At 38.0% G+C, this 72089-nt stretch overlaps 2 protein-coding genes and 1 long non-coding RNA gene across 3 annotated transcripts; all 3 read right to left on the minus strand.

Moving 5' to 3' along the window:
- Positions 1-22427: 22427 nt before the first annotated feature.
- LOC148689494 (uncharacterized) lies at positions 22428-25519 on the minus strand. Its single transcript, XR_015958745.1, has 2 exons — positions 25243-25519; positions 22428-25146 (listed from the first exon to the last, which is right to left on the minus strand). It is a non-coding gene; the product is annotated as an uncharacterized LOC148689494 (long non-coding RNA).
- Positions 25520-31571: 6052 nt separating this feature from the next.
- On the minus strand, positions 31572-34241 carry LOC137709323 (Nucleoside diphosphate kinase family protein). The gene is made up of 5 exons (XM_068448408.2): positions 33975-34241; positions 33514-33732; positions 32711-32818; positions 32476-32585; positions 31572-32249 (listed from the first exon to the last, which is right to left on the minus strand). Exons 1-5 carry the CDS (start codon positions 34049-34051, stop codon positions 32218-32220), a joined length of 546 nt encoding a protein of 181 aa, XP_068304509.2. The 5' UTR covers positions 34052-34241; the 3' UTR covers positions 31572-32217.
- Positions 34242-34940: 699 nt separating this feature from the next.
- Positions 34941-39742, minus strand: LOC137708471 (uncharacterized). The gene is made up of 12 exons (XM_068447555.2): positions 39233-39742; positions 38506-38865; positions 38338-38427; positions 38081-38197; positions 37621-37890; positions 37322-37475; positions 37105-37182; positions 36755-36855; positions 36401-36571; positions 36169-36243; positions 35778-35885; positions 34941-35383 (listed from the first exon to the last, which is right to left on the minus strand). The coding sequence occupies exons 1-12, from the start codon at positions 39608-39610 to the stop codon at positions 35048-35050; spliced, it is 2238 nt and encodes a 745-aa protein (XP_068303656.2). The 5' UTR covers positions 39611-39742; the 3' UTR covers positions 34941-35047.
- Between the last annotated feature and the right edge of the window lie 32347 nt (positions 39743-72089).

Here is a 72089-nt window from a genome sequence, read left to right on the forward strand (position 1 = left end):
GTGTACCTTTGACCACCAACCTACGTAGGTACAGGTCATTAGATTACTCTTGAACTCGTCCTTGGCTGGCAAGGTGATAGAAGCATTTGTGCATACACGGGTACAAGACTCTCAATGCATATACACGACTTGCAAGGATTCCGACTATGCGTTTTCCTTCAGCTTGCCTGCCACATGTTGGACAAAGCCAAACAACCTGCTGAAATGGTGAGGACTATACGGTTGAACAATACATCAGTCTCCTTGCCGAAAAAAAACATACCCCGAGCAAAGACTTGTAAGATAAGACAAGTCTGAGAAACAAATGTGCGAATAATTTATGAAGCCTCACTTCACCGAGACAACCCTTGCTAAATGGTCCATTTTGAAACCTTCACAGCTTCTAAACAATGCATGTGCCTGCAAATCATCAAGGCTTTCTGCAAAAAGCATGCCAGAGTACTTTGTCAACAAAGGCCCCAGCTTGGCTAAAGTTGATGAAGAAAGCCTCAACTTGTCTAAAGTCGATGAAGAAAAATGAATGCCAAAGTACTCACCCAACCAACCGTACACATAGTGGTTGAGAAGTACTGTAACACGATCTTCGATGCCCATCGAGTTCAAAATGACACTCAAGCCATCATAAATATTGGCTGAAAGATTCACCTGCAACCATCTTGCTAGTGACTTTGAAGGCTCCGGGGTAGATAAAGTTAACATCGCCTTTGGGGAAAACAAAATTACAAAGCCAACAAGTTAAGAAAACGGCTAGGTAAGATTCTTCCACGTGCTGTGATGCTACGCCAAGATCTTCAAATGCTTTTAACTCGGCAGAGGCATAGCTCCTAGCTGAACTAATAGCACCTAATAGGTCTGAGTCTCATTTTGACTTAGTAGTCATGTTGCAGCCACTTTTCTTCGAAGGCTTCTTGTACTTTATGGCATCCCAATACCAAAATATAATCCATGAAGAAATTTTCACTCCTGACTTACCCTAAACCTCTTGGGAAAGCTTGTGATATACCCAACAAATAGCGGCAACTCGTAGGCAATCCTCGGCTATCACGATGAGAAAATTCTTCCACGCTAGGAACAACCTCGTCGTAAAACTTACCCTGGATCGGGAAGCCTCCTATTTTGTGGAGATCCCAAAGTGAAATCGACATCTCCCCTTGTGACGTGTGAAGTGTGTTAGTCATTGAACACCAATGCTCAAAGAACGCACAAATGACGATCATAACAAAACAAAGATGTATATACGGCTTGATAAAAGCCCATGTTAGAAAGCACATCTTTGGATCGGCTCAAGACATCTTCAAGCTACTACCAGTAAAACTCAACAAAGATGGCCTCTCCAGTACTAGACAAGATGCCATTCCAAGTCATAGCTCTGCTACGGATGTGATCACCCAGAAACTCAAATAAAGCTAGTGAATTGTCACGAACATGGTGCGAAGGATTCAAGATAAGAATCCTCGACATACACGCCTTCTTCTTTGTATTTGATTGACCAAAATCTGTCACCTCCCAAGATACTTCAGAAGACCACGACTTGATATGAATGGAGTTGTCTTTTGCAGGAAGAACAAGCACATTAGGGCCAATCAACGGCGCACAAAGTTTCAACGGTGTTCCCCTATCTTGCGAATCGCCTTCTTTCGCAAAAATAGTGATGTAGCTCTTAAAGCACTTGAAAAATACCATGGCTGCAATGAAAAAAAAAGGAAGAAAAAGAGAACATAAGCACAAGGTGGGACGGCAAGAAAAAAAAAAAAAAGAAAAAAAAAGATTGCTTCACTAAAGCAAAAGACATGCGAGACAAACCTCGTGAATGTTGAAGGATGACGATGACAAAGTCATAACAACGAAAAGAAATCAGCCACAAAGCTTGAGCAACACAGTAAAGATGGCAGCTACAAGACAATCATTCAAAACACGCTACAGTAGCAAAGAAAACTCAAATGCTTGATAGGAGCATATTTATGCAACTTAAATGGCTTGTTCTCGTACATTTACGTTATGTTTCTTTAGTTATTTTAGTACTTTAAGCTATTTTCGTGTGTTTGTAGGTCCAAAGGGCTAAAGGAGCAAAAAGATGCATTTTGGAGACTTTTGGAGCACTTTTGGGCTAAGGACGGATAGCTTATGCTTGAAGCCAAAGTGTTGGACGAAATTGAAGACCTAATTGGAGCCAAAGTGTTGGAACCTTGTTCTCTTTAGTTTTAGGACATTTAAACCTTTCCTAATCCCAATCATGCCATGCATAACACACATCCATTCTAACACATTGTCATTGCACATGCATTTCCTTCATTAGTTAACCCACATGCACTTATCACTTATCATCACCACTTAACCACTTATCATATCATAACCACATATCATATCACTTATCACCTATCACTTAACATATCATCCACCTACTTCACCTACAACATCCACCTACTTCACCTACAACATCCACTTCACCTACAACATCCACCTACTTCACCTACAACATCCACCTACTTCACCTACAACATCCACCTACTTCACCTACAACATCCACTTCACCTACAACATCCACCTACTTCACCTACAACATCCACCTACTTCACCTACAAATGACATAGCCATATGTTCCCTCCACTACTCCTATAAATACCCTTGCATTCATTCATTCATGGACATCTCATTTCATACACAACACACCACAAACACATCCCTTTCTCTCTTAGCCTTGAGTCTCCCTTAGAATCCAAAAACCATCTTTCCATTTCCATCACTCCTCACTCCATTCCACACTTCCATTCCCCCAAACCAACTATCCTTAGACCTTATGCTACAATAAAGAGGAAGAGAAGAGGGCCTAAACGTTCATACAATTCAAGTTTGAGTTGTTGGAATGTTTAGGTGTTTCTTTGATTTCAATGTTTAATTTTAATTCTCTTTGTTTTGTATGAGGAACTAAACCCCCCCTTAGCTAGGGGGTGATTCGAAATATATGTTTATGCTTGCATTTTGATTTGATTACTTCTAATTGCATTTCATAAGTTGTTGATTCAATTTGTTTAACCGTTTGATTGATAACTTATTTATGTATGTTTATTAAGAATGCGCGCTTAATTTTCATGCATGAATATGACGCTAGAATATAAGTGATTTTCACCTAATCGTTATGTACTTATATTCACAAGTAGTGGAGGTTGCTTATAAACAATCGCGTTAAATGAATTCTTGGCACGAGTTTCATGCTCATCATAGTAACGAATGCCTCGTCAACACTTATAGTTTTCATAATGCTTAATGATCTTTGATTGTATCTTTATTGTGCTGTTCACGTAAAGGACTTTTGGAGAATGTTGTGAATTGCGTTGCGCTAACCCATCCAATTCATTAACTTAAGGAAAACTTGACGGTTAATTTAAGCGGACCTAATTAACTTGGAGTGTTGAGAATTAATGATTTATTGAAATGCAATTGGAAATTGTTTTATTATGCAAGTATAACATGTATGGAGATGAACCCCTTAGCTAGCATTCATCCATTCAATTCCATCACATTCATATTTACATTCTGTCTAGTTTATTAACTTGTTTCGTTATTTCAATTTTCGTAAAACCTAAACCCCCCTTTACTTTCTTGTTCTTTAATGCTTAGAATCTGTTTAGTTTATGTTTTAAAGTATTTTTAAATTCTTTGAGTCTAGTTTAGTGTTTTATATTGTGTTTTTATGTTTTTGAGTCAAATCCAAGTGATTAACAATCCCTCCTAATCCCCGGTCCAGAACGATCCCTACTTATACATATACTACAATTTGACAAAAAGAGGGTTTAATTTGTGCGCGTATAAATTCTCGCACCAAATTTTTGGCGCCGTTGCCGGGGATTAGCAACTTTGCTAATCCCTTGGTTCTTTTCTTTTTTTTTTTTTTGGTTTAGTTGTTTTCGTTTTAGTTTCTAACTTAGTGTTGTTTTCTTTGTTTGTTGTTACTTTTGATATTTGATTTAGTTCTCTTTCTTTGATTTTAGGTACTAGAGAAGTAAGATATGGATTTTGCTAGCATTCAAGCTCAATTGGCAAATCTTACTTCTAAATTGTTGCCGTATGCCGAAAGGACCACAATGCAGAGTGTCCCTACATTTGGTGCTTCATATAGGCAAGGATTTCAAGCCAATCAATGTCCACAAAGAGATTGGAGGGATCATTCAAACTCTATATGGTGGGAAGATCAACAAGTTCAACGTGAAGCATATTGGCAACCATATGAGGAGTTCTATTCAAGACCTATGCAGCCACCACAACTTCATATGCAATATGCTCAATTAAATTCAAGTTCGCCAATAGATTATATTCAAATTCTTAATGAAATAAATTCTTTGGCGCAGGGGTCACAAAATCAAGCCAAGGAGGCTCAACAAGAAGCATATTGGCAACCATATGAGGAGTTCAATACAACACCTATGCAGCCACCACAACCTCCCCCACAACAATTCCAATCAAGTTCAAGTATGTCCATGGATAATGATAAAAATTTTCAATTACTAACCTCTTTGACGCAGGACGAACAAAATCAAGACAAGAAGTTGGGTAAATTGGACGAGCAATTTGGGCAGATTATGGAGTTCATGAAACAAATTCAAGAGCAAAGTGAACTTTCCAACTCAACTATTGAAAACTCGAAGGAAGATTTTGAAATCCATAATGCTATCACTTTGGGAAGTGCTATGGAGGTTGGAGCTGACCTAAAAATGTCCAAACATAGCCTAGAAGTGGATGAAGAGCTGCTAATTGAGGAGGAGGAAGAAGACATGCACACGGCAAGGGTAGAACAACCCTTGCCGCAGCCCCCTAAGCCCTCTAAACCACCCACCACCAGTAAGGACGTCCCAATTCCATGTTATTCTGATGTTATTCCACCCAATGTCCCTTTTCCTAGCAGGTTTTTGATTCCCAACCAAGAAGAGAGTAAAAAGGACATCGTGGAAGCCTTCCCAAAGGAGCAAAATGCTATTCAAATTCTTGGTGCAACACAGCAAGTTTTAGATGGTGTTGAATTCTTCAAAGAACTTTGTACACCAAGAAGAATGATTCAAGAGAAGGTAGTGGCTGGAGAAGATGTAGAAGGCATCAAAGAGGACATATTTGAAACCACAATTCCCAAGGAAGTTGGATTTTATGACACGGGACAAGTCATAACTTTCGAATGGGTGTTTATTCTGGAGTTCATTTTGGAGCACACAGGTAAGCCGCCTTCCCGAATTTCAATTTTCTTTTATACTAACATGTGGTTAATGATTCAGGCACCCAATCTGGAATTTAAACTATTACCGGATCATTTCAAGTATCACCGCCCATTCAAAGATAAATTCCATGCCGTTTGATTTTATTTATGTAAAAAAAAAAAAAAAAAAAAAAAAAAAAAAAAAAAAAAAAGAGATAGTAAACATGGAGAAAGGTGGAGCTTCACAAAGGTTGTTTACGTGAAGCCCCACTACGAGGCGCAGAAGCGGAAGGTGCAGAAGCGGGAGGCATAGAAGCGGGAGGCATCGGAGCGGAAGCCATCGGAGCGGGAGGCATCGGAGCTAGAGCATTCCAGGCCTCAATACTTGGCCAAGCGCTGGATGACCCAGGAAAAAGGTGCCTCTGGAGATAAGACGCAAGCCTTTGACGGTCATTGTGAATTCGACCCTCAGATTCTTGCAGCTCATCAAGCTTCCTCTTCATGCCCGACGAATAGTTATTTGCAAGCACATGCAAACTTTTATTCTCATACTTAAGCTGCTGGATCTCCTGCTTGAGACTTTCCACCTCTGCCATCAATGATTCCACCTGACGGGAGCGGGCAAGCAGGCGTTTGCCCATGTTGGACACAGAACTCGCACACTGAACACTAAGTGCGAGGGACTCTTGAACGGCCAACTCATCGGACCGTCCTGACAGCAGCCTACTATCTTTTGGAGTGAGGAGGTTCCTAGCTACTATTGTAGCTGTTGTGGCGTCTTGCATCACGGAGTCTTCACCTGTGAGAGGACCGTTAGAAGAAAAGAAAGAAGGGCGCCATACGTTACCTTGACGCGGCGCGCCCGTATCACTGCTAAGGCTCAAATCTAAGCTAAGGTTCGATGAGTTTGCCATTTTTTTTCAAGAGTGTTCAAAGAGAAGGGGTGGATGGAGTTAAAATTTCACAAAGGGCCGGAGTCGAGTTTCAGGAATGGGAAATCTTCAGAGTGTGTGTGTTGGGGTGATTGATAGCTCTATAAAAAGCCAAGACGACGCGTCCACCGATTCAAAGAGCCGGATTTTCCGGCGTAATTTAGGCGACGCTCCCTCGGCTTTTCAGAAAACGCGTTCAACTTTGTCAAAAGATTTCTGACAAAGCTGAAAACACGTGGAGGCCATCATCGCATCTACACATCTTTAGCCGACAAGCGCAAAGTTCGGCGACGCTTTCTCTGCTTTTCAGAAAACGCGTGCAGCTTTGTCAAAAGGAGCCGCATCTGCACTACCACGTGTCGTTCAGAAAGTGAAGGGGCGTCGTTCAGAAATCGAAGGGGCGCCTGCTCAGAAATCGAAGAGGCGTATTCAAAGATCGAAGAGGCGCCACTATTTCAAAGAGCCGGATTTGCGGGATCAAAACGTTTGTCGACAAGGGTAAAAAGTACCACCACTTGATATTATCTCTATATATGTCGACCTTCGTCTTTTATGGCAGGGAAAACCTGAAGAAAATGCCCAACTCTCTCTCACCTCTGAGGGCGCACTCCCAGCAAAGCCTTTCAAAATACTCAATTCTTTCTTCTTCCCCAAAGATGATACCAGATGCCTGGAGTACATATGACCCAGGAGGAAACGGCGGATTGAAGCATGTGCTGATTCATTCACCGCTTCTTCAAAGCAAAGGTATCTCATATCATCAAGGTCAAAAGCAAAAGTATCTCATATCATGCTCTTTCCCTGTCTTTTTCTTTGTCCTTGTTCTTACTCGCATGGCAAAGTAAAAGAAGCAATCAGCCGGCACTTGGAGTCAGTCTTCCGATCTGGAGCCAACTGCCTGGAATCTATTCCTGATTGCTTACCTAGCGTTGCTCTCGAGTAGTCATCTTCAACAGTTGATACACTTCCAGAGAAGGGACCACTTCTGCAAAGGGGAGCGAGTAAGGCAAGTGAAAATGATACATTGAAGCATGTGGAGACAAACTTAGGCTGAGTTATCCTCCAACCCTTTTCAATACGAATTGGAAAGATTGAACAAAGAAACAGACCAAAGGAGTAAGCTCAGACCTTCGGAGGAGACCAAAAAAACCATCCTGCTGCCCAGTTCAAGAAGTAGCACAAAGGAAAATCAACGATGGGCAGAAACCAGTTCAAGAGTAAGCCTGTGGAATCACAAAGATCAAAGCCTCAATGCAATTACCAAGGAGAAGATGGAATTTACACTCTATAACCAGATTTGCTTCTCTAAACTCTTCTCTTTGTTAATTACATTATGCCATGTTTAATATGTTTAGTTGCTTTTTGTGTGTTTACTTATGTTTTGTGTGAATCTATGCTTAAAACATTGAGGACAATGTTTGATTTAAGTGTGGGGGGGTAACTAAACTAAGTATATTTAATGCAAATTCGTGGGATTTTATCACCCATAACTTCAAATGTTGTTCCTTGCTGTTTTAAGGTGTTTTTTAAGTTGTTTTAGAGTGTTTTAGTATGTTTTGTTTTTATAACTCCGAAAATCACATAAAAATTTGAAAAACATGTTTTAAAAAAAAAGCCTAAAAAGAGTGTTTTGAGTTGTTTTTGTGTGTTTGTGTCTTAGGGTACCTTCCAACACAATGATAAGGATTTGGTTTATAGTTGCATGACTGTTAAAAAGAGTTATAAACATAGATGAAAGTTTGATTTACTCTTGGTATATGCTTGGTTATGGTTATAATGTATGACTTCACATGCAATCATAAAAGAAAAATTCGTTTTTTTTGTAACATGCTTGAAGGAAGGAACTCAAACAAACGCTACATCCCTGTGAGACTCGAGCCATTACCTTCTTTGGAGAGTTATTTTCTGTGATTCTTTGTTTTCTAAAATTGTTGCATGATCTCATTATTCCTTGCTTGGTTGCTACTTAGAATGCAATTGTATCATGATAGAACTAAATGCTAGAACTTATATCCGTTTCATTCAAAGCATGATATTGATTGCATAAAGATGAAGTTGTTAGTCAAGCCAAAGCCAAAAAGCCTATCCCTTTTCACATGTATTGTAGGATTACCCCTTTTGAGCCTTTTCAAGCTTATTTTCTTTGTTAACCCCTTGTTCTTAAAGGATAGTGAAGCATGACTTAGAATGAACTCCTTTTGATCAATATACTGCAGAAAATAAGTGTGGGGGAAGATAATAGGGCACGGCCAAAGAATGAAATAAAGAAAAAAAAAAAAAAAAAAAAAAAAAATTGTTGAAAAGAAAGAAAAAAAAAAAAAAAATAAGAGTTGAAAAATAAGTGAGAATGATCTCACAAGCATTGGTTATTGAAGGAAGGGTCCAAAAGAGTGAATTTGACCCTAGTTGTTGCATGAATCTTCCCTTGTGTTTAAAAGTTGATTTCTGCCATTAAAAGTGAGTTTAAGTGTCAATTTCATTACTTCGCTTCCTATTACTTTAAGAACCTTTGTTTTACTTTACCTTTCTTTGTTAAACCATTACCCTTAGCCCCGTTACAACCCTCAACTTCTATCTTGATGTTATGTATTCAATATGTGGAGTTTGGAATTGATATGAGCTTATGGAATCACTGGTTCTCATTCTAAGTAGTAGCATTCCATTCATGAGATCATATTCATGTCATTATCGTAAATCCAGAAAATGCTTTCTTTATTATAACATATGTGAGTGTTAGAATTCATATTTACATCAATCTTCTCACATATAACTAGTGTAGGGTGTGTAGTCAGAAAATCTGTGTGAAAAACGAGTGCATATTTTGTAAGGATTTGAGCAAATTCTCTAAAAGCATGTTACTACTTTCGAAATGTGTTTTAAATGCTTAATTGTGAACTAGTATGTGGTGACTATGATTAAGAATGTACTTAACTGTAAAGATGGCTAAAAATCTATGGGACTAATGATTTTTAACTTGTCATGTGCATTGGAAATCTGAGACGATTGTTGGAAGGTGTAGGTTGTGTTTTGTTCGTTTTGTTTTGTTTTTGGTTTCTTTTGTTTTGTTTTGCTCGAGGACTAGCAAAAGCTAAGTGTGGGGGTATTTGATAGGAGCATATTTATGCAACTTAAATGGCTTGTTCTCGTACATTTACGTTATGTTTCTTTAGTTATTTTAGTACTTTAAGCTATTTTCGTGTGTTTGTAGGTCCAAAGGGCTAAAGGAGCAAAAAGATGCATTTTGGAGACTTTTGGAGCACTTTTGGGCTAAGGACGGATAGCTTATGCTTGAAGCCAAAGTGTTGGACGAAATTGAAGACCTAATTGGAGCCAAAGTGTTGGAACCTTGTTCTCTTTAGTTTTAGGACATTTAAACCTTTCCTAATCCCAATCATGCCATGCATAACACACATCCATTCTAACACATTGTCATTGCACATGCATTTCCTTCATTAGTTAACCCACATGCACTTATCACTTATCATCACCACTTAACCACTTATCATATCATAACCACATATCATATCACTTATCACCTATCACTTAACATATCATCCACCTACTTCACCTACAACATCCACTTCACCTACAACATCCACTTCACCTACAACATCCACCTACTTCACCTACAACATCCACCTACTTCACCTACAAATGACATAGCCATATGTTCCCTCCACTACTCCTATAAATACCCTTGCATTCATTCATTCATGGACATCTCATTTCATACACAACACACCACAAACACATCCCTTTCTCTCTTAGCCTTGAGTCTCCCTTAGAATCCAAAAACCATCTTTCCATTTCCATCACTCCTCACTCCATTCCACACTTCCATTCCCCCAAACCAACTATCCTTAGACCTTATGCTACAATAAAGAGGAAGAGAAGAGGGCCTAAACGTTCATACAATTCAAGTTTGAGTTGTTGGAATGTTTAGGTGTTTCTTTGATTTCAATGTTTAATTTTAATTCTCTTTGTTTTGTATGAGGAACTAAACCCCCCCTTAGCTAGGGGGTGATTCGAAATATATGTTTATGCTTGCATTTTGATTTGATTACTTCTAATTGCATTTCATAAGTTGTTGATTCAATTTGTTTAACCGTTTGATTGATAACTTATTTATGTATGTTTATTAAGAATGCGCGCTTAATTTTCATGCATGAATATGACGCTAGAATATAAGTGATTTTCACCTAATCGTTATGTACTTATATTCACAAGTAGTGGAGGTTGCTTATAAACAATCGCGTTAAATGAATTCTTGGCACGAGTTTCATGCTCATCATAGTAACGAATGCCTCGTCAACACTTATAGTTTTCATAATGCTTAATGATCTTTGATTGTATCTTTATTGTGCTGTTCACGTAAAGGACTTTTGGAGAATGTTGTGAATTGCGTTGCGCTAACCCATCCAATTCATTAACTTAAGGAAAACTTGACGGTTAATTTAAGCGGACCTAATTAACTTGGAGTGTTGAGAATTAATGATTTATTGAAATGCAATTGGAAATCGTTTTATTATGCAAGTATAACATGTATGGAGATGAACCCCTTAGCTAGCATTCATCCATTCAATTCCATCACATTCATATTTACATTCTGTCTAGTTTATTAACTTGTTTCGTTATTTCAATTTTCGTAAAACCTAAACCCCCCTTTACTTTCTTGTTCTTTAATGCTTAGAATCTGTTTAGTTTATGTTTTAAAGTATTTTTGAATTCTTTGAGTCTAGTTTAGTGTTTTATATTGTGTTTTTATGTTTTTGAGTCAAATCCAAGTGATTAACAATCCCTCCTAATCCCCGGTCCAGAACGATCCCTACTTATACATATACTACAATTTGACAAAAAGAGGGTTTAATTTGTGCGCGTATAAATTCTCGCACCAATGCTACGCAATCACACTACGCAACCACGCAGGGATTATGCAAGCAATTTCTTGCATTGCACGACAACGTCACCACCAAGAGAAAATTATGACCACAAGGCACTACGCAGCGAAACCACGCTGTAGTCTTTTGCACAGCACCACGCGGTAAAAAGTGACACACTACAACAAGTTCCAAACAGCAAAACTCATGGCAGCAGCAGCTACAGGGCACGACACAAACAACAAGCACAGAAACAGTGTACGACAAGGGTGTTTTGTGACAAAAAACATACACCCAATTGTCCTATAAATAGGGATCAATTGCTTGATAATACTATAGGGAGAATACATACCAAATAGCAAAGGAAAATAAAAAATAAAAAAATAAAAAAAGAAGCACATTCTAGCCGCAAGAAGGAAGCAAATTCAAAGCAAAAAAGGGCAAGGTAAAATCAGCAACAAAGAGGGAAACATGCTGCTTTTTGCAACAGAAATCAGCAAAGAAAAGAAAAGGAAACAAAGAAATAAGGAAAGGGCTTCAAAATTTCCAAAACATCAAAGGAAATCCCTCCAAAGCAAGGACAAGTCTTCAAGATTCCCAAACCAAGGGGGAAGACACTCTCTTTGCCGTGGAAAAGAAAAGGGAAAGGAAAAAAAATACAAATCCTACTTACCCAAGGACAAGCATTAAAGCTTTCCAACATCTTGAAGGAAATCACCAAAGTTTTCCAAAACCTTGAAGGAAATCACCCTCATTGCCAAAATTGAAGGAGGCTCCTACTTAAGGAAGGAAAAAGCATTTTTCCCACAACAAGGGAAAAAATCCAAGTCTCAAAATACACCAAATGTATTTTGTCAAAATTATGGAAAATCAATATGCACAATAAGTATGTGCCAATTTATCCATTTCCAAAATTTCTTTCAAGATCAAGCCTCTACGGCCCTTGAAGAAAAGTTTCATTTCTTTCAAGATCAAGCCTTTACAACCCTTGAATGAAAATTTCATGGCTTTCAAGATCAAGCCTCTACGGCCCTTGAAGAAAATTTTCATTTCTTTAACATGAAGCCTCTACAGCCTTTGAAGAAAGTTTTCATTTATTCAAGACCAAGCCTCAATGACCCTTGAAGAAATGTTTCATTCAAGAAATATGCCTCAACGGCCTTTGACGAAATTCATCATGTCAATTCAAGAAATACGCCTCTACGGCCCTTGAGGAAGCAAGCTAATTCAAGATCAAGTCTCAACGACCCTTGAGTTAGAACATTTACATTATAGGACTTCAAAACACGTTTCCTACATGTGACAAGCACATGCCTATAACGCGCCTTGAAATAGGGGCATTTGTAAACATGTAAATTTCGTTGCATACAAATGATGAATCACAAAACTCCACATGGCATATGACTCATCACAAATAGACAAGTCATGAAAGACATGTGGCACAAATCAAGCAAAGGAAGTACAAAACCTTTCCAAAAGTCAGCAAAAGGGAGAAAATCCCTCTTAAAATCAGCAAAGAGTCCAAGTTGCTCCCAAAACCGGAAAGAAAGCTAAAGCATCTTTATAAAATAAGCAAGAATTGAAAATTGCTCACAAAATAGGTAACAAGCCCTATAATTCGGCCAAGGTAAAGGAAAGTGGCTGAAACTAAGACACAAAACATGCCTAAATTATCCTGTGGATGAATCAAGACACAAATCAAGACCAAATCCATACAAAGCAAACTTTGAGAAGTCCATAAATACAAGGTCCTCAGACAAGCATAAAGGTCGACAATTTCTATATTAAAGGGCCGAAATTCTCACAAAATGAGAATCTCTACCAAATCTTTGAAGACTAATATGCTGCCAAAGCTCTCTTTGAAGAACGTACAATCAAAGCCAAAGCTTTCTTTCAACCAAAGCCGAAATATTCCCTTGAAGAATCAACAGGCACTTGTGCCGATTCCTTCAAGACTTTGTTGCAAGCTTAAAACTTGAAACGACATTCGATTCAAGATCAAGTCACCAAGACCCTTGAATCAACAAAATCCCACATCAACATCACCTTTGCCATAGGTTATACACAAACCCAGAGGAGATCAAGTCATCATGACCCTTGGATCAACAACCTACGCATTTACATCAAATTTGAAGATTGAATCAGAGGAAAATTGTAAACAGAGATTGTAACCCTACAAATTCATCAATACAAATCTAGTTTGTACACATGTTCTCATTTCATTCGTTACAGAATTTTCATGTTTACAATAATATCAATAAAGTAATTATCCAAAAATTTAAAACAAACACCAAACAAAAAAAAAAAGGAAATTGTTCAAAACTTAAACTAAGAAAAATAAGTGGATTCAGCCAACATTGGCCCATGTCTAAAAAACAATCTAATCCATGGGAGTGGATGCCTTTTGAAAATCAAAAATCTACATGGTTGTACCTTCATGTTACTTGAGCAAAGTTTGTCTCAATCTTCTGGAGACATGAATGATACTCAGCAATGGCTTGAGGAGAAGCTCTGCAAACGCTGGAGCAATGTTCTTTGGATACATATCAAGATGACTAGAAACTTCATTGGTTTGAGCTTTGCCCTTAGTCTTAAAGTTGGAAACCTTGGAACTTAAGGAATCGCGCTTCGGGGTCGGATTTCCTCCCTTTGGATTGGCTTCTGCTTAAGGAAAAATTTGTCCTAACTAAGAACATGCAAGAATATTTGAGCATACAAGCATACATATAACACTTTAAAGTAAGCATGCACTCAAAATAATTCTATTGAATTTTACCTAGATCCAATTACCCTTTAAGAATAAAAACCCATTAAAGCGACTGACCCAGTAAATCCACCGGCGGGTCCTTTTCTAGTTGCATATCTTGTTCCAACGTTAAATCTATGACTTCCAAAACCTAGTGAATGGTGAACCATAAGACTGTTTAACAACATTAAAGAGAAGTGAGAGTTTGAGATTCATTACCCTTGAAACTTATCCTTGTTTAGACAAGGGATTCACTCAAGTGGAGAGCCTTCAAGTTACCTCCTTGCTCCTTGGATCTTTCCTTGTGTTTGTGTTCTTCTCTCCTTGGATGGTTGCTTCTTTGTTTCTCCTTTGCTCCTTGAGGATGCAAGGAAATGATCTCCAAAACACCAAAGGTTTGGTGTCTCTAAGTCTCCACATCAAGGATGAGGTGTGAAGAGAAAAATGATCTCCAAAACACCAAAGGTTTGGTGTCTCTAAGTCTCCACATCAAGGATGAGGTGTGAAGAGAAGATGGATGACTAGGAAGAAAGAAGATTGCTAGTTGTTTTCTCCCTAGTATGGCTAACCTCTTTAGAAGACAAGGAGAGAACAAAATTTACTCTTTTGCCTTAAAGAAACTGTAATGAGGTTAAAGTAAAGATGCTTTTGTACCTTATTCTTAAGTGAGTGGCAAACTTGCAATTAAGCCAAGTTCATCTCTACACTCCCTATGGTTAGCCTTGATATGCTTAGTGTGTTAATTGGCCATTTTGTTTTAATTGTTACGCAACTTAAACTCAATGGGCCTTGTAGACCAAAACTCTTTTAGGCCCCGAAACCTGAAACTAATTTAAAAGCCCAATACAAAACATTTCGTATGATTAATTAACTAATAAATTAATGTTGACCATCCTCTATTAAACTATTTAATTGCTTATCCATCTCATTTATAATTATTCACGTTCATCCTTACTAGATGTACGATCCATTAGGTTCTAATTATGAGACAATGGGTGATTGTCACTCTTAACGGTCGATTGTGAATTGAAACAACATTTCAATTCTACCTTTGATGAAGATTAGTGTTTGTTAATCTTCAGGGCTTTCACAAACCATGAGTGACAACTAACAATATGTCATGGCTACCAAAGCTAAGTAGAAGTGGTTGGAGAACCTATCCAATTACAACTACAATGCAATACGGTCATTGTCAGATTCAATACTCTTGATCAAATTGTTTAAATGATAGTTTGTTTCATGCCTACTATCCAATGTGATACTTCTCTATATGATTCTATGGAATATGATTTAGAACATTCTTCCTAAATTATATTCATTTGCTTTGGCCATAAACTCCTGAATCATATCTCAGAGTATTCTCCTTCCATAATGGAAGGTTAAATATCCCTTGTTGTGCATTCACATGCCTAAAAGACTAGATAGCTTGACTCCAACAATGTCATGGACACTCTCAATGGAAAGCCTTTAACATAGTTAAAGATCAAGGACCTAACCATTAGACAACTATGATGTCTTAAGTCAAATGACTACCTTGCAGTATTGCAACTTATGAGTTCTTACATGACATGTATGTTAGAACTCTCTTTTGATTATTGTTTAGTAGACTCAACAACATTTTAAGCACTTACGTGTTTGTCTTAGTGTCCAACACTAAATGACTTAAGACTCGTCATATTCCCGCTTGAGTTAACATAACACATACTAACCTTAGCAGATTTGCCTATGCCCAATTAACAATCATATGGCTAAGAACATTTTAGGAATGAACGTAAGATAAATGTCTCGTTAAACTAACTTACTTAGATCACTTCTCTCTTAGGTTGAATACATTCATCGGATTCTATTATTACATAAGCACATGATACAATAAATAGTGATTCACAATAAGTTTTGCCATTCCATTGAACAAATAAGATTTTAACATAATGAGTATTCCAAAAATTATTACATCCAATGAATGGCTTTAAAGGCATACTTCCAACATTTGCTCAGTCGACCTTAGGCCTGTGGCTGAGGGTTCGTACCTTTGCCATGACCTTGATGTTTTTTGCGGCCCTTGTGGCCTTGAGATGTTGTAGCATGCGCTTCAGGAGCATCATTCGAGCCAGTAGGGTTAACTTGATGATTCTTCATCAAATGCTAGTTTTTCATTTTAGCAATTAGTAAAACAGAGATCAAATCCAAAAAATTTAGTGAATTTATATGCTCTATATTGTTCAAAATATTGGTGGTATGAAAAGTTGGAATGGGTATTCTTCAAGGGATCCTATTCAGTCAAGTAATCTTTGCAGAATTTGATGAGTGATCAGAGTTGACAAACTTTAGAATTGAAGTCATTCATAGACTTGAAGTCTTGGAAGATTAAATACTGTCAGTCAAGTGCTGCGTTAGGTAAAAAGATATCATTCTGGTGATAAAAGCATTTCTCTAAAGCGAGTCAGAGAATGCATAGATTCTTTTTACAAGGTATTTGTTCCGTAATGTATCATGCTTGTGCCTTCTAATGAAGATCATGTCAGTTGCTTTGTCAGCTTCGTCAACCAGTTTGTCCTTAGCCTTTTCTGTGGTGGCTATGAGACTTTTGGTTGTGAGGTGGAGCTTTAAGTTTTGAGCCCACTTCAGGCAATTTATTCCAGAGATTTTCCAAAGTGGTAAAATTGAGTTTGCTAAGAATCGACATGTCGCCACAATAAAGGGAATGAGATCATGGTCAGTGCTATGGGTAAAAACATCTGTTGGACCAAATTTTGGGCAGGTTCTTAGAATGAATCTACAAGAGCAAAGACAATAAAGATCGTGAAACCAAGCGCCATGGATGGTGGTTCTCGGTGTGGACACTCTGACGATCAAGTTAGAAATATAAGGGAGATATAAGCAAAATGCTCTAAAGGGGGGGGGATAAGAGTGTCTAAACCCTTGTGAAGAGTCGAGTGTCCTGTTTGCATAGGCATGCGAGTTCACTTTCTGAGTGCTCAATCATCCTCCTAAAATGTCAGGGCATGTTAAGTCAAAACTATGGCTCTATCCATATAGGTGCACCACCAACATGGGTTAGAACTGTTTGTGTCAGGCACTACAGGGATCAAGGCTCCATCTGACCAATTAGATCTATAGTTAAGATTTGGCAGTTAGGACATGATTGGTGATTAATGGTGTTTGAGTGGGAGTTGTTGCACATTGTATGAGTATCCATGATACCTACTCCCGTCGGAGGGTCTATAGGGTGGCAGATGATGCGAGATTTATAAGCACATAAATTAACCCTCTTTTTATCAATTGTAGTAAGTATGTAAGTAGGGATCGTTCTTAACCGGGGATTAGGAGGGATTGCAAAATCACTTGGAAACTGACTCAAAAACGTAAAATAAAGTTTAAAACACTAAACTAGACTCAAAGAATGCAAAACTACACACTTAAAACACTAAAACAAATCAAAAGACTCGAAACAGCACCAAAACACTCAAAACTGCCTTAAAAACACTTTCTGGGCAGTTTTGAGCACTTTGACTACTTTGGACGAATTTGGGAAATAAATTGATTCAAGACACTTAGAAACACAAACTAAGACACTTTCTAACTAAATTGGACAATAAAGTAAAGGGGGATTGAGTTTTGGACGAAATTAAACTAAATGCACAGATTGCAATTTAAAACAGAATGTAAATATGAATTTGATGGAATTGAATGGATGGGAAGCTAGCTACGGGGTTCATCTCCACACATGTTATACTTGCATATAAAACGATTTCCAATTGCTTTTCAATAAACCATGAATTCTCAACGCCCTAGATTAACCGTGAATTGCACTAATTAACCCTCAGATTTTCTTAACGTTATTGAATTGGATGATTGCATACGACAACCCAAAGCATTCCCCACAAGTCCCCTACATGATTGCATAATAGAGATACAAGCAAGAATCATTAAGTTCTATGAAAACCATAAGCATTGACGAAGCACTTGTTACTATGATTGCATGAAACTTATGCCAAGAATTTACTAAACGCGATTGAGATCATCAACCTTTACTACTTGTGAATATAATTCCATAACGATTAGGTGAAATTTCCTTATATCCTAGCATCCAATTTATGCATGATAATTAAGCGTGCACTCTCAACCAACACACACAAATCAATGTAATTCACATAGATAAGTAAATTGAATTCACAACTTATGAAACACAATTAGAAGTAATCAAATCATATCGCAAGCATAAACATGTATTTCGAATCCCCCCCCCTAGCCAAGGGGGGGTTTAGTTCCTCATACGTACAAGACAAAGATAAGTAAATTTAACCATTGAAATCAAGGAAAGGAAACACCTAAAAATTCCAACAACTCAAACTTGAATTGTATGAACGTTTAGGCCCTCTTCTCCTCCTCTTTGTTGTGGCACAAGGTCTAAGGATAGGTTTTGGGGTGGTATTTGTATGGAGGAATGGATGTGTGATGGTAAGGTAGTGTTTTGGAGGGATGGGGAGTGGTTGGAGTGGCTGCAATGGGGGAGAAAATGCACGGCAGAGAGTGGTGTGATGGTGTGAATGGCTGAATGGATTGTGGATGTGTGGAATGGTTGGATGCACGGCACAAAGGGATCCCCCCTTGGTGATGGGATTGCATGGTTTTATAGGGAGAGAATGGGAGAGAATGTGAGAGAATGTGGCTGAATGATTAAAGAGGGAATGCATGTGGAATGACAGCTAGGTTGGTTGGTGGAAAGCTGGAATTGCAAAGGGGAATGCATGTGCACGGCAAGGTGTGGAGAAAGGGGTGAATGTGCATGTGGCTGATTTAAAGAATGGGAGAGAGTGGAAAAACAGCTAGGGTGAATGATTAAAGGGTGTGGCTAGGTTGGAAAGAAGGGAATGTCTTTTATTTCTGAATTTAGGCAAGGATTTAGGAATATAAAAGTGTATGTGCGTTATGGCTGAAATAGGTATGAGAAAGGAAGGTGTTTAAGTGTTTAAAATAGGGAACAAAGCCCTTCCTTGCACGGCAAGGAAGGGAGACACAAGGAAACACACGGCATTGCTTAAGGTTGCAAGTTTTGTGACCTAGAATAGGTAAGAGCCCTTGATATTGCTGAAACTTGGAGTCTTTAATTTCGTCCATTCCTTTTGCTCCAAACATAAGCTATCCATTCCAAGTCCAATTTTGCTCCAAAATGCTCCAAAATGCATCTTTTTGCTTCCTTAGCCATATGAACCTAAAAACACACGAAAATGGCTTAAACTACTAAAACAACTAGGAATTAACAATATAAATGCACGAAAACAAGCTAAGTAAGTCGCCTAAATATGCTCCTATCAGCGGACTATGTAATCCCAATAGAACTCCAACTACATAGTGGTCTTGAGAACCTCATTGGGAACCACCCCATGTTCGCATGTTGCTTCAGTATCACCCTTAGTGTGCTACTCATTCCAAGACAGATCAAGAAATTAGCAAGACCCTAGTGGTAACGGTGTAGACTATTGCAAGGTCACTGTTCCAGAGAGGTAGAACATATGGTCTCACAAAGTCCATAGTCAAAAGTAGAAGGTTTGGGTTCTATAAACATTATTTAGTTTAAATTAAGCATGAAAAGAGTTCAAGTTTCATAGGGCGTATTGTTTTAAAGAAAATTTCAGGTTTCAAAAGCACTAAATTCGAAACTACAAGTTTGATTTAAATGAACTTCCAATTACAAAGAGGTTACTTGGAGGCTGGGAGCTTGTTGAAGCAAAAAGAAGCCTAATATAGGACTTGGGTCGACACGAGCAGCAGCCCAACAATATCTAGGTGCAAACTGCAAAAACAGGAGCCCAGTAACAGCTGGGGCAGGCCGAGAAAAGGAAAGCCCAAGTCTTAGGATTGGACCTCCAAATGTAACAGGCCTAAAGGATTGGGTTGTAGAGCATGATGCCAAAACAGCGTCATATTGTGAACGGCATCAGGTGTGGCTACGTGGTTTCAGCACTGTACTCACACAATTCACCGTAGTAATATCAAATAACCTTATAAAACATAAAATTGCATAACAAAATCAACTTAATAAAATATTGCATAGGCATGAACAATATGTTTAATTGAGCAACAATGCAGTATATAAAGTAAACTTAAACTTGGGATTCATACTTCATGGTGAATGTTTTCATGCTATTAGGGCTCGTAAAATATCAATTATGTGTTTTAGAAGAACATGGATTGGTTGAAAATGATGAAAGCCTTTCAATGTTGTAGAAGATAATTCTCCAAAATCCTTCAATTCCTTAACACATTAACAGTAACGTGCTGATAACGTGTTGTAGGTTTATTTTACTGAGGGAAAAGAAAAGGACAAGGTCAGGGACAGAGAGAGTGGAGAGAGTTTGGGAATTATGTGTGTGATTTCTCACCCCATTCTGTCTTTATTTATATAGTGATAAGGAAGAGATAATCTTGTTCTCCAAGTAACACAAATACAACAAGGAAACATCTAAAAGAAATGATAGAATGATACACATAATTTACTAGGATTTACACAAGCATACTCATTATAAAATTAGGACTGCAAAAAAAAAAAACAATAAGACAACACTGCATGTATCTAGGGATGGGCAAAATACCCACGAGTATGGGTAACCACAGTTATCCACCTATTTAAAATGGTTACGGTTATATGTAACTGTTTAGATAACTAAACAATTGTACCCATAACCGTTTACCCGTGAATTTGAATGGATGGTTATGGGTATTACCTGCAGTTATAAGTGGGTACCCATTTAACTATTTATTTTAATATATGTAAAATTAAAATTAAAAAAAATTAAAAAAATTAAAAAAAAAAACCCTAAATTAATAAATTGTTAGGTCGGAATCTTGCTAAATCTAAGTTCGAGTTTATTTAACATTCACTGCATGCTAAAGTTAAACATACGGTGGTTGGAAGGGAATTGATGTATTGACGTGCTTTCATATATATATATATATATATATATATATATATATATATATATATATTACTTTCGTCTTTGCTAATTAACGGTTATAAATTAATGTTTGATGCTTAGGTGCTGGGCTACTAAGAAAAATCTCATCAATTCGTTGTTAAATATGTTGGTGTTTAATTGTCAAGAAAAGAAAATCTGGACAAATTTCATTTTTTTAATTTTCAAGTTGTTAAAAAACTATATAGATGGGTAAAAATTGGGTAAATGGGTAAAAAAAGGGTAAACAGGTATGCGGTTACGGTTAAATGGATACGCAGTTATGGATATAGTTAATCGTTTATAAACGGTTATAAGTATGGGTATAACTGTTTATGGAATTACCCAATGGGTAAACGGTTATGCAGGTAAGAGATTAAACAGTTATAGGTAAATAACCACGGTTACCCCCGCCATAATCGTTGCCCATCCCTATCTGTATCGACCAGATCAAAAAAGGATACATCAAATCAGACAACATCAAGCATATTGCGCTGAAATTATTTTTCTTACATCATCATCAAGAGCATCAGGATATTGAAGTCAATAAAATCTGATCCTAAGACAACCTTTCTGACCTCTTTACAAAGTCATTGCCAAAGTCTACTTTTGAGAAGCTTGTCCAAGGAATTCATATGCATAAATTGTTTGATTATCAATGCTTGTAATTCTCATTTGGAAGTTTTGCCAAACTCAAGGGCAATATTGAGAAGTATACTCATTTAATCTTAATGTACTCTTTTTCCCTACGATAAGTAGTATTTTTCCCAATAGGGCTTTTCCTACTTAACGAGGTTTTAATGAGGCAATTGTCCTAGGCTAGTCAAATATACTCTTGTGTGCTTTCTATTTGCATCATGAACGCGTTTAGTTTTGGCTTAATGCAACTTCTCATTTTTCTCCTTAGACTATGGGCTTTATCCTACCTTGGATTTTACCATAGCCAAGTTTTGTGAGTTTTATTAGTTATGCATTCTTTCGTTTCTTTTGAAACTCGTATTCGTTCACTGTGCCGACAACTTCATCAACTATTCCTACGTCATCACAAGAAGATCTAATGTGCCATCTATTTGAGTATTTACACACTCAATGTAGAGTGTTGCAGTCGTAATATCTTTAAGAATGTGATTGTGTAAATCCTAGTAGATTATATGTAAGATTCTCTATGAGATCTTTTAGATGTTTCCTTCTTGTACTTGTGTTACTTGGAGAGCAAGATTGTCTAGTCCTATCACTAAAAATAAAAGCACAATAGGATGAGAAAGCACAAGAGGGTGAGAAATCACACCATAAAATTTTCAAACTCTCTCCACTTACTTTCTCGCTCTCTGATGTCAGCCTTCTCCCTTTTTTTTCCATCAGTAAAATAGGTCTACAACAATTTTTTCATTTTTTATAGGGTAAATTACACTTTACCGCCTCAAGTTTGAGGTCTATTACAATCGCATACAACATCTTCAAAATATTTCACTTTCATACATCACCTACTATTTTATTTCAATATAGTACCTCCGTTACATTTTCTATCCATAGATCTATTAAGAGCTGACGTGATTGCGGTGGGCTCATGGTGGAGAATCCGAGAGAGGAACGGTGCAGCCTTGGACAGAGGAGGTTGCTGCTATGGTTAGGGGAGGGGGTTGCGGGGGAGGTGGGGTTGCCGGGGAGGTAGGGGTAGGTGGGATGGGGGTTTTAGGTTGCAGGGAGAGGGTCGGGGAAGAAGATGGGTTTTGGGAATTTTTTTTTTTTTTCAACTTTTCTTTAATTAATTATTTTTAAGTGATATGTGGGGTATGAAAATGAAATGTTTTGAAGATGTTGTATGCGATTGTAATAGACCATAAACCTGAGATGGTAAAGTGCAATTTACCCTTTTTTATATTTTATGAGTTTATTCTTCAAGACAACCTACCATACACATTTAGACCCCTTTTTTTATCTCTATAAATAATGAGAGAATGGCAATTTGGTGAAACATTCATTACCAAAAAAATGCCCTCTCTAATTAAGCATTTGTAAAATGAGGATTTAACTACCAAGGGTAAAATAGTAATTATAGTAAAATTTTGAATTGAAAAGATTTTGAATTAAAAAATACGAAATAACCCACTCGCATTATGGGTAGGGTTGCTTCAGTTTGTGATCCAGAATCTTAATTGTCAGTTTAAATACTGAACCGAAACACTTTGCAAAATGGAGTGCATTTTTGCTCACCACCCTATTTATCACCGTTAGATGAGTTTAAATTTTGAGATTTTTATTTATCCATTACATGAATCTCGAAATTTAACTTATTTAATGGTAATAAATAGGGTGGTGAGCATACACCACACTAAATGGTGGTGAGCAAAAATACTCTCTACAAAATGCTTTGGGAAAGAAGGTTGAATACCGAAACCGAATCAAAATTTAGTATTTTCAAAATTCAATAATACTGAAATTATTTTTATTTGTTGGTTCGGGATCTGGAATGCATTCTAAAACTTAGTTAAGAAATTGATCTGAAACTAATTAAGAAATTAGCAAAGTACCTGCACTTGCTGGCCACGACAACGAGCCCACTGGTCCTGAACCCATCACATAAAACTAGGATGAGCTCCTTGAACCCAGCAAACGGCTTAGCCAAGAGGCAAGATCATCATCAGTCACGGGCATTCGCTTCAAGCATAGAGAGACAGAGAGCAGAGAGAGGAGGGTGGAAGAGTCGAGAGAGCAAAGAGAGGAAATGAATGAGGTCAAGTCGAGAGACAGAGACGTTGATTTTGCATCAACGGTTGATGACACACTCCAATCCCGCTATCTCTTAAACACCAGGACGGACACGTGCTGGTCGACACCTGATGGTGACGAAGTCATTTTAACATGCATGCAAGTTAAAAAGAAAGAACGAACATAAATAAAATACGTAAATTTAAATATAATGGAAAATGAAAATACGGGAACGTATTCAGAGTATACAACTAATCAAGAATAGTGCAAAAGGAATATTATGAAATAAATGAGATTACAAAGAAAGTGGGTCCTACACCAAGATGACTCGAAGATACTATTACGAAAGTGCCTCGACGCCAAGATTGTACGCCTCGATTCTAAGTCCTGAAATGGGCGCAAAACAAAACGTGAGTGGACCAATTTAATATAAATAATAATAGTACTAAGAAAACCATTTTTCTTTCAAACATACTAACCCCATTATTTGGAAAACACATATAATACTATATAATAGGTTTTTCTAAAAACTCTAACATGCCAAAATGTTTGTAGACAATAAAACCATATCTAAAAGTGATATCAAAAACGGCCGAAGCCAAATCCAAAGGATCTCGTAAATCAAAACAATGATGCACTCAACTAGGGGTATCATAGTCACCCGAAGGCATATCCATCACCCGAGGGTGAAGCTGTACGACACTGTGTTACGCCAGTGAAGAAATATGGTAAGCTCCATCACCCGAAGGTGAAGCTGTACAACTCTGGATTACACCAAAGAAGAAAAGGTACATAACACACCAACATTAGCCGTGGCTAGTGAAGCTATCTGACACTGGTTTCGCCAGTGAAGCTGTGAGTATGTCATAAATATCTCACTACTCATCAACTGTGTCATATGACCATAAACATATATAGATTCATGTTTTGTGTATGCACTCTATGAATACCCACTAATTAAGCACATAAAACATAATTTAAAATCTCATACCAAGCTTAGAATTCAAAACCTCAACATCCGAAATCATAAGCAATTCCATGAACATGATTTCCATGAACATAAATTTCATAAACTTTAAACTAGTAAATCGTAAATCTTTCATAAAACAAATTAGATGAATCATAAATTCTTTATAAATCATAAATCTCGAAATCTGTAAAATGTATCATAAATCGTAATTAATTCATGAAATGTAGAATGCATGCAAGCCTAATATTTTTTATGAAAAAAATATGCAATTTGAGGAGTCCACTCACGGATACTCTGTCGCCGACAAGCAATTCAAACTAGAGAAGAAGGGTCGTCACCAACAAACACACCTAAACACATCAAAGGACCAATTAGCGAAACGATTGAATTTGAGAAAACAAACGTCGGATTCGGATAGGAGGGCACACGCCACCGCACATGCAAAGTTGAGTCACCAGAAAGTCAGCTGAAAGTCATCAGTGCCGCCATCCTCCAGTGGAGGCGTGTGTGCCATGCGCCCGCGAGTACGCCATACTCCCGCGAGTACGCCATACTCGCCTTTGCAAGATTCTAGAAATTTTTCCTCCAACTTCAAGAGCTCGATGCGAGTCCAAATCAAGTGATTCAAGATCCTACATAAAGCTAGAAATGTGGAGAAGAGATCCATACCCTTTTGAGATCCAACGGAGGTCGGAGTTGGCCGGAAAAGTAACCTGAAAGTGGCCTAACGGCCACGGTTTTAGTTTTTCCAGAAATTGCACAGTGACTTCCCTAGTGCTTTCCATGTTCCCACATCACCAAAACCACCCAAAAAATTACTAATCGTAAACCTAAACACGATCTACAATGATATGGACCAAGTTCAAGGCTTACCTTCGCCAGAAACGGCGAGAATTTGCTGGAGAAGTTCTTTCACAGTAACCGCACTGTGCAGTGCAGGAAGGGGACTTTCAAGGGGTTTTTCTCCTATTTCCTCATTCAAGGACTAACAGGGATTACAAGGGAAGGTGGTGGTGCTGTCTTGTTGTTGTTTTAGGTGTGTGGGTGTGTATGTGCAGCTAGTCAAAGGAGGGAGAGAAGAGTAAGAGAGATGAGCGAGGGAGAGAAGAAAATGAAATTAAAAGAAGGCGAGAGAGAACTCTCGGGGAAGGAAGGAACACCCCAGAAAAATGGGGTAGGGGAACGCGTGCCAACCAAGGGCAAGTCCAAAAAGGAAATATCTCCAATTATAAAATTACCTAAATGCCCTTGACATTCAAAAATTCATAAAAATTTCATTTTAGCTCCAAATTCAATTCCGCTCGCTTTTACGAGTTCGTATCGACCATGGCAACGTAAATAAATTAAAATAATAATTTCTATATGTCATAGAACGAGAGTCAACGTTTTTGCTCCGAGGGGCATTTTGGTAAAATCACTCCTTTAAAATTATAAAAACAGTAAAATTAGGGACGGGTTATTACAGTTGATATTAAATCTCAACCAATCTGACAGTTGTAATAATTTAGAATCTTATATATTATATTACATATTTAAATTAAATTATATACATATATAGTATTCGGTTCAGTTTGGTCCTACCAAAATAAGCAAGATTTCATACTGATTCTCGTACCAAATGTTTCTGTTATGGTTCGATTTCAGGTATCTAATGTTTCAGTTTTTTCGTTTCCAGTTCGATTTCAGTTTTCTGGGTATTTTTTTCCACCTCTAGTTGTGTGTGGTTTGCTTCTTTTAACTCTTAAAATTTTTTAATTCGTTTAAATTAAACAAATTATAAAATCAATTTAAAAAAAATTAAATTAAATTACAAAGGAATCAATTGCCACTCGCGCAAGCAGGGGGAAGAGACAAGTATATGTAAAACAAACAACTATTTTGCAAAACCTTAACAAAACATGCCCTCAGCATCTCCAACCGAGGGCTGGCCAGATGGCTCGTTTTAGCCTTCTGGCCCTCTAAGATTCTCCAAGATATTAATATTTCAATGAACAGTATAGGGCCATATTTGCCTTCGTCTCCAACAGAGGGCCAGATGGCTCGTTTTAGCCCTGCCACAAAAAACCATCTCCAACCAAGGGCCAAAGGGCCATAGGGCCAAACATAATTTCTTATTTAAAAACTACAACTTAAATTCTAATCCAACGGCTAAATGACGTCAGCTAGCCATTGGATTTGAATTTTTCTTTTGCTATAAATAGGGTGGATATTGGGCTATAATTCACACAACTTTGAATTCAATCTATTTCAATTCAATCTCTTTCAATTCAAGTTTGCAATGAATTCCAACTTTGGATCCTCTTCGGATTCCAACTTGGGGTCCTCATCCAATTCCAAATTGGAAGCAAAATGGGCGCAAATGAGATGAAAAGATGAGGAGTGTGATGAAGAAGTTCAAGTAAGGTGCAACAAACAAAACATAACAGCAGCCATGGTGTGACAGCCAACTGAGGAACAACCTCAATGGGGTGGCTCTATTGCTGGTCACTCTTACAAACCACGAAATAAAGCGATGTCGCATGCCAATCTGATGAACAACTACTTTAACCCCAATTCGGTGTACACAGAAGAGGATTTCAAAAGTCGCTTCCAGATAAGGCGTCATATCTTCGAGCATTTACTGCGTGATGTCCAGCAAGTCAATCCATACTTTCGACAGAAGCTGGACAGAGTAGACCGCCCTGGTTTCTCACCTCATCAAAAGGTTACTGTTGCACTTCGAATGATGGCATATGGCTCCCCAGCTGATTCGATGGATGAAACCCATGGTATGTCTAAGTCTACATGCCTTGATACTCTTTAACAATTATGTGACACAATTGTTCAGGTTCACAAAGACGAGTACCTCCGCGAACCAAATCAAGAAAATCTGAATCGGCTCCTTCGCAAAGCTGAAGATCATGGGTTTCTAGGCATGATAGGGTCATTAGACTGCATGCATTGGGATTGGAAGAACTGTCCCACCGGATGGCAATGAGGCTTTAGCGGAAGGTCGAGAAAGCCAACTATTGTGTTAGAGGCGGTTGCCTCATATGACACATGGATTTGGCATGCTTTCTTTGGAGTCCCTGGATCCCAAAATGACATTACAGTTCTTGGGCGTTCACCTCTTTTCAATAACTTGACGGAAGGTAAAGCACCTCAACTTCACTACTACATCAACAACCGTCAATACAATATGGGGTATTACTTGGCAGATGGCATTTACCCAAAGTGGGCGACACTTGTCCAAGCAATTCCAAACCCTAGGAATGATGCAAAAAAGTTGTTTACCTTACACCAAGAGGCATACCGGAAAGATGTTGAGAGAGTTTTCGGTATTCTACTAGCACGGTGGAAGATTATTAGCGAACCGGCAAGAGGATGGAGTCGAGAAAATTTGGACTCCATCATGATGTCTTGCATCATATTACACAATATGATAGTGGAGGATGAGCGAGATGAGTATATTGATGGAAAGTCCGATGACAACCAAGAAGATCCAAATAGGTCAAGAAGGGCTCATGCAAAAATATATGATGGGCCTAATTTGCCTTTCAATCCGAGAACTGGTAGTATCTCTATAAATGAGTACATGAGGTGCTATAGAATGATATGTTCTCGTGCCACAAACAAGTACCTACAACATGAGATCTTGTTGCACATCTTTGGGCCAAAAGAAGTATGGAGTAGGCGTTTAAGTTTTATGTTGTTAAATATTTTTTAAAATGTTGTTTAAGTTTCATGTTGTTAAATGGTTTTTTTTTATGTTGTATAATTTGTATGTTGGTTAATGTTATATAATGTTATTTCATATTGTTTAATGTTGTTTCATGTTACTTAATTTAATTTAATGTTGTATAATGGCTTAGGAAGTTATAGGAAAAAAATATAATTTAAAAAAAATATGAAACAAATTTTGTGAAACAGAAGTTATAGGATGACAGCCCGTCTCGAATTATTCGAACCGTAGGTGTGAAATGACATTTTTGCCCCTAGTGGATATTTGTCATTTGTGTGATTGTTGTGGGGGGTTGGCTGGTTGCATCTGGGCAGCACAATTCATCCTCATCTCCATCACCTTCTCCCGTATACCTTCTTTCTCTTTCGTACGGACAAGTACCAAAACCCTTGAAAACGTTGCGGATCAAGGTAGAAAACTATACCTTTGTGTTCGTGAGGACTATACGAGTCCAACCATACAAATTTCAGGTAAGGAATACTTCGATTTCATGTTGAACCAGGGAACCCCGATTTTGGTCACTGTTCATGCACATGTGAAATGTTGTTTTTCAGGGAATTTGAAGCTTGTAGGAAGCTTAGTGAGGTCCTTAGGAAGCTCGAGGTGGTTCGTTAGAAGGATTTGGACGTCGGGATCGTGAGTTACAGGTTTGGCCGGATTTTGCGAAGTTTCTACAGCGAGATTCCGTGAATTTCAGGGCTTGAAAGTGGTAAGGTTTTGTTCTACTTGTTGTAAACTTCATTTTGGTACCAATTTCATGAAATTTGGTTGAAAAACGAGTGAGAAACGAAGGTTTGAAAATTTTCATGTTTTCCGGCGACGGCGATAGCACCGGAGATGTGCCGGAGAAGAAGACGGAATATTCTTAATGGCATCAGGTTAACTTTAACGGAATCTGTTAGTTTTAATGGAATATTCCTAACGCCGTCAGTGTGCCTGACACATGGCCGCGCGTGGGGGGCGCGTCTGGTTGTGCCTTGGCAGGCGCGTAGGGGCGCGTGAGACATCGAAAAATTATTTTAAAAATATGGAGATGTTTGTAAGGTTGAGTAGATCACGTTTGTGTATTCACACACCCCATTTGAGCATTGTATAAGAAGTTATTACCTAGTTTTGGTTATGTGCTTTAAATTGACGTTTTTATAGTTGTTTCGCATATAGGTGAGACTTATCCCAAGGACGAGCGCAGTCACTCGAGGTAGGGGGGCTACGACCCTTCCACTTACCAATAAGTGGGCTTTTGGTTTTCCGTATATACCTATATACTTGCGGTTTTTCCCAGAAAATGATATGGAATGTTTATATGTTTTAAATGCCATGCATTGTCTTTGCCTATTTTAATTATGCATTAGTAGTTGCATATACTTATGTTTGGTGCTGCGGATGTACAGGTAAGTGCCAGGTAAGTTGTAGTTTATAGTGTGACGTAATGGTTATGTGATATACATAGAGAGCTCATAACCTGCACCCCTGGTGTTAGTGCTCCTGCCCAGAGTAGGGCAAAGTCCTTCACTTGATGTTCACCTCCCGCACCACACGCTCATCTTGAATCCAAGTTAGGTGCACAATCCTGTCGTGCAGACCACTATAGGTGGTTCTGACTCGTAGGTGACCCGCGATTATTCACCCAGTCTTCACGTGATCATAGCACTTGAGCATATTTATTTACACCCAGTCCTGTCGTACAAACCACTTAGGTGGTTCCGACTCGTGTGCAGGTATAGTTAGTGAGTTGGAGATTTGAGCTCTAGATTCAGCCGTATAGGTCACGTTAGTGACTCCGACTGACATATTACATTGCAGTGATTGACATTACCTAGGTTACTTACAGTTTATGTAGAGGCATTCGACATGGCATATTTCTGAGCATGTTTTCGATATATGTGTATATTCTATTTTCTGGGAAACTTTACAAGTTTTACGGCGAGGGGTTAGAACTTTTGATATTGAAATGATTTTGAAAAGCTTTGTTTTTGCCCACTCACACTTTATGTTTTGCGCCCTTCCAGGTTCTAGTTGGTCTGCTCTTTTGGTGGCTTACGAGGAATCCACGACATATCTGACAGATTATCACCAGTGTAGGACCACCTCTGGGTGTGTTTAGTTAGTATTGGTTCCTTTGGACTACACTAGGCTCTCGGTGCTCTAAATATTATTTTTCACACTTACGCTTGCACATGTATGTTAATTACTTTGTTTAGTAGTTTGGTTTTTATTTATTCATACTTTTATTATTATCCTTTGTTTCCGCACTGTGCACATGACTATGTCACCCTCACGTGACAGCTAGCACGCCTTGATTTTAGGCCAGGGTGTGTCAATAAAAATAGAATTTAAAATAAATTAAAGCAACTATGTGAAATAGAAGTTATAGGAAAAAATGGAATTTAAAAAAAAAAATGAAACAAATTTTGTAAAATAAAAGTTATAGGAAAAAATAGAATTTAAAAAAAAAAATTAAAAATAGAAGTTATAGGAAAAATTTTGTCAATAAAAATAGAATTTAAAATAAATTAAAGCAACTATGTGAAATAGAAGTTATAGGAAAAAATGGAATTTAAAAAAAAAAATGAAACAAATTTTGTAAAATAAAAGTTATAGGAAAAAATAGAATTTAAAAAAATATATTAAAAATAGAAGTTATAGGAAAAATTTTGTCAATAAAAAATAATAATAAAACTATAAAAAAAAAATTTCAAATGCAACGGCTAGCTGACGTCAGCTAGCCGTTGCATTTGAATTTTTTTCTGGCCAGCCCTCTAGCCCTCTCCGATTTCGTGGGGCCCTCTCAGATTCCAGAGCCCTCTGGCCTAGCCCTTGGTTGGAGACGGTTTTCGGGCGATTTTCGGCCCTCTGGCACTCTGGACCCTTTGGTTGGAGATGGCCTAACATTTTGAAGTTTACAAAAATGTATTTTGGCAATACAGAACACCCACACTTTAAGATGAAGAAAGTTATGGTTTCACACAAACTAATTGACAATATGAAGAGTGGTCCAATTACTATAAGCACATGCAAGGTCTCGTGTCTCCCCAATGTGGGATTCACTCTCTCAACATGATCCCTTATGTGTGGCAATTTACGTGTGACGTTTTTTCAAGTCTAACAAGTGAACAACACAAACGGAGTGATATGGAACACATGTGGCCATTGAGTTTCACATGCGAGACAACTTGCCCGGATACCATGAAGAAAGTTAAAGTTCTATCATAAAATCAATTGATAATATAAAAAGTAACTCAATTACTTATAATATTATTTATACGTATATTCAAAATCTTCTTGGTGTAATAAAAAATTTGGGAAACAGATACGGAGATAGAAGTGATAGATTGTACAACTTTTGCCACAGGTTTTGAATAATAACTTCAGTAGTGGTCAGTACTGAAAAATATTCAACCCAGCCTTCCGACACCACAGTAATTTACCGGCTTTAACCTCCCACTATTAATATGTTGTGATCAGTACTGAAAAATAAAAGTTCATTGGGAAATTGATTAAAATAAAAGTTCATGGGAAAACTGGCAGCCTCTTACAAGTTTCAGGAGGAGGCAATCAGCAAATAACTCAAAATAAAATGTTGGCAGCAAATACAGTGATTTCAAAAAAAAAATGTCAATCTGGATCACACGTTCCAATACGAATCCATTTACATAAATTGTCTATATCGAAGTCCAACATTAACATATCAGACGGTATAACATGAGCACATTCCCCTCGTGTACATGTATACAACAATGGATGCAAATTATCACCTGACGAACTGTGTCCCGAAGGTGAAACTGGATTGAGATATGGGGAAGAAAACTGATGTTTTCAACACATCTGAGGTGAATAACAATAAAAAAATAAGAAAAACATCGCTTAGGAAGCTCCATGTGATATCCGGCCTGTGATACTTAACAACTTTAATAGATAAGATCATATGTAAGTCATGAGAAAAGAGCAGAGTTGATCGAACCCGAGATTGAAGAGATTTGTACGATGTAGCAATTGGTAACAGAGGGCCTAACTGTCATAAAGAATTGGCACAAGAGTTGTCCTTGTCCTTCTGGACATTGTGTGGAACAATCGAATGTAAACAGCCTTTTCTAAGACAGGTTGTTCTGCTTTTGAGCTTTCATTGACTACAATTCGTCATGCTCCATGCTTCCGCTGCCTGTCAAAAGAAAGACGCAGCATGCACTTATGAGACACTTGAGGTTGGTAATAAACAAGAGAATCGTTTCTTTTTTACTTCAGAACTCAGTTCAGAATTTTGTTTAGCATAGTGAAACAACACTTTCGAGTTTGTGCTCTAGTTGTTAGATCATTGTCTTCTATGGAAAAATGTTTGTAGGTATGCTGAAATCCAAAACTACCATCAAAAGGGAGAAAGATTTTACCTGGAGACTTTTCTTTGAAGAAAAATGAGATCTCTCGTTGAGCTGATAGAAGAGAATCCGACCCATGAACACAGTTTCTTTGTAAATCCTTCCCGCACAATGCTCTTATGCTGGGGGAAAAAAAAGGAACTAATCAGGACATCCAGCACGGAAATGGATACACGGTTAAGTTGTACTATGAAATTTAAGAAAGAGTTAACAAGTATAAAGACGATTAAACAATAACATAAAACACCTGTTGGGATGAGTAATCTTTGCTTTACTTGCATCAGTTGGGCCAATTAAAGTGCGCCAATCTGCAACAGCGTTTTCCTTCTCCAAAACCATAATCAATACTGGTCCACTGTTAAAGTAATGAGTGGGAGGAGGAGAGAGAAGACAACATCGTAATGCAGCAACAACAAAACATCACACTCATAATATTTCGGTCTTCTGATTAAAACAAGGAAATATTTGCTAGAACGGAACTATGTTGTATTGCAAAAGCTAGAATAGGAGGGGTAGGCCTTGCAATAAAGACTTCTCATAATTGAAAACTCGGGAAGAACCTCAACATCCCACAAAACTAGCTCTAATAAGCTTCCGATCATTCTCGTACGTATAAATAGCTCATGTGTGAGATGAATTCAGATTGCCATGGTAAGGCACTGAGTGAACAATGATGCCTTGTTTTGATCAGTTATTACGAAGTGAATACGTTGCATATCTATGCTTATACATAAGTTAAGCAGTTTTGTTTGCTACAGTTCATTGGCATATGTTCACGGGCAATGAATGCATATATGTGTGTTTCGAGTAGATGCCAGCAAAGACAAGAAAGATACATGTTGACATGTAAATTACTATCATAGAGTAAGAAAGATGTGAAAGCGAGACGGAAACATAAACAAAGCAAAACCATCAAAGACGTTTAAGTCAATCGGCCATACATCACAAGAAACAACTGATATGAAGCTTGCAAAGATTAAACATCCAAACATATTGATCTAGCAATTAGCCAAGAAAACTAAGAATAATTTCCATGAGTTCAACAGATACCTTGTCATGTACTTGACTAGGTCAGAAAAGAAGCTCCTCGAAGAATGCTCGGCATAGAAGCTCATTGCAGCGTCCTCGTCAAGTTGGACGAGCCTTTCGTTGAGGATTCTAAAACCAGAATCCGAAATAGCGTTCTTTATCTTATCAGTGTAGTTATCATACAACCCATCTGGCTTTATTATTGCTAATGTCATCTCCTTCTCTGCAGTTGCATCAGACCTATACTTTTACAAAACATTAAATCAAAGACCCGTTAGGAAATACTACTCAAATACATATAGCAAGCAGTTCTACTCACGAGCGTTTTTGCTAAAAGTGCTTTTATTAGAAGCACGTCGAAATTTGTATAGAAAACTGAAGTGCTTCCTGGAAAAGCACTTTCAGTGTAATCTCAGCCTCCAAACATGGCGTTATTATTAGTAATCAAAAGGGAAACTTGAAAACTTTAGATTCGGGGTTACCTGGAAGGGAGAGACAGAGAGACCACAAAGCCGATCAAGAGAAAGTTAGAGACGAACGAAACCACTCTGGGGAGCATCTTGTGATTGAAACCAGCAGTGGATTCACTGTAATAGCAATCGAATTAGTTGCTGCACAATGACACAATAAACAGAATCAGATAATTGGCTGTTTGGTTGCCGACAAAAAAATTCAGTGAAGATTGATGCTTTTCGATCTCAGAGGGAGAGAGATTTAATTTTCTCGGCATCCAAACAGAAGGTTGGTATGGACTAGAAAGAAAAGGAAAAGGGTGGGGTGGGGGCGGGAAAGGGCAAAAAAAGGGACAAACCAGAAAATTGTGAGGTTTGGAGTTTGGACTGGCTAATGACAACTATCGAAAAACCGTAAACTCTGAACCGGACTTGAAATTATTTGACTCCCAATTACCTTCTCGTTGAGTTTATAGGTCGGAAGTTCGGTCAAACCATGTGAACGTGCGAGTTTTGAAGTTTGACTTATATAGGCGATGATTTTAAAATTAAATTATTATAATGTAGCTCAAATCATTTGTCTTTAATATAAATATATCATTATATTAAAAAAAAAATACACTAATGATTTTGTGTATTTGAACTTTCATTATTGTGGAATTCAGGCACTTATCACGAACTCATTTGAAATGGCATTTAAAACGATGATAAAAGATGATTATTGTGAAGTGCTAACAATGCCTTTGAAATGTTTGGTCTCTTGTGTCTTGCATTAAACTAGATACACTCATTAGATTTAATATATCTTGAAGCCAGAAATGGACGTCAGTTTTTAAGAAAGGGATATGTTTAATTCATGATTAATCTTCAAGTTCAACAATATTTGAAAGTCGCCATCCGTTCCTGCTTCAACATGTCTCTAAGTCTAATAAATGCAGCCATACGCACCAAACGAGGCCTAAAGAAAATACAACACATATGATAGAGAAACTTCGATTAGAAGAAGAAATTTCATCATATATTAAAAACACAACAGATGTTATATACAAACATAAGATTCTTCTGCTTGGCTCTTCAATTCCTTGATATACTATATCGTTACATCATCCTGCGAATAGTTCATAGCAACAATTCAGGCACTCAAAGCAGGCAAGGGCAGTGCAGACTTGTGTGAGAACAATTGCGCACTGGTTGTTCATGTGCGAACAAGTCCTAATGAAACACATGCAACAGACGCGGTCAAGTACTCGGCTGCAGCAGTTGGAAGCCGCGTTCACCAACATTTCTGTGGCATCAGCCGGCTTTTCTTCTTCACTTCCCGGTGCTTTGTTCTGGACCGTTGCAGTCATGTTACCAAAGCCAAAACCCAGGTTTCCGAGGATTATCACCTTCTGGCTATTCGACTCTGGCTTCTTCCACTGAGTAATTTTGTTGTAGACCTACTTGAAAGTTGGAAGCAATTAGATTACGTCTATTATTTTTTGCTAAGCAATAAGGGAACTTCAATGCGAGCGTTAACTGGTTATAAACTCAAAAGCATCATCCATGAACTCAGTTACTTATTTTGAGATTATTAGAGAGAGAATAATGAATTCAAGCTTCATATAATGGCGAGACTCTGGTAGGAGGTGGATTTAGATAGGATGTAATAAAGTAACTTAGATAACTTTATCTTAGAAGGGTCACAGCCTAAACGAATTCATGACAGAACACTTTCTCTGCAGATCACTAACAAGGAACTCAAGAGAACCCTTTATCGACCTAGAAAAGAACAAGGTAGGTATGACTAGCAAACATCATATAAGAAACACGGGAAGAGCTAAAGATGCATACCTCTTGGATCATAACTGATTCCGGTGCTTTCTTCCCCTCATTAGTCAGCAATAGTATCATGCAAGTGTACTCAGATGGAACCCCGGTTTGTTTGCTCAATTTAGAAACCTAGAAGCAAAGCAGGTTGAACAATTGTAGTGGATGTCAAAAGAGTACATAAATCCGAACTTCTACCAACAAAATAATTAAGAAAATCGTCGTTTTTCTATAAACTCTGAATCATAATTAGCATGAAATTTGACTAAGAAAAACTCGTGAGGGTTATGGTTAGATAAGGTAGAGATAGGGAATCGGTGCAGTTGCAGAAGAGCATCCAGCCAGTCTTGCTTATCTAGGATTCAATGACAGAAGGATTCATCAAACTCCAACCAAAAAAAGAAAGAAAAAAAACCTTCTCTTCAAGCTCTTTACTTCCCAATAACCATGCATGAGCTGTAAGCATGTCAATGTGCCTTCTTGCAAGCACCTGTTCCAGAAAAAAAGCAGGTAAATGAGTCCATTTCTTTGATTTGAAGAGAAAAGAAGGCATAAGTTCATCAATACCAAAAGTACTTGCAGGGAAGTAAAAAGGGCAGGCAGATCATTGCTTACTGTGATTCTACATAACATTTTCAATTTCTTACCTGATCAAGTGGAATATCCTTAGATCTTTGCACTTTCAAGTCTATAACAAAATTGCTCATATCAGCCAAGGTACCACGAACTTTAATGGAATCGGGAAAGCTTCCCTCGTATCTGCCTGACATGATCAATGGACTTCCAGATGAAAGGTCTGGGATATGAGATGGATACCGCTGCAAGGAGCAACAGAAAAGTACAACATGCCGCTATGCAGTTAGAAATTGGAATGAAAAAATTGTTAGACGAAAAAGTAGTAATATTTAAAGTCCTCCTAGCAAAATAGACTCTAATATCATTAAACCTCGAGATACAAAATGGGACACAAAATTTCAGCCAAAGGCCCAAGACCAGCATACCTCAAGTGAATCAAGAGAGTCTAAAGCATCCACGGTTATATTGGCAAGAATCACTGACGATGCACTTGTGAATAACCTTTGCATTTTATAGTCAATTGACTCTGCAACGAAAGAATATATTTAAGTATATAATACTATATATTAATAGCTTAATACATGTAGGAAGAGAGAGAGAGAGAGAGGGGGAGAGAGAGAGAGAGAGAGAGAGAGAATTCCTTAGTTTGAGACCATCACACAAGATCAGCATCATTACTAATAAAACACATACTTATCGTATTTTGTATTGACAACTTATTATTTTGGTGAACAATGATGAAATTACAGTTAAAAGAAAGGGGGAAGGAACTGACCTGAATCATAAGCAGCATCATAGTAGCCCTTCCCAATTTGGGCTAGCATTTGCAGGAAGTAATGGTCACAATATAAACCTGTCAAGATATTTCAGGAAAACTAAGTTACAAATTCTAGAAAGGAAGAGTAATACGATCGTCAATATTTTAATAGTCATCAAACTAAACGATCTTGATCCAAAAAAAAATCCAACAAGTAAAGGAACAATACCCTTACCTATGCCAAGAGTAGATATGCGAGGACAAACTGAACCTGCACTTGCATAACCTTCCATAAAAGTGCAAATCTCCCTCTCATTTTCAACTGCCCCGTCAGTTATGAGAAAGATGAAGGGAAGTGAATCAACCGTCTTGGCCAACAATATCATAGCCTAAAACAAATCAGACCACAGGATACAAAATCAGATGCTCTTCAAAGAGTGTGCATGCTGTTGAAATCGATTAGACAGAAATCATTTCGAAATATGCATGAATGCACAGTGGTAACTAGGAGGACATGTTTAACATTTGGGGTACCTCTCTGAAGGGAAGCAAGATATTTGTACCACCATTCGCAATAAGATTGGCGTCAACCCAGTTCTTAGCTTTTAGCATTGCCTCATTTGTTGCCAACTCCATTGATGATGAGAATAAGTGAACCCCTCCATTGAAAGCTATTATGTTGAAAGTATCTTCTCGGTTGAGATTAGAAAGTGATGCCAACAGTGCATTCTTTGCATTTTCAAGAGGGTCTCCCAGCATGCTTCCACTCATATCAACAATGAATATAACTTGCCTTTTAAAAACCTATAAATTCAGCAATATAAAGTTAGAATTACCATGGCATAAGGCCGTAAAAGTCCGTTTAATAATAAAAAAAATTATTTGGGACATGGAACTGGAAAATTCACCATCTAATGCGAATGATTATCCCATTACAACCTCAATGCAACATTATATAAAATTAGAATGAAATAGGTGTTAGCGCTAAACGAACCCTTCTAATCTGGGTATTCCCTGGCATCAGATAGAAGTAGAACATCTCCCTATCATCAAAATCACGAAGCGTTGGAGATTGCAAGAACACACCACCATACAAGTCATTTGTATGAACCTGTAAATACAGTTTCCATTCAAGATGAAAAAACACATATCATGATCGCTCTGTGACCATCATTTTCCCAAAAAACTTCTCACAAAGTGATGCATATCGCAAAATTCATTAATAACACAAGCATTGATTCAAAGCCTTACAGTGTATGAAAAACTAAAGGCCGCATTTGACCATGATTGTACCTCTGCTTCATATGAAAAACTCAATCTACCGCTTTGGCGCCTCACTTCCTACAAAATCAGTAGTCGGTAATCAGTATCACTTCACATACATCCAAGGACTATGTGGAACTTACGAAAATGATTTACCTTAAGAGGGTGGCTGGTACTTTTACATGAAACGTCTATGTTAGTACCGACATTCACATTCAACAAAATCTTTTCCCGCTTTGAAATTTTCCTCCCAACGGGATTGACATATGCCGGAAAACGAAAAGGTACACTGAGGGAGAACTGGCCATCATGATACAACAATTTCTGAGACCATCTGATCTTGAATGAAAGTAATGAGCCTCCATCAACCTGTGGGACTTTCAAGGTGTATGCCTGGCGTTTCAGAAAGTAACCATCTTGGCCTACTTTCTCCACATTTCTTGGGTCCTCCGCCACGATCAGCTGAGTCCGATATGATCTTCCGGCGGCCTCAGCCTCAACACCTAGAAGTGAACCCTGTTAGCCAAATCATGTTTTTTTCTTGAGAATTTAAAAATATAGCCTATAAATCTTCATATTACAAATAATTAGGTACCAAAATATCAAAAAAAAAAAAATATATATATATATATATATATATATTATTTAAGTCCTTCCATTTCCAATTTCAAGCCTTCAATTAACTTAATTCAGATTAATCACTAATACAAATTTCTTTTCTTTTTTTTACTGAATCCGAAAAAATAAACAAATTACATTAACTTAATCTAGATTAATTAGTAGCACAAATTTCTTCCCTTATTTTTTACTATTTCAAAAAAATACACAAATTTCAAAAGATAAAAAGCTTTCAATGGTCAACGTAAGTCAAAAGTCCCACTACCTGCTCGCCCATCGGCACGGCCAAGCGACACTCGCACCTTTTCGCGGCGGAAACACAATGAACGCGCCACGTGCCGCTCACGGTAACAAACGCAGTGTCCAGATAAACCTCGATCTCCATACCTATCCCGTGCATATGCAAAGGTATCAACGCGGGCGGTTGACACAGGCCGTGGACGTACGGCTGGTAGCTCGGAATGTCCGGATTATCAACGATTTCCGGGTCGGAAACCACCGCGTACACCATGGGAGCCTCCGGAAAATAAGACTTGGATGACCTCTTCATCTCCGACGGATTGGGGACCGACTCCTTGCCGTAGAACACCCGCTTGGAGAGGCCGAGGCCGTACTCGACGGAGCTGGTGAACTCGACAGCCATTTCGCCGGAAACTTAGGGTTTTGAGAGCTGGAGAGAGAGGTGGTGAGATGGTTTGGAAGGAGAAGGTGTGAGGTTTGCGAAGGTAAGCTTTCCGCTTTTGGCTTTGGAAGGCAGTCAAAGAGAAAAAAAGATTAATTTTTTAATTAATTGTGGGTTTAATGAGTATTTAATGGTGAAAGTGGCAATTAATGTCAGACATGTTTCTGTCAGTGGTGGGTTTCTTCTGTAGCAGAACTTTTCACGACAAAAAGACAAATCGGTGGGGCACAAGTCTTGTACGTTGAGGGATAGATATGGTGTCTCGAGGTAGATGCTGAGATCGTGTGCCCGCTACTGGGACCCTGCCACGTCTGTAAATTCTCTACGGAGAAGCAGCCAAACGACCACTGCAGAGAGATTAAAACTTTAAAATAAATTATATGATATTGTTAATTGAGTTTTGATTAACGAATTGTTTTCCTATTGGACAAATCAATAACTTTGTTAGACTGCAGTTCAAACAATTTTGGTCATGCTAAAAACATTGAGATTTCCAAATTTGTTTTTACATGAAAGTAAAAATGTTTATGCGTTACAAATGCACTTTTTTATAGTCCTATATTGTATTATTATAAATTATTTTTTAGTATGTCGTGGTAAAAATTAGGATGGTGCGGAAGCAATTCTCATATACTATTATTGTGATATGGTTCAATCAAAAGATGCGAAATGATTGTATTTTTAAGAGAATAACTTGGCATTTGACAAGAATACTAAAGTTGAGTAAGGTGATTATCCAATTAAGAAACCGTTAGATAGAGTCATTAAGCTTCGTTGCCTTAATGGGAAGGGAAGAATGTTTGAATTGGAGTTTAATGTCATTGTTGGTATAGGTAAGGAGGGGATACCTAGCTTTTGATGTCTTAGTTTCATAGTTTGGGATTTCTTTGCACTCGTTGCCAAAAACATTGATAAACTAAAGATAATTGTTTTACTGTTGTGGCTTAAATTTAACTGAAGGGTAGACAGAGGATGCAGCAGTAGAAAACAGAGAAAAGAGAGGTGTAGGGAAGTTCTGTGTGTGTCTTTTCCTCTGCTTGGTGCTTTTATTTATAGTAAACTAACATGTTTACTTGCCCTTCTAGTAAAAAAGCCTAAGATATTCTAGGTTACATAAGAATTAATCTTAAATACAATTTACTATGATTTACGCAATCATACATGTGCTATAATTTTTATTACAACATTTAATAGTTTATATAAAATGAAATATGTGTTTCTAATTAATTGACCAAAATAATTAAAAGTGTATACACCAAACCAATAACATTTTCATTAATCTACTGAAAACAACTAAGAGAATATGATGATGGTTTGTCGGTGGGATTAAGCTAATAATTTCTTTAACCCAACAACTTGACTTCAACTTTGTCAAAAGCTTCTTTTGCAATAGACTAATATATATGATTATTTCTCCCGTTTAATGTGTTTATTCTTAAATCGACAAAAAAGAAAATATAAGGACCTATTTGGTATCTTATTTAAAATTTTTTATCATTTCTTAAAACATTTCTTGAAAACAATTTTTTTTAAGACTCAAAAACTTGATTAGTTTGTGATTTAAAATTTTTAAATCTTACGACTTAAACTAGACAAAAAGATCCAAAAAGAGGGGATCGCAGGAGAGGGAGAAAGAGAAGAGAGGAGAAAAGAAAACAAAAGATGATTGAAGGAAAGAGTAAGAAGGGAGAGGATCAGACGAGATAGAGAGGAAGAGAAGTGAGAGAAAATAGAGAGATTGATTTGGAGTGAGAGGAGAGGAGGGAGAGAAAAGAAATAAGTGAGTTTAAGTTTAAAACTTTAAAAACTCAATTTTAATGTTTAATAGACTGTATTTTTTTAGTTAGTTTTAAGTTCAATTTTTTAAAATAGTTCTACCAAACAAGTTTTAAATGCCTAAAACTTGAAAATTGTTTTTGAGTTTAAAAAGTTGAATTCAATTAGAATACCAAACAGGCCCAAAGATTTTAAAATTCATAATGTTGGAATATGATTATGATAACATGGTTTTCACAATATGTGTAATCATGCACTTTCCATACCCTTGTGTCATGATGGTTTACGGGCTGTTCAAGAGCTCTGACACCAAACATTCAATTCAATAAGCAATAAAGAAGTTCATAGAATGAAGGGAATTCTTCATCTTGTTTTACTAGTTCTTATGTTGTGGTTTAAGGAGACAAAAACTTTTCTTTTCTCATTGATTTGTTACTAAGTGAACTGACGGCAGCAGCACGAGTTATACCTCTCTCTTAAACTAAGCCCCGATTCACAACCCTAAGTGAAGGGACAATAGCGGAGTTCATTTTCTTGCATTCCTAAGTATTTGAACAACTCCTCTTTCTTCAATTGTGAAGCAAATTCTAAGCCATCCTATACTTGGAGAAGCATTCTCAGGGGGAAGGACATTCTAAAGATGGGAAGTCAATGGGTAATTTGGAATGGGAAAAGAAAAAAATTCTGGCTTGACTGGTGGATTGGTGAAGGTCCACTGGTGGACGTTGCAACCCAGCAAATTCCACCTGCTAATTTTAATGCTCAGGGCTGTGATTATATTGAGGAAGATGGAAATTTGAAGTATGAAGGTACACCAAAACATTGGTGTACTAATATACATATGATTGTAGTGAACTAAGTCAATTAATTAAGAAAGAAAATAATATAATTATTTATTTATTTAATTAATTAATTCTAAAGAATATGAACAACTGTATTTCAACGAGAAATGTAACTTTCTTTGAAGAATACAATTCCTCTAAAGGGTATTTCATCTCTATATATTCACCAAATTTCTTTTTGTCAAGGTAATTCAATTTCATTCTCTCTGTCTCTAATTCATATTTTTCACATCATCTTGTGAACAATAGTTTAAGCGACACCGGTTTTTAATCATGTGAATTACCCCATTACTATCGCATAAACCTATGGTAGTGAAAAAGCCACGAAAACCTCACTCTATAAATATGGAAAGGACCACATCTTAGAACGTCACCTTCAAATCTTCAACAATGATATTGTCCGGCCAAACCGCTTATTTTGGTAGGTGGTCGCGGATCGTGTACGAACGCGATCGCCGTTGTCTGCCGCGTGGCCGGTGGTCCATCGCTTGGAAAATTTGCCACCATAAACATGTGGATTTGACGTTGTTTTATAGTGTGAACTGAACTACTGATTTGATTTATGTTGTTTTAACTTTATGGGATGTTCACTTTTGTTATAGGACTTTTTGCTCGTTGCACTTTTGTTCTTAATGTTAGCACCATCAGTTAAATTTGTGAAATAAAACAATGAGTAATGATTTTTTTTTAAACAAACGATATTATTTACACAGATTATATGAAGAGGAAGGAATGTGGACTTAGCCTTACAATGGACTAACAATTATATGATTTAAATTTACATTTGACAAGAATTGAATATAAGACATCTCACTTACAAGTGAAGTAAAGAGGAACATTACCGGACAATGTTAGGATGATCAAATTTTTAAGTTAAATTTGTAAACTAATGATGTGACAATTGATAACTGAATTATTAGTTAAGCGTTTATTAACGTACTTATTTATTATTTGTTACACATCATTTGGTTTGAAATTTTAATTTTCCTAATATTATCGTAAAAGAAATTTCAATTCAAATTTTTTATTGGTCAATTATTCTGTTTTAACATGACTCTTCTAACTACGCACAAAAAGAGATGAACAAAATAACCTTTATTTCTTTATTTTTTTGTCGACTAACAAAATCCAAATGAACATTGACAAACACGTAGTATATAATAGGTATATCGTCACATAAAATAGAAAAGAAGGATATTAACCGGACATCAACCATTGCATATGTTGGTGCTAAGTTACTAAGGCTATCTCCAACTGCAGGAGAGTCAAATGGCTTGTTTTAGCCCTATAGATCTATAAAAAATTAATATTTTAATGAACAGTGACATGCTATATTTCTTACCGTCTCTAATCTAGAGGCCAGAGGGCCATAGGCCAAACATAGCCTTGTGACAAAAAATCATCTCCAACCGAGGGGGCCAAAGGGTCATAGGGTCAAACATAATTTATTATTTTAATTTTAAAACTACAACAACTTAAATTTTAAAAATACAACTTAAATTTAAAAATTATAACTTAAATTTAAAAACTACAATAATTTAAATTTAAAGTCTACAATCAGTCTTGGGAAAATGAAAGCTAGAAAAAGAGCATCAAATTATCACAAGCCATTAACTTTCAACAAGAAATTAATTTCATGAAATTGAATACCACGACTATATATATATATATTTATGAAATATGATCAAGGGACAAATATTTTTACATTCTTTCTTTGCCTTTTGATTACATGACATCCAATGGTTCTTATTTATTCATTAAATGACATGAATGCTTATGTGGATTTTAACTAATATTAAAGATAAAATAAAACTAAAAATAACATAAAATTTAGAAAATCAAAACTAGAATAAAAAAAGGAAGAAACCCTAGTTGTACGCAGTCCTCCATTTCCCCCTTTGTTGATGTGGTTTTGCAACTTCATGTCTATGTGTGTGCTTGTACAATGTTAAGGGATTGCAAGGTTTTCCAAGCAGTTCTAGTTGTGGGAATGGACAGAAGACCGGCAACCATCCAGGAATCCCTCATCAGGATTTCTCTTATGGCAGGTGAAATTCGAATAATTCTCAGGGTGCAAAAACAGCATGAACCTGGCATGTACTATAGGACTGGTGGCATTGTGCCGCTCCAATATCTGATGCGAGATTATTTTGAACGTAAAATTCTTATGTTCGAAGTAATGCGTTTCACTTTCGATGGAAATAGGACCATGGAAGATCAAACTCCCAAACAACGCGAAATTAAAACTAAAATTAAAAAAAAGGAAGAAAATAGAGTTTATTCCTTTTTTAATTTTAATTTTCTAGATTTTATTTTATTTTTTTCACTATTTATATCATTTAATGAATAAATAAGAACCATAGGATGTTATGTAATAAAAAAGCTTAAAAGGAATGTAAAAATATTTATCCCTTGATTCTATATATATATATAGATCTGTGTGTGTAATCATGAGCTCGAAGACCACAAAAATTGGGGAGAGAGAAAGTTGTCGCTTGATTATATATATATATATATATATATATATATATATATATCTCTCTGTAATCATGAGCTCGAAGACCACAAAAATTGTTATATATATATATATATATATATATATATATATCTCTCTCTGTAATCATGAGCTCGAAGACCACAAAAATTGGGGAGAGAGAAAGAGACTGACATGCTCTTCCTTCCATGGGCTCAACGGATCTTGCCAGACATTAACCTTTAGAGCAGTTCCAGCCCTACACATTTGGACCGGCACCAAGTGAAAAAAATAGACTGGCACCCTGTCCATCACCTTTAGCCTGCAAAATAGGCTGGCACCCAGCCCAAACCAGGCAGGAGCCCAGCCCAAAATGGACAGACCCAGAGGCCGGTCCATTTCCCTGGCACGTGCACAACACGCTCTCCATCCCGCGAGTAGCCGACAGCAATTGCAGGCGGTGGGGCCCGCGTGCAGGGCAAGTTGCGTTCGACCGGCTGAGGGCTACGTGGCCCTCCTCAGAGCCGTTGGATTTCCAACGGCTAGTTTTTGTAGGCCGTTGGAATTCCAATGGTAAAAAAAATTTAAATTTCACTTTTAAATTGGACCGTCCGATCATAGATCAACGGTCCACGTTTTTTTCACAAAAAATTAATAATAAAAAAAAAAAAGGACCAACGGTCAGAAATTTGACCGTTGGCCACGTGGCAGCGTGTTGGCTGTTGGATTTGATTATTTTTCAAATCCAACGGTCCAGATTAATTACAACATTAAAATTTATTAAAAATTAATTAAAAATTGTCAATTTTTTTTTAAAAAATACAGAAAAATTTTAAAAAATTAATTAATTTTTTTTCTATAAATACCTAACCCTCATCTTCCACCTTACACCACATTTCAATATTTTCTACACTTTCTACATTTGAATATTTTGTACACTTTGAGAGAAAAAAATGACTTCGTGGAAGCTCAGTGAAGATGTTACGTTGTGTGAATGTTGGGTTCGCACTACTCATGACCCGATTACGGGTAATGAGATGGATAAGCGAGAAATGTGGAGTAAAATTACGAAATCGTTTTGCGATGTACATGGAAAAGATGCCAGATCTAGTCAAGGTCTTCAAGGTCGTTGGAAAAAACTCAACGCATCCTTTACTTGTTGGAAAAATGCCCTCTCTCATGCTTCTGGTAATCTGCGTAGTGGGACAAGTTTAGCGGATGAGGTAACAATATTTTTATTTATTTATATGCATTCCACCCACATCAATATTTTAATTTATTTAATTTCTTATGTAATTTTTATGTAATATGCATTCCACGGCCATCAATATTTTATGTAATTTCTATGTAATTTTATGTAATTTATATGCATTCCACGTCCATCAATATTTTAATTTATTTATTTGTGTTACACCCGTATTTTTTAATACTATCTTATCCCACATTTTTATAGACACTACAAGCACAAGCATTCTACAATGCAAAGAACCATAACAAATCATTCAACAAATGAGAATGTTGGCAAATTGTCAAAGATTGCCCTAGATACAAAATTGTGGCAACCGGTCCAGAAGTTGTCATGCACGGTATGGGTCTACACAGTTCGCCAGAAGCAGACACAGCCGAACAAGAAGCCAACACATTTGAAGACACGGAAGGGACGCCTGAACAAGTGCCAGAGACCCAACCGACTCGTCAGTCCCTCAGGCCTCAAGGTAAAAAGGCATCAAAGAAAAAATGTAGTTCTTCCAAAAATGACTACACTAAATATATGGAGGAACTTACTCGTCAAGGTGAACTGAACATGGCATGGGAAAAGGCTAGAGATGAGGAAAAAGCTACTGCTATGGCAGCAATTATTGCAGCTACTGAGGCTCGTGATGCGGCGACTAAGAGACAAAGAGAAATAGTTAATCGAGAGAACGAGATGATTAGAGAAGCACTTCATCGAGAGAATGAGATGCTTAGAGAAGAAAGGATGGCTCAAACAGATCGTGACACTATGAACAAGTCTCTAGTAGGACTGTCTCCGAATTCAAAATATTTTTGGACATCAGAAAAAAGAGATGTCGTGCGAAGGAGGCGTGCAAGAGATGCCGAAACAAGTCAAGGGGGTTCCAGCTACAGAAATCCTAGCAACCAAGATCCTAGCACCACATATCCTAACTCCACAGACTTTATTTAATTTCTTATTTACTTTTAGAACTTTATTTAATTTCTTATGTAATTTCATATTTACTTTTAGAACTTTATTTAATTTCTTATGTAATTTCTTATTTATTTTTAGAACTTTATTTAATTTCTTATGTAATTTTTGTACTTTATTTAAATATTTGAATAAGATTACATAAACTCACCAAATAAACATTTAAAAAAAAAACACCAAATAAAATTACATAACCTCACCATTTAAACTTAAAAAAAAAAAAAACACACTAAATAAGATTACTTAAAAAACAATACACTTTATTCTTCAACCACAAGCCTTATTTTAATTATCTTCACCTTCGTGCAATCTCCACTGATGGTCAATCAAGTCATTCTGGCGGGTTATGTGCCAGTATGGCTCTTGCAATGAAGTGTATCGTTGAACGATCAATTCATTGTAACGTCCATACCGTTCAAACGGCTCGTGTTGCACGGGATCTTCAGTCCGGTCATGAGCATAGTAGATTTGTGTTCTTGAGTTGTTCATCGGATCCGGCTCGTATTCATCGACGGCATCATAATCATACTTGTCTTCAACAATCATGTTGTGGAGAATAATACCCGTCATCATGATGGTTCGAAGAGTCTCGACATCAAACATTCTAGCTGCAGCCCTGACAATGGCCCAATGAGCTTGCAGGATACCAAAACAACGCTCGACATCCTTCCTACACCCTTCTTGACACTTTGCGAAGTGTTTCTCTTTTTCACTCTGCGGGTGTGGCACTGTTTTGACAAATGTTGACCACATTGGGTAAATACCATCTGAAAGGTAGTATGGTCCCTCGTATTTATTACCATTAATCCAATATGTGCATCTCGGCCCATTTCCTTGTAGCAGTTCGTCAAACACTGGAGGTTGGGCAAGGACATTTAGGTCATTCTGAGCTCCTGGAACACCAAAAAAAGCATGCCAAATCCATGTATCAAAAGAAGCCACCGCTTCCAGAATGATGCTTTTGGCTCATTTTCTGTCGCCATAAGCTTCTTGCCATGCACTTGGATAGTTTTTCCATGTCCAGTGCATGCAGTCGATGCTTCCAATCATGCCAGGGAAGCCTCGCATCTCACCCTTCCTCAGAAGCCTTCGCAAGTCCCTTGTCGTGGGTTGCCGAAGGTACTCATTGGTGTAGAGGGCTTCAATTGCAGAGCAAAACCGCATCAGGGACTCCAGAACCATTGTTTTTCCCATCCTTGCGATCTCATCCACTTGATCTGCAGATGCTCCATATGCAAGCATTCGCAAGGCAGCCGTAATTTTTTGCTCAGGAAGAAGACCTAGAACATGAAAAACATCCTCTTTTTGCACAAAATATGGATCATGGTTGCAAACATCACTCATGATTTTAGCGAACAAACTTCGTTGCATTCTAAAACGACGTCTAAAAACATGATCAGGGAAAACGCTGTTGGGAATAAAATAATCTTCCAAGAGATCTTTACCTCGTCTTTCCCTTCTTCTATCGATGTTTGCCGCACGTCTGGGTTTGGCTATCTGACCCATAGCTTCCATGATACGACGGGAATGTGAGGCCCTCCGCCTTCTATGGTGATCATCCTCATCCTCCTCCATTGCGAAGGCCTCATCTCCACCTCCACCTTGGTCAAGATTGACCAATCCTTCCTGTTGTGCCAACAACCTTTTCTGCTGCTCTTGCAACTGTTTATACGCTCTCCTTGAAGAAGACATTGTAAGAACTCAAGATTTGAAAACGATAAAGAAGAATTCTGAGCTAAAAAAAAAGGATTGAGTTTAGTGTGAGGATGGATGTAGGGATGTAGGGTTTATATGGACAAAAAAAAAGAAGATGAGGTTGTGGACAATGCCACGTGGCACTACGTGATTGGTTGAAAATCTTATCGAAATCTTGGCTAAATTATTGTAAATAGGAAGTGACACGTGGCGTGTCGGGATTGGTTGAAAATCTTAGCGGAAATCTATTCAAAAAATAGTACGTTCGGATAATGACACGTGGCGTGACGAGATTGGTTAAAAATCTTATCGAAATCTTGCCTAAATTATTGTAAACAGGAAGTGACATGTGGGTTGTCGGGATTGGTTGAAAATCTTAGCGGAAATCTATTCAAAAAATAGTACGTTCGGATAATGACACGTGGCGTGACGAGATTGGTTAAAAATCCTATCCGAAATTAAAACTATTTTTTTTTTATTATTTTATAAAAAAATTATTTAATATTTTAAATGGACTGGGTGCCAGCGCATTTTGTAGGGGTGGAAATCGTTTGTGCCAGCGCATTTTTAGACTGGGTGCCAGCACATTTTTTTTGGGGTGGAGATGCTTTGGCCTATTACTGTTCATTGGGTCTATTACTGTTCATTGGGTCTATTACTGTTCAATTAAGTGGATAAATGGGCTGGGTGCTGGCGCAAAGTGGATAGGGGTGGAGTTGCTCTTAGGGGTCTATGGTGATCTGCATATTTTACATTTTTTTTATTGAAATTAAATCAGCTCAAAATATCAAATCGGAACAGTGCAAAGACGTTTGGTCAGCCTGCGGCTAGCTGGCTGGCTCCTTTGGGCTAGCCGGTTGGCTTGATTCCATTTTTTTTGCCCGATTGAGTCCACGATTCTTATGGTTTAATTTTCGGTTGAAGACAGTTTTCATGTTATTTCGAGTTATTTTCGACCATCTGACCTTCTGACCGAATCGATTAAAGATGGCCTAACAAGAAGCCACACTTGAGTACATCAAAAATCCGAAAACCGAAATAATCGAACCGTTCACTAAATCAAACCATAAAAAACCGAATAAAAAATGGAACCAAACTTGAAGAAATTGAATTGAACCAAAAATAATTATTTTCAGGTTTAGTTTCAGAGGTTCAGACACCAAGCTGTATCGAATCAAATATAAATTAATAATTTATTTATTTAGGATGGGTACTTATTTTTTAAATTCTAATTCCAAGTAAAATATTAACCTAATTTAACCCAATCCTACGTAAGTTCAGTTTTAGGCCCAATCATGTTAAAAAGTCAAAATGCAAAGCAAGAAACCCTAACCTACCCCAATTTTTCCATCTTCTTTATCTGCAACTTCTCTCTCTCTCTTCCATCTTCCCTCTCTCGGCACGGTGCAACCCTTGCAAGTTGCATCCCACCACTGTGGCTATCACCACCTCCGCCATCTCACCGGTACGACCATCGCCACTCACAATCATATCCTCCACCGTCATCACCTTTGCCACCATGGCCACCACTACCTCCACAGTCTCGTCATCACTACTGATGCGACCGCCACCATCTCACCATGACCACCGCTACCACCGCCTCTGCCATCTCGCCGCTACGACCACCATCACTGCCACCTATATCCTCCACCATCATCACCCTCGCCACCATGACAACCATTTCTTCCTCAATCTCACCATCGTCACAACTGACACCACAACCACCGTCTCACAATGATCATCGCCCTCACCACTACTAACATAACCACCATATTAACCACCGCCATTAGCTCCCGCCACCAGAGCCATTACCACCTCCACCATTGCACCACTATGGCCACCATCATCGCCACCTCTCACTACCATATCCTTCACCATCAGAATCGCATTCTCCATCCCATTTTCTCACCATTGCCACCACTACCTCTACCATCATCCCATTATCTTCACTAATACCACCACCACTCCAACCACCATTCCTATTGACACCACTCATGTCTCAACTGTTACATCTACCACCACCACCACCATAACTATCAAACACAATTTTTTATTTTCGACATTTTTGATACTAGAATCTAAGGGTGGGTGCGGCTTGGGTCTGGTCGATTTTGGACCAAAACCGAAACCAAACCGACCTAGTCAATTAAGCCAAAATTGTAAACCAAAACCGATCAAGTTGGATCTAAAACCGATCATGTCGATGAATTGACAATGGCGGGTTGGTTTGGGTCAGTTTTCGATTTGTGTGAACACTAGTTAAATTCAAAGTTTAACATTCATACATTCTTAAAGTTACAAAAAAGAAATTCATCAAAGCTCCAATTTTTCAAAATTTTACAATCCAAAAGTTCCAAAAGATCAAAAGTTCCAAAGTTCAAAAGATCTACAGGAGAAGGCAGTAAATATAGATACTTAAATATCACATTCAGACATTTTTAAAGTTCAAAAGTTCCATACTTCCAAGCCTCAAGTAACTTTCCCAACACTTCATACACTCGAACAATCTACCTATGTAATAATTATGTAAACATAGAAGCATAAGCTTTGCACAAGAGTTCGCAAAACTACCACGTTTTGTTTTGTTGTGGTGGGTACATGGTATGTCTATTATGATTAAAACAAATAAAAGCAAACACATGGGTCGGTTTGATTAACCGATGCCTAAGAATTATAAGAACCGCTCGTCAAACCGACCTTAGTCAGTGTAATTCGGTTTACTCATCGAAAAAAAAAAAAAAAAAAAACCATACCAAACCAAACCGTCTGTGCAATCTGGTCGGTTTAGTCCTTTTTTTTTTTTTTCCACCCTTACTAGAATCAAACACATATCAATGTTTATATTTTTCAAAAATCATTACTGGATTGAACTACCAGACACATTCTCAAATCATAAAATTACAAAATTCTATTTGTCATTTTCATTTATAAAACAGTCCTTCAAAATTTGTTTTGCAAAACGTTACTACACTAACCCTAAATTTCTTAATACACAAGTCAATTGTCTATCAAATAGGGTGGTGCTATCCATAACACATCCCAACTCGAATATCCAAGTGGACATCGAAATCGAGGCATATGTTGGTTAACACCTGGAAGGTAACAAAGCATAACATACGAGTGATGTGTAAAAGTACGGATAAATTAAAACCAAAGTCTAAAATTAAATTACAATAGTGAGAGTGCGTTGTATAGGAATGACCCTTATTACAATGCATGAAGCATCAAAGCATAGATAAAATTACAAAAAATGTAAGAATATTCTCATCCAGTGTAGGATGGATATTACATAACTAACAAGAAATAAATTTCCTGCATTAGCTGAAGTGGATGTTAGAACCACCAGTGGTCCCTTGCTTGCCATAGAGCTACTAAGACCTAGAGGGGCGCCAAACAGAAAGTGTGAGTGCAAAATAATGATTTTCTAAACCCTTTGCTTTTCGTAACATAGTAACCTCTCGTAGTAAACTCTTATAGTTTCAAAATCATATCACATATAAGTATGAAAACTAAAGCGAACAATATAGAAGCACTTATGGCAAAGATACAGGTAAATCACAGATATCCCAACAATGTAACATAATATGCACATAATAAATCCAGATACACAAGTCCGTGCAGAAAGTAGCTACATGAAAAGGCTACATACATGTAAAACTGGTGCTAAGCGCGTTATATACGAGTTGCAGACGTAAAAGCAACTACTACAGGCTGACACCTACAATCCATCCAATGTGAGTATAATGGTACGATGTGAACATACATGTGAAGCTACAAAACACCGGTATAAGCATGGACGATGAACAGATAAAATATGTATGATCATGTCATCATAATTTCACAAATCTCAACATCATCAAATATACCTGTATCTATAAGTAAAAGCATATTATGAGGTAAAAAGTTATGTCATCGGAGCAGTTATGGAAACTTTAAATATAATATACACTAGAAAACAAAGTTCACTCACTGATAAGTCATTGGGTTGTAACTGCCATGTCGCTTGGCCTCTAAAATCCTCAGGATAAATCTTTCCTATACAAAAAACAATTATAATAATTATTAAACTACTAAAAACTTGTAAATATCAAGAAAAAGCCCTGAAATTTGCTTGTTTGTTCAAAACAGGGATCGAAAATGCTTAAAACTGAGCTTACGCGCTGTCATGTGCCGGCATGCGCATGCTGGTAACCGTCACACGCCCTCACTAGCTGGTATTGGTGTTGGTCGCCGGCAATGGAATACTACGTCGCCTTTGGCCAGAATCTTCCATTCCAATCACTTGATGAATATTTTGCCCAAATCAAAGAATATTCAATGAAAGAACATGCCTTTAGAATATTCCTGTTCAATTGCTTAAGCTGGATATGAGCCAGGTTTTAACCGGGCTTAGACCGGTCTGCCGCTGCATGTTTCACCAATTTTTGCAAAATTTGGCCAAGATTCTTCAGTCGTCACCTTGCCCAGTGGCGATGCCAGGAATTGTCGGGGGAGGGGCGAACTTAAAAGAGTGCAAGGTTAAAAAAAAGTGGCATGCTGTGGTCTTTAGGTTGACAAGGATCATTTTGGAGATAGTATCTAATGAAAAAAATATTTGAAGGAGGATCAAAGTCCAGTGTGTGTAGGAAAATTAGCCAATATTTTATCTAACTCAGCAGCCTTACATTGTTGTAAACTATCCGGAATATTCGAAGGAGGACTATTTGGAATATTTGAAGGAGGAGGAGGACTACCCAAAAATATTTGAATGAGGATTTAAGCATCGTTTCTTATAGTCTCATTCCATTACGTAACTATATAATGAAAAAAAAAACTCTTAGACTCTTAGACTATACTAATATTACTAATAACTAATCAAACCAACAATTCAATTAATCAATACTAATAATCATACAAATTATTCCATAAACAAAAATTCAATTCAACTAATCAATATGAATAATCGTATACATTATTCAATAATTTAATTAGTCAATCAATAATCAAGAATTCAATTTTACCCTAAAAATTAATTTCATTCATCAATAATATTCAAATCAATAATCAATAGGGAATTGTTATTAGTATTCAAAAAATCTCATTTTACACTCCTCACAAGTGTATTTTTCTTTCTACTTATAGAAAGTTTGGAGTGCCAAATGAGATTTTTGGAGTACTAATAACAATTCCCTAATCAATAACCATATTAATGTATTAAACTATGATTCTATACTAATTAAACAAAAATTGTACTAAATAATCAATTAGGCTTTGAAATAATATAAATTTAGAAAGAAAAAAAAAATTTACCTAAAATTGAGAAGGATGGCGTGGCGGCTGGGTAGTGACTGAAATGGAAGCTGGTACGGCGGCTGGAATGGAAGGGCTGACAGAGCAGGTTGGGTTGGGTGTTCAGGCTTTTGCCGTGGCTTTTGGTGATTGCTGGGAATTAGGGCACTAAATGGAAATCGTGTTTAGTAAAGTGGAAGAGATGGGAAACTGGACGAGGTAATGGCTAAATATTTTTTTATTTTCTTTTAGAGAAGTGTTATTAATATTCCAAAAATCTTATTCTATATTCCTCAAAAGTGTATTATTCTTTCTAAATATAGAATGTTCGGAGTGTAGAATGAAAAATTTGGAGTGTCAATAACAATTCCCTTCTTTTAATGAAGCAGTAAAAATGATTTCGTTTAACTTACATAAATATTTTTTTTTTATAAAAACAAACGTGCATCATAGCAGCAAAGGCCAAAAAACCACCATACTTTCCAATTTCTGGCCGAACAAAAAGGGCGCTCCTGGGCTTGTTTTCCGATGAGCGAAAGGGTGGCGGCCCCCCTCGCCCTTATGTAGCTTCACCATTGACCGTGCCACATTCGTTGGTCTAATGTCTGATTTGAGACCAAATCTAGATTCCTGGGAGTGAGACGAACCTAATGGTTGAGGTCTCAAGGGTTGATTCCTTGCCGTTTGGATGGAATCCCCTCATCAGTATTCAATTTTCTCACCAAGAACTAATAAGGACTTCCTCTTCTTCGATATGCTTCAAAATGTAACCAATCAACACATGAAATATACGAAACCTTCTCTAAACTTCATTATTACAGCCAAATTCATGCACCGCTGTATCTGGTGGAAGATGCACAAATCCGTTCACTTGTAAAAGAACAAACAACCTTAAGTAGCTAAAAACAGGAGGTGTGTCGGTCAAAGGTTCTCCGGCAGTCAAGTTAGTAAGTAATATTATGAAACTCAAGCAGTAGGCAAGAGAACAAGTGTGCGATAATTGTGTTACCAGAAATGAATCCTAAAAATGGGGTATTTATAGAAGGCAAGAGAGAAACCTTTTAGATTATGCAATTTGTATTAAACAAAGAGACTCCCAGATGATATCTAAGAGTAGATTTTACATCCTCTTAGGAGTATGATTACTTACAACGCACGCCAATCCTTAGATTGTAAGAACTCCAAGAATATGGAAAACCTGTTGATTCTTTTATGAATTAGGTTCCCGTGTCTTGCAGAACAAGGCTAATCAATCTCAGTGAAGTGATCAAACTTCACCTATTGCTCTAGAACAGGATGATAATGTAATAAATCATCTTAACGTCACTAGTTATTTTTATCTTATAGAAAGTGGTAAACGTTTTTCTCTGTTGTTTGGTATGTTTTATATGTTTGTAGGGTCGTTAGCATTTAGTGGTGATTAGAAATCAACAATTATTAGTTCCTTAGTTTTAAGTAGAAGTACAGCTGCTGACTTAAGGCCTCACTCAAGAGACAGCTGTTAACAGTACAGTGAGGAAGGGAACAGCTGTTCACATTTTGTTTGGGAATGGGATAGGTGTTGTAAAGGTAAAATGGGTGTCTTTTTGAAAAAAAAAAATAATAATAAAGAAGGACAGATGAAAGAATAAAGAAAAACATGGTTTAGCGAAAACTCAAAAGTAACAGTGAGAAGGAAAAAAAAAGAGTGATAGGGAAAGGAACAGTGAGATAGAAAAGAAAGCAAGAGAAAGAAGGGGAGTGAGCTGCTCTCACCTTTTCGTCATTTTCTTCTTTCATGAAAATACACTCATAAGATAATAACACCTAAGATTAAAGTCAAAAGTCTCACGTGTCCACGATGAATAGGAGACTTTGGCCGAAGAATTCTCGATGCTAAAGTTAGAATTTTAAAAAGAATGTGTTTAGAAATTTATGAGTAGCAAATGACTTATCATTTTAGTAAGATAATAGGGGTATTTATAGGAGGGTGGCCGACCCTATTGGTGGAGAGTGGCCGGTCATATATGGTGTAATTGGGTGAATAATTGCAAGGTATTATATGAAATAATATCTTGCAATTAACATGATAATTATTTCTAAATTAAATCGGAAGTTTTGGGAGTTACCTTTTGAATATAATCAATAAGGGATTGATCAGAAGTGATGAGAGGGATTTGAATACTGTGATTGTCTGTTGCATGCGTGTGGAATCTTGGTGTGCATCAAGGGTAATTTTGTCCTTCTAACCCAAAAGTTCACGTGTCACCTCCATAATTTTTTGGATTACTTTTGGCTCCACAAATGTCCCCACACCTGTTGGGCTGCTCGCAGGAAAAGGAAGTAGGTGTAGAGATCTTCCCTTGCTTTAGGAAACATAAAATTGTTTCCTATTTTGATGTAGATTCCCACTTTGATTGGAAATTAGATTATTCAAAGGAAAATAAATTACTTCCAAAGTCTATTTAAGTCTACCTTAAGTTGATGATTAAATCAACTTCAGAGAGCAATTTATTCAACCCTACAAGAGAGTGAAAGCTAGAGAATATTTGTTTCCCTTCCCCTAGCAATCTTCTTCACTTGCATGTGTAAAGTATTGTCTTTCGTTGCTTTCTTCATTTTCATGTCGCACCAATGTAAGAAAAAATTAATTTTCCTTGTCTTCTTAATTTTTTAGAGCCTCAGGGCTTGAAATTTGGCTCGATGAGGGTCAAGGATGTGGCAAAAAGTGGCTGAGAAGCCACGGCATTGTTGCAGCTGTGGGGCTGCTATTGTCGGCTTGGTGCGACGGCAGCTACAGTGGCATGGACCGCGAAGGCGAGCTAGGGCTCGGCTTAGGTCACCAGCGGGATACGTTAGGTTGGCTGGTTGGTCATTTGGTCGTGGGCCTGATGCATTCCTTTGAGCTACCTGTTCTGACGATTTTCATCATTGGTAAGTAGACTGCTTGGTCTTTAAGTTGTGTTATGCTTTTGCTGAGTTACTCTCTAATTTACTTATTGTCCTCTTCCATCTATGTAGACTTGGAATTTTGCTCTACTCCTAGGACTTCTCCAAATATGAAGAAAGTGCACCTTGCTTCAGGTATCCTTAATGAATACCGTGAATGGCGTTGGTTGCTTAGTCTTTTTCACCAGGAGAAAGGTGGGCTACCTTGAGAGAGAAGATAAAGCGCATCAAGGTGGAGGCATTGGCTCGTTTGATCACTGTTGTAGAGCCTGTTGCGAATGAGGGTGGAAAAAAGAGATTTTCCCCATTTGCTCAAAAGATGCCAGTTAAGAAAAACCAAAGACTTTCTCTACTGTTCATGAGGGTTCACCTGCTGCCAAGAGGCTTATGATTGACTTGATTTCTTCTAAGAGGAAGAAAGATGTGGCTGCTAGATCTGAGCATGTGATGCTTGTCATGCCTAAGTCTATACTCAGATGTCTGTTGGGAGCTAACTATGGTTCACCTTTGGAAATGTTTGCTACTATAAAGAGCGATAAGGTGGACTTTTTTGCTAAAGTGGTGCTTAGGACTATTCCTTTTGTTGTTAAGACTGGTTCGTTTGTTGAGAAAGAGAAAACTGCTCGTTTGGGTAGTTGTGAGAAATCCACTAAACTTGTTTCTAGAGAGTCTGTTGAGATTTGTGCACTTTTGAAGCCCGATCTACTTAAAGACATGGACGCATGTGCCAAGCTTGTTGATGGCGTTAGAGAGGTTGTTTGCCTAAGTTCCTTTGCAAAGCATATGACCCAATATAGGAAGACTGCTCTGGTTGTTATGATGCAGAAAGCTGCGATTCTAGCAGCAGAGTCTATGCTATTTAACTAAGAGGATATCAAGGCTGCCAAGGAGATAGCAACGACTATGGCAGATGATGCTTATTCTTCTGCTGAGAAGCTAAAAAAGTTGGAGTCTGAGCTCGTCACTTTGAAGAGGTCCAATATCTCTGCCTCCACTTCTCTGCAGCTTGAAACCACTCGCCATGATATCGTTGACTTAAAGACTAGGCTTGATGCGATCCAAGTTAAGTATGAAAGTGTAGAGAAAGAGATTGGTCATTACATACCTCTGATTCAAGATCTTGGGCATATGCAAAGGATGAAGAATTGATTATTATGTTGAAGATCAACGAAAGTTTGAAGAAGGAAGTGGATAAGTTGCAACACGTCCATGTTAGTTTGCTCGGGGAGAATGAATAGCTAAAGGGTGAAAAGGTTTGACTCGAGGCTTTGCTTGTTTAGAGTCAGGCCGATTTCTACAAGCTAGGTTATGTAGATCATATCTTTGGTAAGCCGACTGACTTTGAGTTTGTTGGGAAAGACTTCGAGACCTTCTTTATTTCTTTAGAATACTTGCTTGCCTTTACTTTTAAAGCTTCCATTGGTGAAGTGGTCGTAGAAGTTGGTGCCTAAGCTAGAGCAGCCGGGGATGAAGCGCTGAATGATGCTGCTGTTGAAGGTGTGGCGATTAAGTAAACGTGGGATATCCAAGCTAGAGTAGTCTTCTAGATAGCCTTTAGGATTTTCTTTCTTTTCCTTATTGTTTTTGCTTTGTTTGAACTTCATCGGTCTTTGCTATTTGTTTATCAATTTTGCTAGAAAATTTAATAAACTTGCTTGTTCGCTTTTCTTCATCTTCACTTCTTTTGTTTACACCCAACCTTTGACTCTAAACCATCGGCAGACGTGCTACTTTTTTATAAATAGACATGCCTACGTAGCCTATATAGCCATATATTTTGGTGTAGAACTTTTTGCAAAGTTGTAAGCTATAGGGTCGACAGCCGGATGCCTTACAAAAGCAGACGAGTCCACGTGACCACTTGGCTGCTAACTTTGGCTTTCTTCAATCTTCTAAGTTGTGTGGCCTGCATCACAACATACTAAAGATTTCTGGGGCATGAAATTCGCTAGCCTTTCATATCAAAAGTACACGGTTGTATGGAATTTCGGGGGCAAAGGTCCGAGAGAACACCTTGCTTTTTATGTAACCAATTTCGTGGGTTGCGTAACGAGTATCATAACACTTTAGGAATTAGTGTAGATCTAAATGATCATTCCGCACTTGGCAGAGATGAAACTTATCGACTACGTAGCAAGTCGGCAATGGATATAACTTCGTATATGCATTCTAACTGTTTAACCTTTCACAAAAATGTGTAGTTGTATAAGTTTAGCGCATCTTATTACTTGAAGGGCAAGCCATAAACAATCTTCTAGAAATCATAGGCTACCTTAGTGCATTCAGTGCCAGCTTTAGGGTTATAAGGCAGCCGTCCATAGGGCATATTGCGTAATTTGGCTCATCCGTCTCTAAGGCCTGGTTCCTTGCAGATTAGACCAAACACAAAAAATCCTTCAATTATCTAAGCCTTGAAAAAGACCATTATGACTACTTCTAAGAAAGGTTCTAAAATACGCTAGGCACTAGTCGGGCGGTCGGCTGGGGCCTACCGCCTAGGTGGCTAGACAGAGCCTAAGCGACTAGGCGGATTTAAGTAAATTTATTATATATTGTATAAATAAGTGTTGATTTATACTTAAAAAACACACATAATTGTATTGAGATACATAAATTGCAACATAAAATGAGATATAAATTATAAAGTATTAGAACATATTGAAAACATAGGGAACAAGCATATAATGAGTGTTCAACCAAGTATCCAACATGTTTCTTACATTTTGTTGAAAAATTAAAATGCAAAATGAAAGTTATCAATTTTCTATCTAAGTGAGAGTCGCAACCTAGGCGGGTGCCTAGATGGATTTAGGTGGGCTAGGCGTAGCGAGTCTAGGTGCATTTTCTTAATTTTTTAAACGCTTAGGGACTAATTGGGGTGGTGACCCAGCGCCTAGCAAGCGGTGCCTAGGCGGCGCTAGGCGGGGATTTTTAGAATAATGGGCCGCACAGGTTATCATGCTCCTAGTTACACTATAGTAGCTCGACTTATCCACGTCTAGATATTCGGAGTGTATAGTTTACCTTCTCGCATTGAAAATCAGACCCATATGAGGGTCAGGGAATTAGAAACCGCATAACAACTGCATAGTCCTCGGTTTGTGAGAGGGTGCCCATTGAGCTACTTGAGTCTTCAAGCTTTAATGTAGCGGGAGGTCATGCATAGTACTTCTTCAGTTGTAAACGTTCCACTGTTTTTTGATCTCTTTGTCATTCATGGTGGTGATGGTGTAGCTACCCTTGCCGCTTATTCTGTTAATCTTGCACGAACCTTTCCAGATAGGATCCATCTTTTTAGAGCATTCTCTGCGGGCAGTGATGAAGGCTATTCTCAGGACTAGATCTCCAGGCTGGAACTGCTGGATCTTCGCCTTTTTTTTTGTAGCTGAAGAAGAGATGATGTTGGTAGGCTACGATATGAGTGATGACCTTCTTGTGTTTTTCCTTTGCCAAATCTAAGTTTATGGCCATCCCCTTTTTGTTTTACTTAACGTTTGGTAGTAGAGTGTTGATACTTGGCACGATGAAAGTGGGATGGATGATTGCTTCTGAATCGAATGCCAAAGAGAAAGGAGTTTCGCCGGTTGCTCATCGTTTAGTGGTGCGATACGTCCATGAACCACCAAGAAGTTCGTTTGGCCACTTTCCCTTCTTATCTGAGAGGGATTTCTTGAGGTAGTCGAGAATCATCTTGTTAAATGCTTCAGCCTGCTCCATTGCCTTAGGGATACCTTGGCGTGGACATGTGTTGCTTGATGCCATATTTCTGGAAGAACTTCGCTAAATCTTTGCCTACAAATTATGGGCCGTTATCTGTGACGATGGATTAATGGATGCTAAATCGGCAGATGATGTTCCTCCATATGAAGTGCTCTATGTCCGTCTGAGTTGTGGTTGTCATAAGCTCTACTTCCACCCACTTGGTGAAGTAGTCAGTTGTCATGATCATCATTCCTCTGCCTCTAGTAGTGGGAGGCATAGGCCCTACTAGGTCGATTACCCACTACATGAGTAGCCAAGAACTCGTTTGCAAGTGTGTTTTGCTAGTAGACAGTGCTAGTATCGACTTGTCATTGGTAGCTATCACACTTTGTTCTCATTCCTTAGCATCTTGATGCAAAGTAGGCCCATAATAGCTTATGTTGAGAGTCTTTTGTGCTAAGGATCAACCTCCAGAGTGATTTCAACAAATGCCTTCATGGATTGAACTCAGAACCTTTAGGTCATCAGGAGGCGCTAGTCAAAGGAGATGTGGTCCAGTGTAGGATCTTTGGATGAGAATTTCATTCCACATGTAGTAGTGTACTGCCTTTGTTTGGAGTTTTCTAGACTCCAATCTTTTTGTGAGGAGTATGCCATTGACCAAGTAGTCTATAATGGAATCTTGCGAGTTCAAAGTTGTATTAACCTATAACACCTCGGTTGCCAGCTCCGCCTCTATGCTTAGTTTTTCCAGATACTCCACCAAAATAGAACGTTTGAGTTGATGGTCAAGGGCAAAGCCTAGGCCGGCTAGCGCATCTGCATGGCCATTGTCTACCCGGGAAACTTGAGTGAGGGTGTAAGTCTGAAACACCTCAAGCTGCTTTTGTACCTTATCTAGGTATTGCGCCATCTTTCGATGCTTTGCCATATATACCTCAATAGTCTGGCTGGTGATTAGTTGGGAATCGGGATGAATTGTGAGCTGTTTCACTGCCATGTCTTTCATCACATGGAGGCATATAGGTAAAGCCTCGTATTTTGATCCGTTATTCTATGCTTTGAAGTCTAAAGAGTTGTAGACATAATCGGTGCGGTAAGGAGCTGCAGAGCTTAAGTCGACGTGGTGAGGAGCCACCAAATATGATTCTTATGGTTGGGAGCCATGATGCAAGATAGGCCCGGCAGGGAGTCGCAAAGCTGGGACCATGTTATGCAAAGCAGAAGGCGATGCTCAACTGGCGGTATTAGGCCACTCTAGAGCTGAGTTACGAAGCAAAGGTTGATTATGGCCTTGTGACACACAGCAGGAGGTGCTGCTCAACTGTCGGTACAGGTTGCTCATATGTAGAATCTTCTAAGGCGATGCGAACAAAACTTGCTTTCGAGTGCATCCTTCTAGTGTTCGTCTACCCCAGCACCCCATTCAGACCGAGTTGGTGCATTTGTTAGTAAACTTTGTGCCCACCAGTGTCTGCGCCTTTATCGTCGTGCATCTGAATTGGGCAGAATAATGTGTTATGAGGATGACTGCGTGCATCTGAAGATATAGCTTGAGCTCCCGAGTTGCAACAACTATTGCCAATGTTAGCTTTTGAATTTTTGGTAGCTGGTTTCCTCATCAAATAGAGTTTTTGAACTGTGAAATACAAGTAGTCGAGCCCCCAACTCTTCTCGTATGAGGGTAGAGCTTATTACTTCTTCAGATATCAGCAAACATGTAAATAAGTCCTCCGCTGCTTTCATTTTGGATAGTAAGGAGGGGATGTTAGGTATTTCTTCAAGTCCTTGAATGCTTTCTCGCACTCGCGTCATATTCGTCTTGATGCTTCTTTTCCATTGAGTCGAGAAAAGGCTCACGTTGATCGCAAAGGTAAATGGTTGAGTGCGGCTGCTTGTCTAGTCAGACCTTGAATCCTTGTCTGAGTAGTAGGGGACATCATATCCGGGATCGCTAGGATCTGCCTTAGATGTGCAGTCGGTGGGGTTGGGTTTCGTCTTGTACTTATTTAAGATGTTAAATGCCTCTGCCAAGTTGTTGATGTGGTCTGACTGCTGGTTAGGGTAAAACAAAAATGCATTTGACATCTTCTTGACCCGTCTTCGGTTGAGGTAGAGTCGTCTTTCTGCATTTCAGTAGCCTCTACTGGGGTAATAGACTTCTTTTACTCATTTAGTACTTGCATAATGCATCATCGAGATGTGGCCTGGTTTGACTTGATCTTTTTAACTCCTCATCCTGGGATGCGAAATTAGATTTTCTGATACTCAACAGAGGTTATTGCACTCAATCTCACTAGCTAGTGCCAACCTAAAATCCCATTATAAGGAGACATATCACCAACTATTGTGAACGTCTGCTTTGAGACCACTGAGGGTGTTCTCACGTCGAGTGTTATTTTGCCGATGGCAATTGAGGTGTGACTTTTGAATCTAGTGAGTACCTTTGCTCGGCGTATGATCGTGTTTTCCAAGCCCATATGCTGAATGACTGAAAGTTGGAGTATATTGATTGTGCTATGTTGTCCACCATCATTTTATTGACTACAGCCTAGGCCAGTTGGACAGATACGACTAGAGCATTGTCGTGTGGTGAGTCTACCCGTTTGGCATTCTGCTCGATGAAGTTGACAATGGGTGCAGGGTTGATGTTGGTTGCTTAGACGTGTGAGACCGATATGGCCTACTAGATCTTTCTCTTCTTAGATTTGTTTATGGTAGCCAAGTGCTCGGATTTTGCGAAGATGTCGTTGATTCGAAATGCGGCTCTTCGTCTACATTTGCGTTCCTCATAGGCTGTGCAGTTGGTTTGTATAGATATATGTTGCATTTACCGGTGTTTTAAAAATTTCCCTAAGGCCGCCTAAATGCTGGGCAACGGAACCCCGCTACGATTCTAGCCAGAACGGTTACAAAAAAGGAGAAGATTAAGCGGCTGCCTAGGCGCTCTAAGAGGTAGTTTGGGAGGGTTCTTCAATCTCACCAATGCAGGCATCTGCATCATTGATTCCCCGTCTACAACTCAAACTTGCAACTCGCATCTGCAATTTCCAAAAGCCTCAAACTTATTGTTCATGCTAGTCGTTCATGCAACTTAAACCTACAATTCACTTCTGATATTCCCTGTCTATAACCCCACTTTGCTAAGAAGATGAAGGATGAGAGGAATGTGGGTTCTGCAGAGATAAAGAATGAGAGAGAATGAAGATGGGAGTAAATTGCAGAGAGGGAGAGAGGAGAGAAAGAAAAAAAAAATCATTAAATAAGCTATTAAATAGATAGGGACAAAGGAGTAGGTGGTTGAATCCTAGTCTCCCATACTGGATAAAAGCAAAAGTATTTAAAAAAACATATTATATTAGAGCTATTTATCTGGCCTAATTACTAATTGAAAGATTTAGCCGTTTGAGATAAAAATGGGGTGGATGACGACTATTGTTTAGTATTAGGTTATTATTATTATTATTATTAATTTTAAATCAGATTCAACTTTCAAATTATTAAATAAGCTATTAAATATATATGGATAAAGGAGTAGGTGGTTGAATCCCAGTCTCCCATGCCAGATAAAAGAAAAAGTATTTTAAAAAAAAACATATTAAATTAGAGCTACTTATCTGACCCAATTACTGATTGAAAGGTTTAGCCGTTTGAGATAAAAGTGGGGTGGGTGACGTCTATTGTTTAGAATTAGGGTGTTTTTATTAACTTTAAATTAGATTCAACTTTCTTCTTTTTTTTTCTTTTTTTTTTCTTAAAAAAAGCCCAATAATGATTTAAAACTTATGGCCTTAAGAAAATTTCTAAAATTATAGAATATTCATATAAATACTTACTTATATATTTATTTTTCATTTTATCTTTTCCAAATACTCTATACAAGTGTGTTTTATTGGTAAACATGTACTTATTTATATATTACATAGTAAATTTACTTAAAAAAGTAGACATCCGCCTAGTCCGCCTAAGTAGGCCCCAGCTTGCCGCCTGACTAGGGCCTAGCATTTTTTAGAACCTTGGCATTTACCCGCCTTCACTAGCTTCTCTAGGTAATCCTTCTAGGTATAGCAGTTGTCGCTCGTGTGACCAAGACCTCAGTGGAATGAGTAGTATTTTGGGGTCATCCAATTTGGAGATATCTCCCTTTAGTTGTGCAACAACTTGAACCATGGTTCACTCTTGAAGTTGTAGAGGATTTAATGGTTCGGGATTGAGAACTTAGTATAGTTCTTGGGTATTGAGCCTTCTTTAGTCGAGGATTGGTCCCTGTGCTTGGCCTTTGGCTTGCTTTTGTTATTGTATCACTTTTCATCCTCTTTCTTTTGAGTTATTGCTGACTCTTGTTGAGGTTGCTTGGGTGCCTTGTCGGCTCACCAAGCCTCGTCCCAAAGTGCATGCTTCTTTGCCAGAGTTAGATCTTCGCCCATGAACAATTCTCTGAATAACGGGTGGTCTGCTGAGAGTTCTTTTTAGAAGGCTGCACTAGTTATCGGGTCATTGCATCGGACTATCTTTGTCTTCTCTATTTTGAACCTCTTCACATAGTCGCAAAGGAACTCCTTTGGGTTCTTCTTAATGTTGAACAAGTGGTCGGACTTCTTCTTGATCGAGCGATATGATGAATATTCCTTGGTGAAAACCAAAGAAAGCTCATCGAAACTTTAGATAGATTGTGGCGGCAGGGTGTGGAACCAATCTTGCACCTCATCTTGTAAAGTGGTAGCAAATATCTTACACATAAAGGCGTCGTTGTTCCGATAAAGGATCATTACGCTGCAGTAGTGCTTTAGGTGCATCTTCGGCTCTCCAACTCCTTTGAAGGATGTGAAATGTGGCATGCTGAACTTGCGTGAAGGCTCTGCCTGCTCAATTTCATTTGTGAAATGTGACCTGCTTATACTAGTAATGTCCCATCATAACACCTCGTCAATACTTTGTTGCGCTGGAAATCGCGTAATTATTCGGTCATGAGCCTCTCTACTTCTTCCTGAATTTACCTTTACTTGGGTAGTGGAGCTTTTAACTGCCCTTGGTCGTAACTTGCTGGTCTAGGTTGCTCTCCCATGTGCTTGGCTAGTTTATGCCATATTTGCGCTGCATGTGGTACGTTCCTAGTAGGCGAGTGGATTCCTCGTAGGCTACCGGTTGAATTTGAGTCGAATTAAGTGACTGCTTCTATTTGTTCGTTGTGTTGCCTACTATGATGTGAGGTGGATGGTGCTCTTTGCAAGCCTAGTCGAGAATGAACACTTCGCTTGGAAGGTTGTCCATTTTGATTATCAGAGTATGGCCTAACCATGAATGTATGCTCGTCTAGGGGCCTAACCGAGAGTGCACACTCATGTGCATGCTAAGGCTAGAGTATACACTATCTCGGGGGCAAAGTTGAGAGTGTACACTACCAGAACGGTAGATTCGTGGCTGGTCGATGGGCTACTTGTCGGGATGTTGCTGGAGATGTTCGTCTTCTACCCTTGTCCTATTTCGGGACACCTCATTTGGGGCACACTGCATCTTGGTACACTGCAAGAGCTAATTTACGAAGGTCTTTCGTTGCGCGAGGGTGCTTGTCAATTCTACAACTTGTCGAGACAAGTGTTGTTAGGCATGTGGGATGGAAGAGCTTGGATGGTATGAGACTTCTTAAGTAGTGGAAGTGTAATGGACTCCAGACGCAAGATTTTGAGTTGGGATATGTCAAATCTACAGGAAAATGGGGTGAAAATACCCCTAGTTCAATCATCGATCCAAAAATTTGAAGCCGGGACGGTTGAGCCGGTCTTGGACTGTCTTGGGCTACTAGGTGGGCCATGAGAGTTGGCTCAGCCATGTGTGCGGGTTGTCCTATATGTGGTGCGCGTAGGCGCTGGGCCTAGGCTCGGCTTGGAAGCGTACTAGGCTCAAGTTGACCTTGGGCCTGATAATGCTGGGCTGCTCCTCCTGCCGTAGCTGCTTGGGCTTGAACGACTTGGGCTGTGTGCTGAGTGGATGCATGCAAAGCTTTGGCCTGCACTGCTAGGACAGCGACTTGGGTTGCCTCTGGCGCCTGGGCATGAGCTTGTAGTTGCCTCGCTGCTCCCTGCTCATTGTGAGCTTGCTACCATAGAGCTGCCCCACTCTCCACTGCCATGGTGGTGGTGCTCCGTGATGGCAAGGTTCCTCATCATGCCATTGCCTTAAGCTTCGTGGATCGTCGTGGTAGGGCTACATCGCGATCTCCACCATTTGATCTGGACCTTTGAACATAGGAAGTTCTGTTCGTTGTGGTTTTCAAATTTCCCGCCATTGTATTTTTCTCCTACATCTATTCAAAGAATTAAAAAATTCTAGGAATAAGAATGTATGAAAAATTTACGAACAAACGAGAAATGAGAAACTTTGAATGCAAGAGTCTTCTTCGAGCGTGTAAATCAAACTCTTAATGAAAACACAAATTTGTGGATGCAAATTTCCGCCATCTTCTCCTTTGACGAAATGCACCTGCAAAATAATAACACCTAAGAATAAGGCCAAAAGCCTCATGCGCCCACGACGAATGGGGGGGCTTTGGCCGAATAATCTTTGATGTCAAAGTTAGAAATATGAATAGAATGCATAGGAATTTATGGGTAGCAAATGGCTTAACATTTTAGTGGGATAATATGGGTATTTATAGGAGGGTGGGTGGCCATATTGGTGGAGAGTGGCTGGCCATATATGGTGTAATTGGGTGAATAATTACAAGATATTATGTGTAATAATATCATACAATTAACATGGTAATTGTTCCTAAATTAAATAGGAAATTTTGGGAGTTACCTTTTGAATATAATCAATAAGGGATTTGAATAAATACCATGTTGATCACCTTTGACTCTTCCTTGATTGAGCTGTGATTGTCTGTTGCATGTACGTGAGAATCCCGATGTGACTCGAGACTAATTTTGTCCTTCTTACCCCAAAAGTCCACGTGTCATCTCCATAATTTATTGGATTATTTTGGGTTCCACAGCTGTAAATCTTGAAAAGGAAATTGAAGTTAAGGCATTGGGTGTTGAAAGAACAAAGATAAAAATTCTAATGGGGTGATGGGAGATTAAATTAGTTATATGCTAATTTGTAGGAAATCTTTGGTTTCTGGGAGATTCAATCAATGAATTAGCTTCTAAAACATCTTTTATCTCTTGACAGAGAGGTAGTGATTAAAGGATTTCACTGGTATCTTGAAGGAGAGAGATAGATAGGGAAGTATAATTTAAAGTTTGGGTAAATTACAAAAAACTACCTCAACTATTAGTCTTACGACACTATCATACCTCATTTTTTAAAATTGACAATGTCATACCTCATCTTTAGAATTTGGTCCCATGTTATACCTTTCGTTACTTGGCCGTGAATTTTTCAGTTAAATGCTGATGTGGCTTGATTCGAGGCCCACTTTCTATTAAAAAATTAATAAAAATACTATTAAAAAAATATTTAATATTTTTTAAATATTAAAATAATAAAGAAAAGTAAAAAAAAACAACCCTCAGTTCGTCCTTCCTCCTCCCCCCACCCCTCATCCCCCATCCCCATCTTCCATCTTCATCTTCTTCCCCCCACCTGCAACCCAGAAAAAAAAAAAAAAAAAAAAAAAAAAAAACCATCTGACCCCCCTTTCGTGCAACCCACCTATTTCTTTCCCCCTCCGTCTTCCCTAAACAATTCGCACCCACCCTCGCACCCACCCTCGCACCCACTACATGCAACCCATTAAAAAAAAAAAAAAAAAAAACTCATATCCTGTCTACGCTGCCATCACCGGGTTCATGATGGGAAGATGGGTGCGCGGAAGAGGATGTGGAGAATGGATGGTTTTGGTTTTGGTTTTTTTTTTTCCTTTTTTTTCTTCTTCTTCTTCCTCCTTCTTCTTTTTTTGGGTTGCAGGGGGTTTGTTTTGGGGTTTGGGGGGGGGGGGGGGGGGGCGGGGGGGGGAATTAGGTTGGGTTGGGGTTTTTTTCTTCTTTTATTTATTTTTTATTTTTTTATTTATTTGTTCTTCCTCTTTTTCTTACTGGGAGCTGGGTTTGTTGGGGGGGGGGGGAGAAGGAACTGGGGTTTTTTTTTCCCCCTCCTTTTTCTTCCCCTGGGGGGGGGGAGGTTGATGGGTTTTCAAAATTTTTATTTTTTACTTTGTTGAAGATTAAGCAGGGAAGAAGATGAAGATAGGGAGAGAGAGAGAGGAAAAAGGGGGGGGGAGGAACGAACTGAGGGTGGTTTTTTTTTTTTTCAAAAACTTTTCTTTATTATTTTAATATTTAAAAACTCTGAAGCAATGTTTCAATTCGAATCCAGGTTCTAATAAGGATTTGATTTTCTTTTCAGAAACTTTTTTTGCAGTTGACAAAAACTGAAAGCTTTCCCTCATGGTTATGTTGTGGAGTTCAAAAGAAGTTGTGAACTTAATGTGATTTGAGACTAAGTTAGGAGGACGGCTCACCCCTACTAGTTGTGAGTAGGGAATATGTGCTTCGTTCCGATAAGTGAATTTGTGATTGAGATTATCTCATTTTGAGTAATATATTGTGGCTAAGGGACCAAATTATGTTGTGTTAGCTTTGAACGAGTATTGCTATGTTGGAAATTTTATTTTGGTTTTGCTGATTTATGTTTTAAAGTCTTTAATTCTTTTTTTGAATTTTTGCGAAAGAGAAGTTTAACTGTAAATTAAGGGGGTGTATTCAATTAAGATTTTGAGGGATTTTAATTCTTTTAATGAATCCAGTGGTATTCAATCAGGATTTTAAGTGATTCTCTGAAATTCAATGTGTATTCAATCAGGATTTTAAGATAATTTATTAAAATCCTTAAAAATTTGGGTGTATTTGTGACATCCCACATCGCCCAGGGGAGTGATCCTTATATGTATATTCCCTTCCTACCTAACACGAGGCCTTTTGGGAGCTTACTGGCTTCGGGTTCCATTGGAACTCCGAAGTTAAGCTGAGTAACGCGCGAGAGCAATCCCATGATGGGTGACCCACTGGGAAGTTCTCATGTGAGTTCCCATAAACAAAATCGTGAGGGTGTGCTAGGGGCCCAAAGCGGACAATATCGTGCTACGGTGGAGTCGGGCCCGGGAAGTGGTCTTGCCCGGGTCGAGATGTGACAGTATTCAATTAGGATTTTAAAGAAGTTTACAACATTCTAGGTGTATTCAATTATAATTTGATTTTAAAGAATTTCAAAAAGTTGAGGAATTAGAGGGAATTGAAGAGATTTTGTAGTGTATTTTAAGCATCCACAAATCTCACATTTCCCCATGAGATTTCGAGAGAATTGAATCAAAATTTTACATGGAATCTCTACAAATCAATTAAACTCCATAAAAATTCATGGATTTATAAATTCATTAAAATCTCTCAAATTCTCAATTGAATACACCCTCCCTAAAGTTATCTATTGTTTTCAATGCATGTGATGAGTCAATTTCATATTAAATATTTTACCCTATTCTTAGTATGTTTTGGTAATTATTTTGGTAGAATTTTGACAATTTGCTTTATATTTTCAATATAGGACATTCGACTTCCTCTGGAGCAAAACGTGATCAAACGGGAGATTTTTGGAGTGATTCAAATTGGAGGATGTTTGTGTGTCTCTTGGTGTGTTCATGTCAAAATTTGAGATTTGTTTACCAAACGGTTATTTTTTTGCGATGGAATAAAGAAGCAATGCACGATGCTGCAAAGTGACATTTTTGGGTTTAATTGTGATTTTTGGAGCCCAAGATGATCTTTGATGGGTTTGTGGCCTTATGGAGAAGTGTTCAAAATATTCCAAGTCTTAAATCTAGCTATTTTTGGCTAGTTTTGGAGCAGATATAGGTCCAAAACATGGCTGCGCAGATTTTAGGCGAATTTTACTATTTAATTTAGGATTATTTTTTTATTTTAATTTATTTGGTTTCCTAGTCTTGTTGGAAGACCTTTTATTATTAGGAGGATTTAATTTAGTAGGATAAATAAGCTTGCTGGCCCTAACTTTATTTGCTCCTTCGCCGTGCGATATTCAGAGAGGAAATTGGCCAAGCGTAAAGATTTTCAGACTTTTACATGTTTTCAATCTTTTGGTTTTAATTATGAATATGCGTAACTCATTCCCTTTTTGCTAGAGTGATACCACAAGCCTTAATAGGAATATGTAGTTTCTTTTTAATTTGCTTATGATAATATGCAAGCAGGTTTTTGAATTATTAATCACCGGTTTAAACTATCCAAGTGTCTTAATGATTCGCAACTACTAGAATATTTAGAAAATTAATTTGATACAATTTTGGTCGGAGGTTGGTCCCTGAAATTAATGAAGGCTTCTTGTGATTAATATGTGCAAGTTCACTTAGGATGAATACCACGTCTTAAGAGTTGTATGGTTTTTCAAAAGGTTTCACCAAACTTAATGAGTCATGCATGTTTAAATTTGATCTAAATACCACAGACGGATTGCATATTTGATATATGCTCTATATTGGGAGTCCAGTAAGCATATATTAGGAAAACCTAACCTTTAAAATATGTATGTCTAAGTCATAAGTAATTGAAAGAACTATATAGGATGTTTAAGGTGACAGCGGAACCCTAGTGTTTTCTCAATTTGATTTCTAAAAACTGTTTATGTTTCCACATCTTTAATATTGCAGATTTTTCTATTCTCATTTATTACATTCGTTTTTATTTAATTTGGTCATAAAATCAATCATACCAAATCTTTGCTTTACAATAATTAACTGAAATTTGATTTGATACGAATTATTTAATAATCCTTGTGAAGAATGACCTTGCCAGAACCATTTAGGCCTCGTTTGGCAGCTTGGACTGTACTGACTATTTCTGTCGGATATGATAAATAGTCACCAAATAATACTGACTAAATTAATCAGGCGTTTGGTGTAGTATCGGATTAATGACCATATTATTTATACTGTGTTTGGTACTGAACCGGATAAGAAAATGGAATGTCAAATAACAAAGAAAAGCCATTAAACTGAGCTGCTAAAAGAGCCAAATTCTAACAGCTGACTATGTGCAATGTCGGTGGAGAAGTGGAAATCTTGGGAGAAGGTGGAGGAGCGGGAAGAGGTCTTGGCCGGAGAGGGGCAGTAGCACAAAAAGCACAGGCTGAAATTAACTTAAAAAACAGTTGAAAGCTGCAAATAAAGGAAGAACAAAAAGCACAGAGCTTTAGGAGCAAGAGAGAGAAAGGAAACCCGGGCAATCTAAAACCAGTAGTATCTCACAAAAATTAAACCATAAGAATAACGACGAACACCAAATTAGTGAAAAGCTCCGGAGAATTAAGAAAAAAGGGCTCACGTTCGTTGGCGTCTTCAGGAATTTCATCGTTCTCCATGGCTGACAATTTTCCGACGGACTTGGGATTTGCTTTGTTCACGCAAGTGTGGAGGGAGAAGAGAGATGTGAAAGAGTTGAACCGGGGAGGGGAAACGAAGAAGAATAACAGAGGGAGGGGAAATGAAGAAGAAGAACAGAGGGAGAGGAACCTGAGAAGATGAACTGGGATTCAAAGATA

The sequence above is a fragment of the Pyrus communis genome, chromosome 17 (genome assembly GCF_041283825.1).
Source record: "Pyrus communis isolate YQ-2024b chromosome 17, ASM4128382v1, whole genome shotgun sequence".
Taxonomy (NCBI): Eukaryota; Viridiplantae; Streptophyta; class Magnoliopsida; order Rosales; family Rosaceae; genus Pyrus; species Pyrus communis.

What these genes read in the sequence shown, in the direction of transcription:
- LOC137708471 (XM_068447555.2), bottom strand. Translation starts at nt 39,610, where the DNA reads ATGGCTGTCGAGTTCACCAGCTCCGTCGAGTACGGCCTCGGCCTCTCC. An exon ending in CCGTGCCGATGGGCGAGCAG is followed by an intron (nt 38,866 to 39,232) that starts GTAGTGGGACTT and finishes TTTGGCTAACAG; the next exon opens with GGTTCACTTCTAGGTGTTGA. An exon ending in GGAATACCCAGATTAGAAGG is followed by an intron (nt 37,891 to 38,080) that starts GTTCGTTTAGCG and finishes CTGAATTTATAG; the next exon opens with GTTTTTAAAAGGCAAGTTAT.
- LOC137709323 (XM_068448408.2), bottom strand. Translation starts at nt 34,051, where the DNA reads ATGCTCCCCAGAGTGGTTTCGTTCGTCTCTAACTTTCTCTTGATCGGC. An exon ending in TCTCTGTCTCTCCCTTCCAG is followed by an intron (nt 33,733 to 33,974) that starts GTAACCCCGAAT and finishes GTAAAAGTATAG; the next exon opens with GTCTGATGCAACTGCAGAGA. An exon ending in CTAGTCAAGTACATGACAAG is followed by an intron (nt 32,819 to 33,513) that starts GTATCTGTTGAA and finishes TTACTTTAACAG; the next exon opens with TGGACCAGTATTGATTATGG.